The sequence below is a fragment of the Phascolarctos cinereus genome, unplaced genomic scaffold (genome assembly GCF_003287225.1).
Source record: "Phascolarctos cinereus isolate Bilbo 61053 unplaced genomic scaffold, phaCin_HiC Scaffold_5;HRSCAF=322, whole genome shotgun sequence".
NCBI lineage: Eukaryota > Metazoa > Chordata > Mammalia > Diprotodontia > Phascolarctidae > Phascolarctos > Phascolarctos cinereus.
Genome location: NW_027555958.1, coordinates 309,114,292 through 309,186,380, shown reverse-complemented (window position 1 = coordinate 309,186,380; position 72,089 = coordinate 309,114,292).

Here is a 72,089-nt window from a genome sequence, read left to right as displayed (position 1 = left end):
AGGACTGGAGCTCAGGAGAGAGACCACCTTGATATGTACATCTGAGAGGTACATGCATTAATAGGATAGCTAAATTCATAGGAGTTGAAGAGGTCAACAAAAGAAAGAGGATAGAACAGAAGAGGTCTCGATATACACCACCAAAGGATACCCCAAATTAGAAGGCAGGTCCTGAATGATGACCCAGTAAAGAAAACTGAGGGGTGGTTAGATAGAGAGGAGGACTAAGAGAGAGGTGCCACAAAATCCCAGGAACGAGAGAGGGTCCAGGAGGAAATGTGATAGTAACTTCAGAGAGAGCAGTTTCTGTTAAATGACAATGTTGGAAGTCAGATTACAAGGGCTTGAGGGATGAGTGAATGGAGAGGAAGTGGAGACTATATGTATAGAAAGGTTTTGTTCTAGAAGTTTGGGTGTGAAACAAGGGAAAGATATTGGAATTTTGATTAACGAATGGGTGTTCTGGGGCTGGCTGCCTTTTGGTTTCTGAAGCATTATTTTCTTTCTATTAATAATACTGAAAATGTATTTACATCATGCAAAGTTTTTTTTTTTTTTAAATGGCTTAATGTACATTACAGCCTCATACAGTGGAAAGGAAACCACTCTGGGAGTCAGGAGACTATGGTTTGTATCTCATACCAGCCTTGACATCTGTCACTTGTTTGACTTAGTGCAAATCATTTACTTTCTCTTGCTCTCAGTTTCTTCACATGTAAAATGATGAGATTGGACTATATGAATCCATCCAGCTTTAAATGTATTCTGCTAGGTTTGTTTAACCCTATAAAAATCTTATGTAGTATATCCCACAGGTCTTATCATTTATATTTTATAAATAAGGCAACTGAAGTTTAGAGAGAACAAGGGAGAAAACTGAGGACTAGAGATATTAAGTGATAGATTCATCACATATCATAGAAGTAATAAATGGCAGGGCCAATATTTGAACCAAGGTCCTCTGACACCACCTCCAATGATCTTTGTACCTGGCTGCCTCCCCTGTTGCGATTATCATGAAGCAGGGAAGAATAATTAACATCATCAGTGTTAGACTCAAGATTTTGAATTGTCTGGACAGTGTGGAATGACAGCCCTAAACTGAAAAGAAGATATTTAACAAGAATCATTTGGAAGTTCTTGTCCACCAAAATCCTGTTGGGAGTATGTGGAAGTAGTTCTGGAGGGTTTTTTTTGTTTGTTTTTAATGTTTACTATCCACCACAACATTATAGATTCAGATTAATGTGCAGTGTCTTATCTGCAAGGATTTCAAAAGACTCTATAATACACCATGAAGTGGGAGGCACTGGAATCATTAATGATATAGTATGCTTTTTTTGCAATTAGGGGGAAAAATAGAAGAAGAAAACTACTATATATGACTACTATATATGGCTTGCCCATATGATTTGTTCATCATTTGACTTCCTTCTAAAGAAAGGAAGTAATTAATTTGAAGAAAGTTAAACATTTACCTCAAGTGAAGTATAATCAGCTCTCATTATCTCTTAGCTTATCTGCAGCAAATCTTATTTTTAAATGTTGTGACAGCTTAATTGCCTGTTTTCTTGAGGGAGGGAGGAGGATATCTCCTTCTATTGACAGAACCTACTTTAATTACTTGCTCAGTTGCCGTCTTACACTCTTTATTTACTATTACCATTGCAATGCAAACTCAAAGCCTTCACCACATTCTGATTGCAGGGAGTGTCTGAGACATTTCTGCTTAAGCTCTTACTGAGAGGGGGCTGTTCCCTGTCCAGCAACAAGTAAATTAAAGAGGGAAACTTGAGGCAGAAGGGGGAAATTGCTAGTTTCTTTGCTCCTTTCGAGTCAGATATCCTTGACATTACTTTGTTATTTAGTTTAATTTGATTGTTACCCCCTCCCAAACATCAAATATTATATGCCATTGCTGAGTGCAAAAACAATTAGAGGTAATTTGGGTATTATTTGATTTTAGAAATTTGCTGTATACGTCATAATTGTGAATATATAATACTTACTTATTATAAATTTTCTCAATGAAGTTGATAGACATGGTTCTGGGACAAATTGCTACCCTGATAATATTTTTTTAATGTTCACTATACTATGGGCTATTATTAGATGGGCTAAGATGTAATCTTATCCTATGTAGGAGCAGAGAAAGCATCCTTGGTATAAGCCCAGTAGCAGACAGGGTATTATATTCATGGTATATAGATCATCACGTTCTTACATGACTGATTTTTTTTGATAAGTTCTCTATTTTAAGGATTCTTAACTTAGAGCTGATAAATATGTGTTTGAAAATATTTTGAAAGCTGCATTTCAATATAACTGGTTTCTTTTATATTCCTAAATACTATATTTTATGCATTCAAAAACTTTATTTTGAGAAGTGGTCCAGGGACTTCACCAGACTGCCAAAGGTGTCTATGACACACAAAAAAGGTTAAGAATTCCTGCTCTTTACCATCTTCTTTTCCTTGTTCTCCTCCTCCTTTTTCCTCTTTCCTTTCTTTCCTTCCTGCCTTCCTTCCTTCTTTCCTTCCTTCCTTCCTTCCTTCCTTCCTTCCTTCCTTCCTTCCTTCCTCCCTTCCTTCCTTCCTTCCTTCTCCTCCTCCTTTTCCTACTCTTTTCTTAGCATTTCCTCTTCTTTTTCCTGGAAGTTGGATTCCTGTCCCAACTTTTATCAGTTGAATTACCAAGGCTCCAAATCTTTAATCTGTCTTCTTCCACTTCTTCATTTTTCCTCATGTTGTTTTCTTTGTTTTTGCTGTTCTCCCTTCCCTTCCCCTATGCTACCACCTGATCTGTTCAAATTCACCCATCTTTTTGAGGCCCAACTAAAAATATAACCTTCTTCATAAAGCCATGTATAAGCCTTATATTAACCTTTTCTCTAAATCTTCACCTCTTTTGGTAACTCTTTTTTTTTAACTTTTTATTTTGCTTTCCCTCAGTTACATATAAAAACATTTTTTTCCTTGGTTTCTTTAGGTGAGGCAATTGGGGTTAAGTGACTTGCTCAGTCACACAGCTAGTGAGTGTTATGTGTCTGAGGCCAGATTTGAACTCAAGTACTTCTGACTTCAGGGCCAATGCTCTATCCATTGCACCACGTAGCGGCTCATATAAAAACAATTTTTAACATTTGTTTTTAAAACTTTAGGTTCTAAATTCTCTCTCTTCCTTCCTCCCTACCCCCTATTATTGAGAAGGCAAGCAGTTTGGTACAGTTTATACACATGTAGTCATGCAAAACATATCCATAATAGCCATGTTGTAAAGAAAACATAGACAAAAAAAAATGCAAGAAAAATAAAGAAAAAAAGATATGTTTCAATCTATATTAAGCCATCATCAGTTCTTTCTCTAGATATGGATAGCATTTTTCATTACAAGTCCTTCAGAGTTGTCTTGGATCATTATATTGCTGAGAATAGCTAAGTCATTCACAGTTCATCATTTTACAATATTGTTGTTACTTTGAACACAGTACATTTTTCTTTGCATCAGTCCATGGTGCTTCTGAGAGCATCCTGCTCATCATTTTTTATAGTACAATAGTATTCCATCATAATCATCTACCACATTTTATTCAGCCACTCCCTAGTTGGTGAGAGAATCACCTCAATTTCTAATTCTTTTCCCCCAGAAAACAGCTGCTATGAATATTTTTGTATAGAGTCCTTTTCCTTTTTGTTTTTGTGTCTTTTGAGATACAGACCTAGTAGTCATACTGCTAGGTCAAAGGGTATGCATAGTCTTATATCCCTTTGGGGATACTTCCAAATTGCTCTACAGAATGGTTGACTCAGGTTACAGCTCTACCAACTGTGCAATAATGTCTCAGTTTTTCCCACATCCCCTCCAGCATTTGTCATTTACCTTTTCTGTCCTGCCAATCTGTTTGCCAATATATTAGGTATGAGGTATTACATCAGAATTGTTTTAATTTTAATTTCTCCAATCAATAGTGAGTTAAAATATTTTTCATATGACTATAGATAGCTTTGATTATTTCCTCTGAAAATGGATCATATATTTTGATCATTTATCAATTGGAGAATGGCTTTTATTTTTATAAATTTGACTCAGTTCTCTATATGTTTGAGAAATGAGGCCCTTATCAGAGAAACTTGTATCAATTTTTTTTTCATGGTTACTATTGCTAACTATATTTCCCTTCATCCTATGCCCCCTTGTTTACTCTATTCTCTGTCTTCTTTCACTTTGTCCCTTCTGACTACTCCATGCCCCAATCTGCCCTCCCTTCTATGACCACCACCCTTCTCCTATTCCCTTCCCCTCCTACTTTCCTGTAGGGTAAGATAGATTTCTATATCCATTTGTATGTGTATGTTATTCCCTTTTTGAACCAATTCTGATGGGAATAAGGTTCATTCACTCCTCCTTACCTCCATTTCTTGCCTCTCTTATGTGAGATAATTTACCCCATTCTACCTCTCCCCTTTTTTTTCTTCCAGTACACTCTTCTCTCACTCTTTGATTTTATTTTTTAGATATTCTTTCATATTCAATTCATACTTGTGCCTTTTATCTATACATACTCCTTCTAACTATCCTAATAATGAGAAAGGTCTTATGAATTACAAATATCATCTTCTCATGTTGGAATGCAAACAGTTAAACCTTATTAAGCCCTTTATGATTTCTCTTGAATCTTCTATCTGAAAGTCAAAATTTCTATTCAGCTCTGGTCTTTTCATCAAGAATACTTGAAAGTCCTCTATCTTATGGAATGCCCATTTTCCCCCCTAAAAGATTATACTCAGTCTTGCTAGGTAGGTAATTCTTTGTTGTAATCCTAGCTCCTTTGCCCTTCAATTCTTCAATGTACAAGCCACTAAATCTTGTGTTATCCTGACTGTGGTTCCAAGATACTTGAATTGTTTCCTTCTGGCTGCTTGCAATATTTTCTCTTTGACATGAGAACTCTTGAACTCGGCTATAATATTCCTGACAGTTTTCATTTTGGGATCTCTTTCAGGAGGTGATTGGTGGATTGTTTAAATTTCTGTTTTACTTTCTGGTTCTAGAATATCAGGACAATTTTCTTTGATAATTTTTTTGAAAGAGGATGTCTAGACTCCTTTTTTTTTAATCATGGCTTTCAGGTAGTCCAATAATTTTTAAGTTATCTTTCTTGGATCTATTTTCCACATCAGTTGTTTTTCCAATGAGATATTTCACATTGGCTTCTATTTTTTCTTTCATTCTTTTGGTTTTGTTTTCTTGTTTCTTGATTTCTCATACAGTCATTAGCTTCCATTTGCTCCATTGTAATTTTTAAGTAATTATTTTCTTCAGTGAGCTTTGGCTTTTCAGACCTCTTTTTTTTCCATTTGGGTTAGTCTATTTTTTTTTTTTTTGCTATATAGATGTTAATTTATTTTTAATAGGATGGATACAAAGATTACTTTGAAAGTAGTGAGAAGTTTGAACAAATACTGTTGGATCTTACAAGTAGTCTATAGTCTAGACACACATCTTGACTAATACTTTCATTTGAACTAATGTGATCCAGGGTTATTTGCATTTTTAAAAATATATAAATTTATTTATTTTTAGTTTTCAACATTTATTTCCACAAGATTTTGAATTCCGTATTTTCACCCCATCTTGCCCCTTCTCCTGCCCCAAGATGGCATGCAGTCTGAATACCCCTTCCCCTAGTCTGCCCTCCCTTCTATCTCTCCCCCCCTTCTGTTATCCCCTTTCCCTTCTATTTTCTTGTAGGGCGGGATAGATTTCTGTACCTCATTTCCTGTATTTCTTATTTCCCAATTGCATGTGGAAACATTTTTCTTAAACATGTGTTTTTAAAACTTTGGGTTCCAAATTTTCTCCCTTCCTCCCACCCCACCCACCATCATTGAAAAGGCAAGCAAGTCAATATAGGCCATACCTGTGCAGTTATGCAAAACACTTCCGTAGTAGACATGTGGTGAAAAGCTAACTCTATTTCCCTTAATCCTATCATGCCCCCCCATTTATTCTATTCTTTCTTTTGACCCTGTCCTTCTTCAGAAGTACTTCCTTCTGATTACCCCTTTCCCAATCTGCCCTTTTCTCTATCATCCCCCTGCTCTCTTGTCCTCTTCCTCCCCTATTTTCCTGTAGGGTAAGACAGATTTCCATAATCAATTGAGTGTGTATGTTATTCCTTCCTTAAGCCAAATCCTATGAGAATAAGATTCCCTCATTTCCTCTCACCTTCCACTGCTTCCCCTCCACTGTAAGAACCTTTATTTGTCTGTTTTGTGCAAGATAATGTACCCCATTCTACCTCTCCCCTTCTCCTTCCCCTAGTATAATCCCCTCTTACCCCTTAATTTTATTCTCCAGATATCACCCCTTCATCTTCAACTCACCTGTGCCATCTATCCATCTATCTATCTATCTATCTATCTATCTATCTATCTATCTATCTATCTATCCATATAATTTTTTCCCCTCCCACTACCCTAATACTGACAAAGGTCTCATGAGTTATAAATATCATCTTTCCATGCAGGAATGTAAACAGTTCAGCCTTAATAAGTCTCTTATGATTTCTCTTTCCTGTTTACCTCTTCATGTTCCACTTGAGTCTTGTATTTGAAAGTCAAATTTTCTATTCAGCTCTGGTCTTTTCATCAAGAATGCTTGAAAGTCCTCTATTTCACTGAATGACCATTTTTTCCCCTGAAGGATTATATTCAGTTTTGCTGGGTAGGTGATTCTTGGTTGTAATCCTATCTCCTTTGCCCTCTGGAATATTATATTCCATGCCCTGGTCCTTAATGTAGAAGCTGCTAAATCTTGTGTTATCCTGATTGTGTTTCCACCTACTTGAATTGTTTCTTTCTGGCTGCTTGCAATATTTTCTCCTTGACCTGGGAACTCTGGAATTTGGCTACAATATTCCTAGGAGTTTTCCTTTGGGGATCTCTTTCAGGGGGATCGTGGATTCTTTCAATTTCTATTTTGCCCTCTGGTTCTAAAATACAGGGCAGTTTTCCTTGATAATTTCTTGAAAGATGATGTCTAGGCTCTTTTTTTATCATGGCTTTCAGATAGTCCAATAATTTTTAAATTCTCTCCTGGATCTATTTTCCAGGTCAGTTGTTTTTCCAATGAGATATTTCACATTGTTTTCTAATTTTTCATTCTTTTGGATTTGTTCTACTGTGTCTTGATTTCTCATAAAGTCACTATCTTCCAATTGCTCTATTCTAATTTTTAAGGAAGTATTTTCTTCAGTAAGCTTTTGGACTTCCTTTTCCATTTGGCCAATTTTGCTTTTTTAGGGCATTCTTCTCTTCATTCGCTTTTTGGACCTCTTTTGCCATTTGGGTTAGGTTATTTTTTAAGGTGTTATTTTCTTCAGTATTTTTTCGGGTCTCCTTTAGCAAGCTGTTGACTTGTTTTTCATGACTTTCTTGCATCACTCTCATTTCTCTTCCCAGTTTTTCATCTACTTCTCTTACTTGCTTCTCAAAATCTCAGTTGAGCTCTTCTAAGGCCTGGGACGGATTCGTATTTTTCTTGGAGGCTTTGGATGTGGGAGCTTTGACTTTGTTGTCTTCTTCTGGTTGTATGTTTTGATCTTCTTTGTCACCAAAGTAAGATAATATAGTCTGACTCTTTTTGTGAGGTTTGCTCATGATCCCAGCCAACTACTTGAGTTTTAAATTCTTTGTTAAGGTAAAAGTCTGCTTCCAATGTGGAGAATGTACTGTCCCAAGCTTTGGGGGTTTGTATAGCTGTTTTCATAGATACTTCTAAGGATCTGTAAATTTTCAGTTCTTCCAAGGTGGTATGATAAGGGTCGAGGTGTTTACTCTTTTCCTGTCCTGAGCTCTGGTCTTTGAGGGACCGGCCACCAGTAGTCTTTCTCTCTTGGAACTGTGAGGAAGGTTTTCTCTCCACCACCACTACAAGATCCACTGCTCCAGTGCCCTTCTTCACCCCAGGACCACCACCCAGAACTGTGACCCAGATCCAAGCACCAGCAAAGCAAGGGATTCTTGCCTCAGCACTGACTCACAGATCCCTGCAGTCCCTCTCTGATCAGGCACTTGATTCCCCCTCAGTCTGTAGGCCAGAAGCTCAGGACACAGCCACCACACCGGCACCCTCGCTATGCACTCTACACTCTGGAACTGGCTCTGACCTAGCTCTTCTCTCACCGCGAAAACAGACTTTTCCCACTGACCTTCTAAGTTGTCTTTGGCATTCGTGGATTGAGGAGTCTGGAAGCCACCACAGCTGCCTGAGATTCAGTCCTCTGAGGACTGCTCTAGGTTCGCTGCGGCCTGCGCACCCACTCCGAACTGCATTCCTGTTCCCACCTGTCGCAATATGCCTTTCCGATCAACCATCCAGGCTGTCTTGGGCTGGAAATTTGTTTTACTCTGTCTTTTTGTGGGTTCTGCTGCTTCAGAATTTGTTTAGAGACATTTTTTGTGGGTATTTGGAGGTGTTTGGGGGAGAGCTCAAGCAAGTCACTGCGCCATCTTGACTCTGCCCCTGGGTTAGTCTATTTTTTAATGTGTTATTTTCTTCAGTATTTTTTTTTGTCTTCTTTACCAAGCTGTTGACTTGTTTTTTGTGATTTTCTTTCATCACTCTCATATCTCTTCTCAATTTTTCCTCTACCTCTCTTACCAGATTTCCAAAATTTTTTTTCAGTTCTTTCATGGCCTGAGAACAATTCATATTTTTTCTTGGAGGCTTTGGATGTAAATCTTTGACTTTGTTGTCTTCTGAGGGTGAGTTTTAATCTTCCTTGTCATCATCACAACTTTAATCAGTCATAGGGGTTTTTTTAATTTTTTTTTTGTTTGTTTCCTGTTGTTTGCTCATTTTCCCAGCCTCTTAATTGACTTTTAACTCTTTGTTAAAGTAGGGCTCTACTTAGTGGATGGAGGGCACACTGTCCCAAGCTTCAGGGTTTTTTTGCAGTTGTTTTCAGAGATACTTCTAGGACCTGTTTTCAGTTTTTCCAAGATAGTATGATCTAAGGAGAGATGTTTACTACTCTCCTGGACTCTTGTGGTCTGTGAGTGACCACAAGCACTCTTTTCTGCCCTGGAACTGTGAGGAGGGTTCTTCCTCCACTGTGACCACAAGCTCTACTATGATAATACTCCTCCTCATCCTGGGACTGCCATCCAGGACTGCTACCCAGATCTGAGTATGGGCAAAGCAACAGAGTCCTGCCTCAGTGCTAGCTAATGTAATCTCCTTCTGGCCAGTTGTTTGACCTCATTACTGTCTGTGGGCTGAGAGCTCTGGATGTAGCCTGTGTTACTGCTGCTGCCACTGATGATTTAGTCACTTCCAAGGTCTGCTCCTCATTTGCTATAGCCAGGGCTCTGTTGGCGTGACCTACACTGGAGTGTAGTCTACTCTCACCCACATGTGACAAAACCTTTCCTGCTGACTTTCTAAATTGTCTTTGGCATCTGTTGGCCGAAAGGTTTCAAAACCATCATTGCTGCCAGTGATTCAGTGGCCCGAGGCTTGCTCTGGGTTTGCTGGGGGCCCCGTCTGAGTTGGCACAGCCTGTGCTGGACTGAGCTCCTTTGGTGCAACAGACCTATCCTACCAACCTTCCAAGTTGTCTTGAGCTGGAAATTTGTTTCACTCTATCTTTTTGTGGGTTCTGCTGCTATAGAATTTGTTTAGAGTAATGTTTAAAGGTATTTGGAAGAGATTGGAGGAGAACTCAGGCAAGTCCCTGCCTTTCCTTTGCCATCTTGGCTCTACCTCCTTGGTAATTCTTAAGATCATGATTTGCCTTTAATTATTTGTGTACTTGTCTTATCCTCTGAATTAGACTGTAAGGTCTTTGAGGATAGATATTGTCTCATTTCTTTGTCCGTGCCACAGCCTCCAACCACAGGTTTACAAACCACAGCACTTTCCCACTGGACATTCTCCTTATTCTCCTTCCACCAGGACTCGGACAGTGCTTCTGGGACCCTGGGCTCTGATAGGTGAGTTTTCATCATGTAGGTTATGGCAAAACCTCCTAATTGGTGACCTTGCCTAAAGTCTATCCCTACTATGATCCATATTACACTCAGCTGTCAAGATAATTTTCCTTAAATACAGTTCTGACTGTGTTACTTGTTTGCTAAATTAGCTCCACTTGTTCCCCATTGCCTCTAGGATCAAATATAAACTCACCTATAGACTGACCTTTAAAGTTTTTTACAAGCTTGTCTCAGCCAGTAATTGTAAGTCATTAGACATTACTCCATCCTTCATCTCTACAGTTTTGCAGTGACCATCCAACATTCCTTGGAATGCTCTCTCTTCACCTCTGCCTAATAGAATCCCTCTCTTCCCTCAAGGGGAGCTGAAGTACTATGTTCTGCATTAACCTTTCCCTCATCCTTCTAAATGTTAGTGCTTTCCCCTTAAACTTCTTTTCACTTCAGTAATACATACACACACACACACACGTAATATGTATATCCTGTAGGTTCTTACATAGATATTATCTTACATAGATATTGTCTCTCTTTTTAGAATGTAAGCTCATTAAGAGTAGGCACTGGTTCATTTTTTTTTACCTATGTATTCCTTGAACCTAGCGTTGGCCCTGGCACATAGTCTCTCTATATAGTTTCTATTAAAAACAAGTAGATTGGTTAACTGATTCCCTGTTGCACATAGTATTATACCCATCATACATTAAAAATGCTTGGTAATTATTTGTTAGATAGAATTGGAAACACTACCATCATCATGTTTTTCCTTACTTAGAGACATTTAAGAGCTCCCATTTTCTGTTCCTTATAGAGTTACATTCGGTGCCTTCTAGCATATGACTTCAGACTTTGCTGTACAACTGTGCTTTCACTATTTTAAAGTTGCTCCATTTAGGATTACCAGGTGCATTCCCACAGAAACTTTGCCCATGCTATTCCTATTGGGTAGACTAGTCTTCTTCCTCTTCTCTGGTCACCAGCATCATATCCATCCTTCAATGCCCACCTCAAGTTCCACATATTCCATGATACCATTTAGCCTTAACATATGCCTTCTTTCTGTCTTCTGAAGGCCTCCAACATGGTTCATTTGTCATTCATCATTTACTACCTTGTATTGTTAATATTACATATTCATGTATCATATCTGGAATAATGTCATCCCGTGGTGGAAAAAATACTGGATTTAGCCTGTCTACTTGGATTTGAACCTCTTAGTAGCCAGTGGCCTTCATAAAGTCATTTGATTTTTCATAGCCTCAGCTTTATCATCTGCAAAAATGAAGCGACAATTTTGCATTGCCTACAATATAGAGGTATTGTGAAGTTCAAATGAAACTATGCAGATAAATTGCTATATTCATACATGCTATTATCATTACTATTGTTTTTGATATTATACTCAACTAGATTTTAAATTCTGTGAGGTCACGAGCAAGGCTTAAAGCTTTGTATTTTTCATAGCACCTAGCATAATGCCTTGTAAACAAGAGGCTCCAAAAGTCTTAGTGCAGAGTTTAGCTATTAAAACCTAAAATTACACTAAAACTTTTGGGACATCCAGTATAGTGAGAGATAGAAATAGAGATTGATCTGTGTTTTCATTGATATAGTGAATTCCTATGTATGGAGACTCCCTCTGCCAATGCAGGACAGATCATTCTCTGCAATTTATATTCCTAGAGAGTTGCCTAGAATATTGGGAGGTTAAGAACTTTTCTAGGGTTACACAACTGACAGAGGCAGGATTAGAACTAAGTTTGTGTGTGTGTGTGTGTGTGTGTGTGTGTGTGTGTGTGTGTGTGTGTTTTGGGTTTTTCCCCCTGAGTTTCAAGGCCATATCTCTATTCATTATGACAGTAAAAATGAGGCAACTATTTTAATTTAATTTTTCTTGGTAAGAACTATGATAATCACATTTTTTCTTTCTAAAATTGAACTCTGCTACCACACACTTGAACTATTTTGTTTGCACAATCATTCAATAGAGATTTATTAAGCACCTACTCTGTGCTAGGCACTGGGCTAAGGACACAAATGAAGATAAAAGACACTAATTAGTGAACAGCAATGTAGCACAGACCAAAAAACCCTGTACTCAGAGGCATAAGACATCATGTCTTGTCTCCTCTGCATGACTTTGGATGTTACCTCTGAGCATTTGTTTCTTCATTTATAATATGTGGATGCCTTACCCACTTCACAGTGTGACTGGGGAGAAAGACCTTTGAAGTATTAATGTGAGCCATTATTTTTATTGTTAACTGAGACCATATTTGTAGAAATGATTTATAAACTGCAGAAAGATGTATAAATGTATTTCCTGACAAAAAGTAGCCTATGATACATTTCAAAACATTTAAAAGTCTTTCCCTTTTTCCTAAATCTAAAAGAAACTGAGATTTGGATTTTTTTAAGGAAGGGGTAGAGGGTCAGTGTGAGCTAAATAGGAAAAGCCTTGGTAATAGGAAGCTTTGGTAGTCATCCATAGAAGATAATGTCAGGCATTTATAAGTCCCCCTTCCTGCCCCAAAATCCCTCCCATAAATTCCTAAAATCCTAATCAGTGATTCATTGGTTTGCGTTGCACACTGTCCTCCTTAATCTTCCTCTTTTAAAATATAAAGGTTAACATCTCTCCTTCTCTGTCTCTCTTTCTCTGCTCTCTCTCTCTCTCTCTCTCTCTCTCTCTCTCTCTCTCTCTCTCTCTCTCTCTCTCTTATTTAAAGAAGGGAGTAACCCCAAAGATCATTTTGTGTTATCACTTAATTTTACAGTGGAAATATCATTAGAACATTGGATTATGAGACAAATGGGGTCACAATTTTTACTCTGCCTCTTACTGCCTATGGAATGTTGGAGAAGTTACTCCCTTTCCTGGGCCATAGTTTTGTTATTGGTGGGGAATAGATGATTTCTAAGATTCCTTGCAGACCTCTGGACATTGACACCATTCCTCAACTATCGTGTACCTCCATCCATGCAGCCCCCTGCTCCCATTGGCAAGTTCTTCCTAGAATCATCATTTTGAGAAAGGGCCTAGACCTTTCCTGCTTCACTCTCAAGACGTTTCCACCATGCCTGAACTGCCTTATCCTTCTATCCAATTGTCCCTCCACTTATTAACTGACTTATTAACTAATACTAACTCAGTGAACATTTAATAAATACTTGTTGACTGACTGAGACTTAAGCTATGATAATTTTTTCTCAAGCGCCAGGAAAGATGAGTTGTTGGGAACTGTTCATGTTTCAGGGGCAAAAGTGTTAGTGGGAGGAATTAAGGAGAACACACTTAAAGATAAATTTTTTTTAAGGTTTTAAATTTATCTTAATCCTTCATTGCTCAGGTTGAAATGTGATGAATCAATAGTTATTTTGGTATGGGAATTTTTATACTATATGGGCTTTCTACATATATGATTTTCTCTCAAATTTTGCTTTATTTTTAAGGCCTCATTTCTAAAATACATACAGAACTGAGTCTAATTTATAAGAGTACAAGTTATTCCCCAATGGATAAATAGTCAAAGGATATGACAGGTGGTTTTCAGATGAAGAAATTAAAGCTATCTATAGTGTAATGAAAAAATGCTCTAAATCACTATTGATTAGAGAAATCCAAATCAAAAGAACTCTGAGGTACCACATCACACCTATCAGATTGGCTAACATGACAAAACAGGAAAGTTATAAATGCTGGAGAGGATGTGGGAAAATTGGAACAAAATGCATTGTTAGTGGAGTTGTGAACTGACCCAACCATTCTGGAAAGCAATTTAGAACTATGCCTAAGGGGCTATGAAAGTGTGCACACACTTTGATCCAGCAATAGCACTTCTAGGCATGTGTCCCAAAGAGATCATAAAAATGGGAAAAGGATCCACGTGTACAAAAATATTTATAGCAGAATTGGAAATTGAGGGAATGTCCATCAATTGGGGAATGGCTGAACAGGATGTGGTATATGAATGTAATGGAATACTATTGTGGTATAAGAAATGATGAGCAGGTGGACTTCAGAAAAACCTAGAATGACTTATACGAACTGATGCTGAGTGAAATGAGCAGAACCAAGAGAGCATTGTGTATAGTAACAGCCACATTGTGTGATGACTGACTTTGACAGACTTAGCTCTTCTCACCAATGCAAGGATCTCACTTAATTCACAAAATTCTAAAAGACTCAAGATGGAAAATGCTATTCACATCCAGAGAAAGAATTATGGAGTCTGAATGCAGATCAACACATACTATTTGCTCTTCTTTTGTTCTTTTGTTTAATTTCTTCTTTCTCATGGCTCTTCCCATTAGTTTTAATTCTTCTATACATAATTATTAATGTGAAAATATGAGTAATATGAATGTATAAGTAGAACCTATATCAGATTGCATGGTGTCTTGAGGAGGGGGGAGGAGAAGGAGCGGGAGAGAATTTAAAACTCAAAATCTTACAGAAATTAATGTTGAAAAGAAAAAATAAATATTTTTTAAAATTGCTTTATTTTTAACATAGGGAAGAATAAAGTAAGTTACATATACAAATATGTACCACAGATTCTACTTAGTCAAATCCCTCATATTCCTTTTAATCTCTAGCCTGTTCTCCCCACAAAAAAAATATAGGAATGAAACACAGCTGTAATGCTTTGATGGCTGATGCCCTATAAAGCCAAGTGTTTTCTACTTCAAGTCAGTGATTGTTCACTATGGCTCAGTAATATACAAAGTCCCTGGTCCAGTATCACAAAATGAGACTGGTAATCACCATACTAGGGAGAAAGAATGCTTCAGGTATAACGGGATCAGAAAGCTCAGGTCATACAGATATGAATTCTGTCTCCTTTCCATACAGTGATGAGTACTGGAATTGTCTAGCTCTCTATGCAAAATGAGCTGCTAATGCGATGGGAGATTCCTTTGTGGTAGAGTGCTGAGGCACCTGGTGGTTTTCTGAGCTGTTTTCCACCAGTTCCCCCTGTTCTCACGGAGGCACTGGGAGGTCCAGGTGTTGATGTTTGCCTGTTCTACCACTTGGGCTTCAGGATTTCTTCACAATTGGAGGCTGCAGGGCTCCGACAGCTCACCTCATGTTGAACTGGAACCAGGAAGGCAGGTGCTTTAGGAAGCCTTTAGGTTGTTTTCTTCAACTCCTTTCAGAGGAATGCTGCAGGGTACTTATCCGCCTGGGGCCTCTTGTAGTTCTGCCTCCCTTATTTTTGCTGAGGCACTGGGAGACCTATTTGCTGGGCAGCTGCACTGCTGTTCCCTGTCTTTCTTCTAGTTCAACTCTTCCAGGGTTTTTTTTTTTCCCTGGGGTAATATTTTCTGGGTTTTCAAAGGTTGATAGGGGAGAGTGAGAGTGACTACCTTTTCACTCCGCCGTCTTGGGTCCTGGAAGCAGAAGACCTCCTCAGCTCACTTCTTAAAGAGCCTCCCTCATTTAAATCCAATTCATTTGCAAGTCATGGCATCATCTCCCTGATATCATGATCCTCTTTGAGAACAAAGAACAAACCACAACCACAACAGCTACAACTATGGATGGTAATTTTTCTTAAAGGTATTCAGCCATTTCCTACACTCTCAAATAGAGCAAACTCAACATAACATGGTCTTTCTTTGATGATACACGTTCACCGTAATGAGTATCAATGAATCGAATGTCAGTGATTGCATCAGTCTACGGTACAGTGATTACATCATGCTCTTTGCCCTTCCTATTTTTAATGCTGTGGCCAACCAGCCTGCAGGATCACCTGATCCCACTTCCATCTGTTCATTCATAATCTGCCTTTGGTTGGAAATCAAATAAATTAGATTGTCATAATTGTGAGTTAAAAGGGAAGAAAACAGTATCTATGTGAAGATAAAAGAAGCTCTCATAAGTAAAATGAATGAATTTTTGTGAATGGATTGTATGGCAAATATGGTAAACACAGGATTGTTTATTTATCTATGTATTCATCTATCAAATATGTATTGTATTATCAAATATATATTGTATATCAAAGCTAGCTCTTTGTGTTCTACCTGGTTCTCAGCTATATTCCAGAGAGTTGATTTGGTTTAGTGACCAAACTCCAGCTAAACAAGGTCTTATTCACAACCGCTTTTGCACAGTGTAACTTACACAGGGCAAATACACTATAAGTATTCAGTTGATTATTTATAAAGACAAAGCAGATGGAAGTATTTAATAGAATTAAGTGTATAGTCTATTAGCCTGGAATCAGTAAAATGTTCAGTAGCTGACTTCTTTATTCTATAAGAGACAAATGAAGTTTCACAGTAAGGTCAGACTGTCAATGGGAATAGGCATTTTCACTGCATTCCTTGTTAGCAATTTGACTTCTAAGAACATGTCTAAACCTACTTGGATCAGTTCATTTTCCCATCATGATTCTTGGTAGAGATAGTCTTGTTCTGAGAACTGAGCATCCTGAATTCCTTATTCTTCCTTGTAAACTGATCTAACCTCCCCTATTATCTATTAAGTTCCATAATGGTAGACTTTTTTTAAATTCATTCTCATGTCCAACTATTCTCAGTTAACTACCACAGTGCCTTCAAAAAGGTTTAATAAATGCTTGCATAAAGTTAAGTGAATCATTGGTTAAATAAATGTACACTTTTTTTTCCATCTATGTTTCTGAAAAAGACAGAGGAAATTCCATTATTTAAAAATCTACATCAATTCAAAGGAATGGACAGCTCTATCTCTATCTTGCCACCCTATTCTCCTTGTGCCATAGTGCTTCTAAAGCATACCAGAGAGTTAGAAAGCCAGGCAAGAAGGTATTTAGAGGCTTGATAAATTACTTTGATTATTCAGGACCATTCTAGAAAACAGCCTGATTCTCCTCAAATCTCATTTTTTACATGTGAAAAACTCTAGATTATCAGAGCAATTAGTACTTTCCTTCTTGTTTCATGAATATTCTTAACATATTAATTTTCAGGCTCACATTTGCATAATGCTCACCGAGTATGCCTGTAATATATGAGCCATAAAGCCAAACCATCCGAATCAATATCCAGAAAGTATCCCATCTTTAAAATAAATTAACTTATGTAGGAGCAGTTAATCCTCAGTGTCAAGCCATGCTGCTTTTTTTCCTTAAGTAAGTTAAAATATAATTTCCCCCTGGATTTAAAAGCCCTGAGATAGGCTGTATGGAATAGCATCAGCTCTCCTTGGGAAGAGGAATGACACACTTCATATACCTCTAGAATAAATTGGCACAGAATGGAATGCAGCCCCATTGGAATCCATCACATTACAACTTATTTATTATCGGGGAAAAAAATCCTAATTCAGAAGTTAATTCAGAAGGCACAATCTGCTCAACTGAAAACCATTACAGTGATATTTATAAAGTACTAAAACCTCCCTAGTAGGAAAATGTGTTTTGAAAAACCCAAGAAGGATGATTATTAGATTTCCTTCCCCAAATACATCATTTATATACTACATATGTATATAAAGCTAATATTGGAAGCCATTGGTATACCCTCTGAAAAAGTATTATTCATTACTACATTAGTGTATGTCTCACAAATATATGGTGGGTCTGTATGTGTGTGTGCATGTGTGTATGTGTGGAAAGAGAGAGAGAGAGAGGAAGAGGGAGAGGAAGAGAGAGACAGAGAGAGAGAATGTGTGTATCTAATATTTTGTTGCTATACAGAGTTCCTAAGAAAAAAATTCTCTCTACTAGCACAGGTCAGGAACTGTTCTACAATTTATTGTCTTGAAAAGTCATCTGGGTTACTGAGAAGTTAAGTAACTTGCTCAAGGCCAAGTAATAACATTGTCAGATACATGGCTTGAACTTCTTGACTCTGAGGTTGGTTCTCTATCCATTGGGCTTCATGATTTCTATTAACACATCAGGAAACAATTTTGACAGTTAACAACTTATACCTGTATAGACATTTGCAATTTTCAAAACACTTTTATAATTCTTAAGTCATTTTGTCCTTTTGATATCTTTGTGAGATACAATACAACCTCCTGTCACCTCACCAATACCACCACCAACTTTACAAATGAGGATCTAGAGAGTAGTGACACATTAAAGGTCTCCTACTAAGTTAGTGACAGACCCATAGATTCAATCTGGAAGGGATCTTAGGGAAAATTAAGTTAACTTCATTCATTTTGCACATAGAGAAACCATCACTAAGAGGGGCTTCATAAAGTTCACACAATAAATCTCTGGTATAGATAGAACTGGAGATTATATTAGCCCAAGTTCCTAGACATATATCACTCTGGTTCATGCTCTCTATATTGCAACCAACTTGGCCTACTTTCTGCCTCTTATAGATGACATTTTACCTCCCATCTTCATGCTTTTGCATAGGCAACAGTTCCCCATGTTTCAAATACACTCACTCCTTTCCTTTGGACTAACAGAATCCTTCACTGAGTTTAAAGTTTATCTCAAAGAGCACCTCTTACATGAGGCCTTTCCTGAATGCCCTATTTCTTAAAGGGCCCAACTCCCAAATTACCTTGCATGTATTTTGTTTTGGATGTATGTTTGCCTGTTGATTTCCTCCATAGAGTGCAAGTTTCTTGAAGACAAGGATTACTTCATTTTTGTCTTTGAGTACTCAGAGGCTGACAAAATGATCATCACACAGTAAATACTAAATAAATGACTATTGAATTATTTTTTGATAAACTGACTTCCAGTTTAGTGTTTTCCACTATACTACCGAGATGAACAGAACAGTGAAGTACAAACAAGAGTAATTCAACATGCTTTTTGGGAATAGATAGATAAAGATAAATATGCTTATGTCTGTCACTCTACACTTATAATTATCCCTGTATACATGTAAAACTCGCTATATAATCCTGGATTACTGCCTTGTTGTGGCAGAGGGGCTTGCATAGCTCAATGAAACTATGGGCTATGCTGTGCAAGGTTACCCAAGACAGACAAGGCATAGTAGAGAGTTCTGATATAGATATAGTATATTTAAATACATACAAGATAATTATGTTGCTATAGTTATCTATAAAGAAATACACAAAGACAAACACAGATAATGAACTTATAGAAAATATATACATATAGAAAACAGGATAGAGAAGCCTGCCTACATAAAAGAATTTAGGGGAAAGAATAAACAAGTCCTCCATTATTCCAAGGAAAGACTTACTGAGTAATTCCTGACCAGATATAGATGTTAATAAATCTATCCCTGACTTAAGTGCATGACTTAATAGTCCAAAACTCAAGATATGCTATATGGGCCACCACAGAAGAGAAGTAACAGGAAGCCGTGACACCAGTTAAAAGTTTAACGCAATGGTCTATGTGAGAAGTGATAAAGGTCTAAGCTAGGGTGTTGCAGTGTGAGCAGAAAAGACAGAATAAATATAAGAAATATTATGGAAAGAGAAATAAATGCTTCTCTTTCATTTTATTTCCTCTGCTGCATAGCCAGTTTCTACGCTCTTACATAGTTAGGATGTCTTTGAGAAACTTAATGTATAATGAAGTCAGAGCAGTAGTGTGGAATTGTGGGAAATTTTAAAATACTCTTTATTATTTTCAAAATCACTGTCATTTGGACTAACAGAGCATAAAAAGGTTTTGAGAGGGTTTGAGTCAGGCAGTCCTGGGTTCTGCTCCTAACTAAGCCCCTTAAACACTATCCAATATTGGGTAGCTCACTTGACCTATGGCACTCTTCTCCTCTGTAAGATTAAGGAATTGGATTTGAGGATCTCTAAGGTCTGTCTAACTCTAACATATTATATATCTCCAATTAAAATAGCATGGTACAAAAATTCAGGGTACAAACTGTGTATATTCATGTATATTCGAAGGAAACCTAACATATAAAAACAGTTTCAGTGGGGAATGATTATGCATAAAACAAAGGAATAATTGAATTGACAAAAGAATGAGAGAATATCTGAATCCTAAGAGGCTTCAGAATGAATCCTGTTCAACCTGTACCTGAACAAAAATCCCGTGCCCTACATCCCTTTCCACCTTTCCTTGAAGACCTGAAGTAGGTAATAAGTTCCTATTACCTACCATTGCACTCTAGAATAGTTTTGATTTTTAGGTACTTTTTCTCATTAGGCTTGCCTCTATTCTAATAGTTAACAGTATGAAAAGTAGCCAAGATACTCCAGAGCCAAATTATCAGCTTTGTTTGTTGTTGATGTTTAATTTTTAGTTGTGTCCAACTCTTTGTGACCCCATTTGGGGTTTCCTTAGCAAAGATACCAGACTGGTTTTCCATTTCTTCTCCAACTCATATTACACATGAGGAAACTGAGGCAAACATGGTTAAGTGATTTGCCTGTGGTCACACAGCTAGTGTCTGAGGCCAGGTTTAAACTTAGGTAGATGACCCTTCCTGACTCGAGGCATGTCACTCTATCTGCTGTGCCACTTTGCCAATTCTAGATTAATTAGAATTGAAGTTCTTAAAAGCAGTCTCAAAATTATAATGGAGTAAATTAATGGGAAAATAGTGTTTTTTAAATTAATTTACCCATATCCTTTGAGAATTCCTGAATTCTCAATGTTTGTAATGAAATATCTTCCAGAAATTATATTGGAAGTACTATATGACATGTCAAACTCATGGCTCACAGGTTTGCAGTGGCAAAATTCCCAAGTCCAGCACATCCAGATTAAAATGTAATTGGGAAATGTTTAACAATTTAAATACAAATACAATAAAACATGAATAATATTAACTCTTCACTTCCAATATATCTATCACCATTTCAGTTCAAGTTTGATACCTATGAATAGTAGATAGAATAGCACTTAAGAGTAAAGAGTAGAACTGGCTTGAATCCTGACCCTGACATTTATTAGCTGCATGTGCTTGGGTAAGTAATTTAATCACTCTCAGCCAAAATTTTGTCATCTGTAAAAGAGAGATAATAATATTTGTGACAGCTAATTCACAGGCTGATTATGAAGAAAGTGTTTCACAGACTTCTGCTAAGGACACATTCATGCAGATGTAGATATGAAATAAAATGACTTAATGGACAGAAAACTGACCTTGAAGGCATAAAGAATTATTTTTAGATTCTTTCTCTGACACTTATTGACTAGGCAAATCATGTAAATTTTGGTAATCTAATTTTTTTTAAGACTCTAAATTGTAGGGAAGATAATAACCTACATTGGTAGAACATTCCTCACCTTGGAATTCCTCTTATCAATGATGAAATAAATCAACAGAAAAGTTTCAGTAACTTGCCAAGAGTCATATAGGTAGGAAGTGTGAAAGGAAACCTTTTGAACCCAGATTTTTCTCAGTTTGAAGGTCCTTAATGCTCCAATTATTACCTTATTCTTCTGTACATAATTGTATTTCCAAACAAAGTGTTGTCCTGGCTGTTTGCTGTACATGACATTCTATTGTATACCACTACAGAAATTATCTCCCCCACTCCATTTCTGCAATGTACCCTTTTCCACTCCCTCATAGAATCTCTTGCTTCACTCAGAATACAACTCAATTGCCAATTTCTATGTGGAGGCCATTCCTGATTCCGTTCTCTCTCTTGAAATTACTTTGCATGTTGACTATATATAGAACTCATGAACTTATATTCCTACTGTACCATGTAATTTCCTTGGTGGCAAAGATGATTTTGTTTTTGCATTTCCCCATTTCTCGTGCAGAGCAGGCTGTTGTGGGCCAGGAATTAGGAACTTGTGAGTTAATCTAATACATTCCCATAATACAATCACTTAATAAATATTTCTTGACTTGACACATACAGAATCATAGTTGGGTCATGATTTATATTGAAGGACAGAGTACCCACACTAGGAAAAAAAATAGATCCTTATGATATTAGCATAATAAATGATTAACTGGAATTAGATAACATCTTTCACAACACCTACCCCACTGACTTCAGTGTTAGATTAATTACCACACTCCAAGGGCAACCTTTGGATTAGAAATATGTCCATACTATTCTGTGGGATGCACAAACATTTTCTTGACACACACTTTCATGTATTGAAATTCAATTGCTAGCAGACAGGGCTGTCTTCATTGGAGATAGAGGTGAAATATGGTGAGGTGATTGCTAAATGGATGGCGGATGAGAAAATGAAAGGTGTTATGATGTTTCTGCAGTACATGAGCACTGGACTGAGATAGATTTGTTCCCACATGAGTAAATGGAACACTGTTCTGCTCTGAAATGTCAGTATAAGTACTGAAAAGACTGTCTCATACTGAGATCAATTTCAAAACCAAGCAAAAACAATTGTTTATTTAGATCAAATATAGATTCTTCAACTTCCGACTAGTACAATAACGAAAGAATTGTCCAAGAAAAAGGATAAAACGAGATGTATTTCAGAAAAAAAATAAATCTTCTCTGTCATGCATCTTTACAGTAGTGACTACTCATTGGTTGTCATTTAAGGCTTGTGCAATGAGTAATTCATAGAAGTAGTCATCCTCTTTTCTTTTTTTTTTTAATGTACATGTTTATTTGATCATATTTCCTGCCCATACTGACACTCCTTATCTGCAAAACACACACATGCAACATTCATAACCACCAAGATCAGACCACTTTGGAAGGTAAAGGGATGTGTACACAGGGTGTTAAGCAACCCATTCTTTATTTTTTTTTCTGCTTGGGGATGGGAGAAAGAAGATGAGAGACAGTGAATAAATGTGTGTTGATCATCCTAAAAATACCATACAATGCTTCTAGTATCATGGGCTTGGAACTTTGTCTCTATAATGTTATAAACTCTTGTAAACCTTCAGCAATCTGAAGTCCAACCTCCTCACTCAGCTGAAACTGCTATTTCCAAGATTTCTATTCTTTTTCTTGAAGGGGGAAGGAAGGGAAGGTTGAATTTCCCTATCTTACCCTGCCTGGAAGTACAGCAGCCACTCAGAATTTCAGCCCTGCTGCTGATCAGCACAGAAGCTTTAATCTGCTTCATTTTTTTAAAATTTTCAAACCTGAACCATTTTGTCCCTCTTAGGACATTTGGGTAACCTTCCACTCCCAGAGGTTAATATATATTTTGCTATATTTAGTGCATAAACTCCATCTACTTTACACCTTTGCTGCTTAGAACTCCAGGTCTCTATCGTTTTATCCACTAGTCTTCATCCTTTTAATAATGATCTTAACAGCTAAGCCTAATGGACTTACAATTCACATCCTTCTTGACCTCTCTGTAGTCTTTGACACTTCTTGGAAACTCTCTCCTCTCTGCCTTTTTGCTTGTCATTGTCACCTTTATTTCTTATTTTTTTTTTTGGGGGGGAAAGGAGATTGTCTTTTTTTGGGGGGGGAGGGGTACTAGTCTCTTTTGTTTTGTCTCCTACCTATATGATCATTATTTCTCAGTTTCTGTTGGACTTAATACATCTCATGCCTGTTATCTGTGGGTATCCCTCAAGGCTCTGTCTTAGACCTTCTTATCTTTTATCACTCTCTTTTCTTACTTGCTTATCTCATCAGTTCCCTAGGTCCAATCATCATATCTATGCTAATGATTCTCAGGCATTTGTATTCAACTCTATACTGTCTCCTGCATCCCAGACTTACATCAGCAACTGAGTACTGAACATATTCAACCAGATGCTCCCGAGGCATCTGAAACTCAAAAAGTCCAAAAAGAATTTAGTTTTTCCCCTCAATGTACATATGTCTTCCTAATTTCCTTATTAATATGAAGGGGACCCCTAGCTTTCCAGTCACCCAGGTTCAGCATCACAGTGTCATTCTTGAATCCTCATTCTCATTTCTCCTGTGAATCAAACTAGTCACTCAATTATGTGATGTCTTTCTTTATACCATCACTTGGATATATTCTCTTCTCTCTATTCACTTAGCTATCACCCAAGGTCAGACCCTCATCAGATCTTACCTGAAGAATTTCAATAGCCTTCTACCTTCTTTACATCTTTCCCACTCTAGTTCATTCTTCACGTAGCTGCCACAGTATTTTTCCTATAAGCACCTATAAACACCCCCTACCCTTCACCCGACTCAATAAATTACAGTGGTTCACTATAACCTCTAGGGTGAAACATAAATTACTCTGTCATTTAAAACTCTTAACAAACAGGTTCTTTCCTATCTTTCCTGTCTTCTTCTTCCATAATTTCCTTCATTGTACAGTCTGGCTACATAGATCTGTTTACTGGGATTCACAAATGATACATCACGTACCTTTGCACTCTGTTTCTTATACCCAGAATGCTCTCTCTTCTCACCTCCACCTCTAAAATCTCAGACTCCCTTCAAGACTCATCTTAAATTTTACATTCAAAAAAAGCCTTTTTCCACCATGCCTAACCACCAGAGCCATCCTTTCTAAGGCTATTTTCCTTTTAATCTCTTTCTGTCTTCTATATACCTCTGTGAGAGTAAGGTGTAATTGATTATCCCATCATAATTAAAAGTAATTACTTTTAGTTTATCTAAATACTTTTTGAATGAGTCAGTCTCAACAGGGTATATTCACCTTCTTGAATCAATCAGTGACATTGAATGAGAGATTTGGTCATGCCCTACAGATTTTTGTAAAAGGTAAAAGGTGTCTAAGAATCTGATAGAAATCTTGAAGGTCTAGAAGAGTAGAGGAAGTAATAAAGTCATATAAAGCTAACAAATATAAGTTATAAGTTAAATATAGATAAGTTAAATATAAAGATAAATATGTTATATAAGTTATAAATATAAGTTAATGTAGAAAGCCCAACCTATGACAAATGTAACAAATTCCTAATGAGAAGCTTAGAGAAAATATGATTAATATTATAATTTTTCATCTAAAATATGTACAAATATAAAATATAGGGTGTTCAAAGAGGACTAGCATCTCTGGTGTGAGGGCTCTCCAAGCCCTTTTCAGGGCTGCTCATACATTTTTGGTGTCTACCTTTCACCTAACTCTCATTTCTGGCTCCAAGAAGCTGTAGCATGCCGCACCGTGGTAAAACCATCTCAGAAGACAGGCTAAACCTTGCTGAAAGTAACCAACAGGTCTCAAATTTATAGGTGAGTTCCGTGATGTCTAACTGAAGCACATGAAGACATCCACTGTCAGAATGGGCAAATGAGAACAATATGTTCCAATGGTCATGAAGGCGACTGAAGTGAAGCTGCTGCGAAGCTAAGGTCATCTACTGCATCCTGGGCCATCTCCAGTTGTCTTCACTTTTGTTCTGCCACTGGATTTCCATGTCTTTGGAAGAAAGAGTGAAGCTGATGACTTTGTTCAACTCTGCCTCATTTAAATACCATTCAAGCACTAGACACACCCCTGCCATGTCATTGTCTTTGAAAACTGAGAACAAACAACAAGAACACCTCTAAACCCAAAAGGAGATCACCAGGTCTAGCTTAGGAGACATTATAGTGCCACTAGTCTTAAAATAAACTAATTATTACAAGCAGGTGTTGCATCTTTCTATTTTCACAATGCTTCCTTCAACTGAATGTGACTTTTTTGAGGGCACCAAGTATTTTTGATTTTTGTTTTGTTTTGCTTTGTTTTTTGTATCCTCAGATCATATTACACTGCCCAGAAAAAAAGGAAGCCCTTCATAAATACCTACTGATTGATTGGCATTGATGTGTGAGATTTTTAATTTATCTGGCCCAATTAAATCAAGAACTTCTATATTAAATGTTTGTTTTCCTCTTCATATCTTTTCATGAAGAATTTTATCATTTACATGTGCTGAAGGTTACATTTCATATTGAGTGCTATTTGTCTTAGTTGCCTATAAGAAATTGTAGGAGATCATAAGACAACCCTGTTAAGTGCAGAATTGGAAAGTAAATCAAGTCCCAAAAATAGTCACAGTCAATGGAAGAAGGAAAGTCACCCATTTCCAGAAAAATACATATAAAATAAATATCTTTTGTAAGGGAATAAATTTTTGGGGTGAAATCAATGAAAAGGAAGCTCTTAATATGGCTTTTAATGGCACAGATGCAAAGAAACATTTTTGGCTATATACTATTTGAAGAAACTAGATATATTTTATTTCCCATCACTTAATAATGGTAGACAATTGGTTCATTTGGGTTCTTTGAAGTTTTAAAGTTGACTTTGGTGGGGGGCACCAGGCCGTCTCCAGTTAAACCTCACCCCCCAAAAAAAATCGTTGAACTTCCATTGAAATAAACAAAACTGGTTTAGGAAAACCATCTCACAGAACAATTAATATCATATTACTTATTCTATGTTCATTTATTTCATTTTGAACTTGATAAATACAACAAGCATTTCCATAACATAGTAGATTAGGGGAAAAAAAGATGATTGTACATGAAACTGCAAATCCATTATGTACAACTTGGTATTCCTTTGAAATATATAATAAAGTTATCATGTAACTTTCTTTTTTCCCTGGTTTTTCTTCCCTCCAATTCTAATTTTTAAGGAATTATTTCTTTCATTGCCTTTATTTTACCTTTGGCCAATTCTACTTCTTTTTTAAAAAATTTTAATTTTTTAAATTCCTTTTTTCAAAATATTTTAATTTATTTATTTTTAGTTTTCAACATTCATTTCCATAAGATTTCTAGTTCCAAATTTTCTCCCCATCTCATCCCTTCTCACCTTAAGATGGTATGCTTTCTGAATACCCATTCCCTTAATCTTTCCTCCCTTCTATCTCTTCCCCCACTTCTCTTTTCCACTGCCCCTTGTATTTTCCTATAAGGCAGCATAGATTTCTATACCCATTTCTTATATTTCTTATTTCCCAGTTGCATGTAAATACAATTTTTTTAACATGTGCTTTTTAAAACTTTGGGTTCCATTCTCCCTTCCTCTCTTCCCAACCATCCTCACTGAAAAGGCAAGTAACTCGATGCAGGTTATCCATGTGCAGCCATGCAAAACATTTCCGTAGTAGTTACGTTGTAAAAAACTAAGTGTATTTCCCTTCAACCTATCCCGACCCCATTTATTCTATTCTCTTTTTGGACCCTGTCCCTCCTCAGAAGTGTTTGCTTCTGATTATCCCCTCCCCCAATATGCCCTCCTCTCTATCATCTCCCTGCTCTCTTGTCCCCTTTCCCCCTTATTTTCCTATAGGGTAAGATTGATTTCCATACCCAACTAAGTGTGTATGTTATTCCGTCCTTAAGCCAATTCACTCATTCCTTCTCACTTTCGCCTTTTTCTTGTTGGTTTCACGTAAGATAATTTACCCCATTCTATCTCTCCCTTTTTCCTTCTCCCAGTATAATCCTTTCTCACTCCTTAATTTTATTCTCCAGATATCACTTCTTCATCTTCAACTCATCCTGTGCCATCTATCTATCTATTATCTATCTATCTATCTATCTATACATACATACATACATACGTACATATAATTTTTTCCCCTCCCACTACCCTAATATGGACAAAGGTCTCATGAGTTACAAATATCATCTTTCCATGCAGGAATGCAAACAATTCAACCTTAATAAAACACTTTGATTTCTCTTTCCTGTTTACCACTTCATGTTTCACTTGAGTCTTGTATTTGAAAGTTAAATTTTCTATTCAGCCCTGGTCTTTCATCAAGAATACTTGAAATTCCTCTATTCATTCCTCTATTTCACTGAATATCCAATTTTTCACTTGAAGGATTATACTCAGTTTTTATGGGCAGGTGATTCTTCTTGTATCTTTTGCCCTCTGGGATATTATATTCCAACCCTCTGGTCCTTTAATGTAGAAGCTGCTAAATCTTGTGTATCCTGATTGTGTTTCCACAATACTTGAATTGTTTCTCTCTGGCTGCTTGCAATATTTTCTCCTTGACCTGGGAACTCTGGAATTTGGCTACAATATTCCTAGGAGTTTTCCTTTGGGGATCGCTTTCAGGAGGCAATCGGTGGATTCTTTCCATTTCTAGTTTGCCTTCTGGTTCTAGAATATCAGGGCAGTTTTCCTTAACAATTTCTTGAAAGATGATGTCTAGGATCTTTTTTTGACCATGGCTTTCAGATAGTCCAATAATTTTTAAGTTCTCTCTCCTGGATCTATTTTCCAGGTCAGTTGCTTTTCCAATGAGATATTTCACATTGTATTCTTTTTATTTCATTCTTCTGATTTTGTTTTATAATGTCTTGATTTCTCATAAAGTCACTAGCTGCCATTTGCTCCATTCTAATTTTTAAGGAATCATTATCCTTAGTGAGCTTTTGGACTTCCTTTTCCATATGGTCAATTGTGCTTTTTAAGGCATTCTTCTCCTCATTGGCTTTTTGGACCTTTTTTGCCATTTGGGTTAGGCTATTTTTTAAGGTGTTATTTTCTTCAGTACTATTTTGGGTCTCCTTTAGCAAACTGTTGACTTGTTTTTCATGATTTTCTTTCATCACTCTCATTTCTCTTCCCAGTTTTTCCTCTGCTTCTCTTATTTACTTCTCAAAATCCTCTTTGAGCTCTTCCATGGCCTGGAACTGATTCATATTTTTCTTGGAGGCTTTTGGATGTAGGAGTTTTGATTTTGTTGTCTTCTTCTGGTTCTATGTTTTGATCTTCTTTGTTCCCAGAGAAAGATTCTATGGTCTGACTTTTTTCCCCAAGGTTTTGTCATGATCCCAGCCAGCTATTTGAGTTATAAACTCTTTGTTAAGGTAGTGGTGTGCTTCCAGTGTGGAGAACGTACTGTCCCAAGCTTTGGGTTTTTTTTGGAGTAGTTTTCAGAGATACTTGTAGGGACCTGTAAATTTTCAGTTCCGCCAAGGCGGTATGATAAGGGGCAAGGTGTTTACTACTTTCCTCTCCTATGTTCTGGTCTATGAGTGACCACAAGCACCCCTTTTTCTGCCTTGGAACTGTGAGGATTTTCTCTCTACTGCCATTACAAGCTCCAACATGCCAGCGCTCTTCCTCACCCCAGGACCGCCACCCAAAGCTGTGACCCAGATCCAAGCAAAAGCAAAGCAAGAGAATCCTGCCTCAGCACTGGCAAAGAGACCCCTGCAATCCCCCTCTCATCAGCTACTTGATTCCCACTCAGTCTGTGGGCCAAAAGCTCTGGAGGCAGCCACTGCCCCGGGCTGCACTCGGGGACTGGAATTGGGACTGAGCTTCTCTCTCTCATAGCAGTCACAGACTTTTACCACTGACCTTCTAAGTAGTCTTTGGCATTTGTGGGTTGAGAAGTCTGGAAACCATCACAGCTCTTCTTCATTCAGTTCTCTGAGGGCTGTTCCACATTCACTGAGGCCTGTTTTGCCTGTGCACCCATGCCAAACTGCTCTCTTCACCTTGACCAGCACAGAATACCTTTTTGATCAACCATCCAGTCTGTCTTGGCCTATAAGTTTGTTTCACTCTTTTTTGTGTGTGTGGTTTCTACTGCTTTAGAATTTGTTTAGAGCCATTTTTACAGGTATTTGGAGGGGTTTGGGGGAAAGCTCAAGCAAGTCACTGCTTTTATTCTGCCATCTTCTCTCCACCCCCACCAATTCTACTTCTTAAGGAGTTCTTTTCTTTGGTAAATTTTTGTAATACCTTTTTAATTTGATCTATTACAATTTTTAAGGAGTTCTTTTCTTCAGTTAATTTTTGTGTCTCTTTTACCATTAGGCCAATTTTTTTTTAAGGTATTATTTTCTTCAGTATTTTTTATGGTTCTTCTACCGAACTGTTAATTTTCTTTTCAGAATTTGCTGGTATCACTTGTTTCTTTTCCCATTTTTTCCCCTCTATCATTTTTATCTTTTTCTATAACTCTCTCAGCAAGTTTTGTTTGGCTTGTGTCTAATTAGTATTTTTTGAGGCTTTGTAGCTATTTTCATATTGTAGTCTTTGTCTGAATTTGTGTCTTGGTCTTCCCTGACACTTGTAATCTTTTATGGTTATTTGTTTTCGTTGCTGTTGTTGGCTCATTTTTCTATCCTCTTTTTTTTTTAACTTTAAATTTTATTTTAAAGTTGGCCTCTGCTCACTTGAGAGTGGGGAAACACTGTCTCAACTTCAGGCTTTTTCACACTGTTATTTTTAGAGCTAGTACTGTGCACATGCCAATTTTCAATGCTTCCAAGGTGGTGTGATCTTGGAAGACGTGGTCACTATTCTTCTGGTCTGTGCTCTGGTTTTTACCCAGGAAGGTCTCCCACTCCCCAATAGCCACAAATTTTAGTACTCATCTTGGCCATGGAACTTACCATGTTCCCGGTTCCCTGAAACTATAAAAGCTAACAATCCTCTCTGGTTTGGAACTGTGACCAGGGCTTTTGCTGCCTTGTGGCTGACTGCAAGAACTCCTCTCCACCTTGGAACTGTGATGCAGAGATGCATTATGCAATAGAGTTGCAAATGAGCAACACTTACATCCTGTGCCAGTAAAGCATACCTTGTTCTCTTTTCTTCTCCAAGCTGTGAGCTCTGGAAATTGCTGCTGCTGTTGTTGCTGTTGCTGTCCACCACTGCTGCTGTCTCCATGTGCACTCCAGGCTGGCCCCCACATTAGTGGCATAGACCTCTCCTGCTGACCTCCTAAGTTGTCTTAGGCTGGAAAAATGTCTCACCCTGACCTTTTGTTAGCTCTGGTGCTTCAAAATTTGATATGAACTGTTGTTTTAAAGATGTTTGGAGGGAAATGATGCAATAATTTAGCTGAGTTGCTGCCTCTACTCTACTGTTTTGGTTCTACTCTTTCTGTCTCATGTAAGCTCTGTAAGTCTTAATGTTAGAGTAATTCAGTTTGTGGTCAGCTCCCACTCCCTCAAGAGCTCAGCATCTCTTATCTTTCAGCAGTAACTATAATTCATGTTTCTATCAACTTTGCTTCAAAGTTCTTTCTTCTCTTCTATCAAGGCCAGTCTGCCTGAATCATATATCTGGCAATCAATCTCTTTATAATTGCCACATTTCCAATCAAATAATTTTTTAATGGGGGAAAAAAAACTGAAAGTAATAAAAGAAACATGAAAAAATGGAGAAAAATAAAGATTAATATAAGAATCTCTTTTCTCCATCAAATGATCAGAAGCCATAACATTTGGAATCTGACATCACAGCCACAGATACATTGCATGAGGAAGTGGTAATTGAACTGAAGAAAATAAAGGTAAGAAAAGCAGTTAGTTGATTCCAAGTAGACAAAGAAAAGTATTGTTCTCTGAGGCAAAATAATGTTGCATGTTTTGAAAAACCAAAGTATTATGGAGCATCTTGAACCTTACTATTACATGAAAAGCAATTATATCAATAATTCCCAATCTCTATGCTTCTTTTCCAACTACAGGATTTTTAAAAGATTAAGAATATTGCACACATACAAATGCTTATGACATATACACAAAATATGTCATTGGGATACTTAATAAAAGTATAAGAAAGGCTTTGTCAAATTATATTCAACAGTAGAACACATCTGTACAGTAATTTAATTTTCCAAAATATGTAAGGAATAAACATCCAGCTGTTTATCGTTTGCTGAGTTTTTTAAAGCTGTGATTTAATATGATAAAACAAAATGTCATCATAAAGTTTCTTCTTTAACATGTTCTCTTTCATGCATATGTCAAAATCATGTAAGATTCTTTGAAATGTGTAACATATCAATAATTTGATTTGGTAGATTTTTAATATCAAGCAAAGCATAAAATAGAGACACACACTCACCATATCACACACAAAAAAAGATGTCAATTGAAAAGTTCAGACAGGATGAAAATTACATGTGAGAATTTAGTAGTAGTAGTAGTTCTCTTTTTGGATGACATTTAACACTGCAGCGTTGCCTAGACAAAATACATAATCACTCAAAAATGATCCAGGAATGTGCTGGAGGGCAATTCAAACTGGCCCTGCCAGTTGATAGATTTTCAGTCTGAACATTTACACCTTGCAGAGTGGCAAATGCTTCAAGAGGGGCTTGATTTATTATTTTGTTGATTATCTAAACTTAAGAAAGTGGAGGAAATATTAATAATACAGATTAACCTAAAAGTGTGTCATACATGTACACAAACATTTATGTATATATGTGTATGTGTATATTTTTTTTTCCAGAGAACTAGTCCTTAAACATTTATCAACACACCAACAGTTTGACCTAACTATCCACTCAGGAAAAGTAAATGACAACAAAAAGTGCATTAAGAATGCCTACTGCCCAGACTGTGATACCCAGTTGGGTAGATAACTCATCAAGCTAGACATCAGTTCTCATATCTTGGCATCTTGGTATAGTGGGTAGGGTATTGAACTTTGAAATAGGAAGACCTGAGTTTAAATACCACTGCAAACACTCTGGACATGTCACTTAAGCTTTCCTGCGCTCTATTTCCTTATCTGTAAAATGATGAAGTTGGTCCTTAAGTTCCCTTCCAGCTCTAAATCTATGATTCTATGACCCCACATAGATGAATAATGAACTGGTGCCCAGAAGTGAACAAGAGGGGGAAATAGGATGAACTTACTCTGGAAAATTGTGCAGTGTTTTGAATTATTTCAATATCTCCCTGAAACAAAGGCACTTCTATTCTTTAATAACATTTTCCCAATGTTTTCTTTTTTTGTTTGTTTTGTTTTATTTTTTACTGAAAACCAGGAAAGATCATAGTCTCTGATTAATTCAAATTGAAGGTCACAAAAAAGATAATTGAGAGGTACCTTGATAACTCAAGTAGTTGGTAACACCTTTCTAATGAAGATTTATGGAAAAAAATAGAGTGTAAGATATGTTTACATTTGTATAACTGGGGTTGGGGTAGGTTGGTCAAAGAGCAAAAGTGAGAGATGATCAGTGAAGAGCCTGTGTGCTCCACTGGCATCTATGAAATTTTAAGGGATCTGTACAAAGGTCCCCATTACGTGGGGTAGCGTAAGGGAGCTTCTATGAGAAGACATTGACATCAATACAAAAAATACAATGAGATTGTATAGATGACCTTTAACTCACCTCTTTGGAGGGAGTGCCTACATTAGTGAAATGGTAGATCCAAGTATAGACAGATTGATGATAAATAGATAGATAAACAGACAGACAAGATATTTATTAAGTGTTTATCTAAGAAACTGTGATAAGTGCCAAGATACAATAAACAAACAAAACAGTCCTAGCCTCAAAAAGTGTGTGTGTCGGGGGGTAGAAAACACATAAAGGGATCTGGAAAGTAGAATCAGGGATAAGGATAAGGATAAGGTTGGGGTTGGGGGTGGGAAGGGTACTTACATGGGACTAGAATGCCAGAAAGAGGTGTAAGAGTCCAAAAACAACAAATGAAACTGAAAATGAAATATGAGATACCCATGGATTGGGCAACTCATAAAATGGTGGTATGTGCTGCAGATTCACCAATCAAAAGAGAAGGCTGTAAGATACAAACATATCCAAGGTGAAAAGATATGACTCATTCAGAGTGAGGATATGAAAAATTTGTGAGAGTCAGGAGTGGAGCCCGGTAGAAGAGAGACAAAGGTTAGGAGTAAATGAGAAAATTGGTTTTGTAGTTTACATTTGTTAATAAACTTTAAATTATTGGACAGCATTCGGTTCTTGCCCAGATGTTTCCTGCTTATCTTAAGTATCCAGAAAAATTAACTATTTGCCCATTATAATACCACCATGCCTAGAGCAGCACTCTAAAGAAAGATGTTTTTACATCTTTTATAAATTCGTGCTTGCATTTAAAACAGCAAATGACTGTAGTAAGCTTGTGCTTGACAACTGTAAAGACAAGTTTTGGGGATAAGAATTCATTACTTGTTAAAAATTGTTGGGAAAATTGGAAAGCAGTCTAACAGAAGTTGGGCATAAACCAATATCTTGCAACATTTATCAAGATGAGGTCAAAATGGATACATAATCTAGATAAAAAGAGATATTTCAAGAAAACTTGAAGGACATGGAAATATCACCTATCAGACTTACAGATAGGAGAGTAATTCATGAATAGAGAAGAAAATGAAAGCAGTGTGAGGTATTAAATGGAAAATTTCAATTACATCAAATTGAAAAGGTTTTGTACAGATAAAACAAATGAAGCCAAGATCAAAGGGACGGGAAAAAAATTTTTTTTGGGGGAAGTTATATACAGTTTCTTAGATAAAGGTTGTATACCTCAAATATATAAAGAGCTGTGTCAAATCTGTAAGAATATGAGTCATTCCCCAATTGTTAAATGATTAAAGCATATGAACAGGCAATTTTCTGGTGAAGAAATCAAAACAATTTATAGTCATATGAATAAATGCTCTAAATCATGAATGATTGGAAAAATGCAAATTAAAACTACCCTGAGATACCATTTCACACCTATCAAATTGGCTAAAATGATTGAAAGGGAAAGCAACAAATGCTGGAGAGGATGTAGAAAATTTGGAGCACTAATTCACTGTTGGTGGAACTGTGAACTGATCCAACTGTTTTTAACAGCAATCTGGAAATATGCCCAGAGGGTTATTAAACCACCTATAACCTATGACCCAGCAATGCCATTACTAGGCCTGTTTCCCAAGATGATTAGGAAAAATGAAAATAACCTATATGTTCTATAATATTTATAACAGCTCTCTTTGTGGTGGCAAAGAACTGGAAAATGTGGTGATATCTGTCAATTGAGGGATGGCTAAACAAGTTGTGGTATATGATTGTGATGAAATACTACTGTGCTATAAGAAATGATGAGCCCAATGATCTTAGAAAAACATGGATAGACTTGCATAACATAATGAATGGCAAAATTAACAGAACCAAAAGATTAGATGCAGTAACGGTAATATTCTTTCAAGAACAACTTTGAGTGACAAAGTAATTTTGACTATTGTAAATACCCAAATTAACTACAAAGGACCTGTGAATGAAGATGTTATCTGCATCCAAAGAAAGAACTGATAAATAGAAGCATATTTGAATAGTTTTAGTGTATACACACACACATACTATCTATTGGTAGCCATATCTAAGGTGAGAGGGGTGGGAAAAGAAAAAAAAAGAAAGTTAAATGATAACTTTATTATATATTTAAGAGAAATAGCAAATTTGACACAATAGATTTGTAGTTTCATATGTAATCATCTTTCCCCCCCTTAAAATGTTATGGAAATCTTAAAATGTTATGGAAATGCTTGTTTCACTTCTTAAGTTCAGAATAAAATAAATTTCATTTTATATTTTTGAGAGTATAAATATTTTATTCTATTTTACAGATGAAGGAATTGAGGCCCCAAATGTCCAGAAATATAGTTCACTGGGTACATGAAATGAAGAGCATAGTGGGGTACTGAAAAGAAACTTTACTTGGGCCTTAGATTACTAACTGTGTATTTCCCTCCATCCTATTTATCCTCCTGTTTATCTTCTCTCCCCCAATCTGTCCTCTCTTCTGTTAGTTCCCCCTCCCCAACCCTTTTACTTAATCTTCTCCACTCCTACTTTCCTATTGGGTTAGATAGATGTCTATACTCAGCTGATTGTGTATATTATTCCTTCTTTGAGCCAACATTGATGAGAATAAGGCCCTTCACCCACCTTCCCGTTTTCCCCTCCACTCTAATAAGTGTTTTCATGTCTCTTCATGTGAAATAATTTATACATTACACCAGCCCCTTTCTTCTGCACCTAGTATTCTTCTCTTTCTCATCCCTTATTCTTTTATGCAATTCCCTCAAATTCATCTGATGCCCATACCCTCTGTCTATGACAATTCCTTCTAGCTGTACTATTAGTGGTGGCCACTGGACCCAGTTGGCTCCAGACTGGAAAGCAAGGCTGGCTACTTTGCACAACTCTCCTTCACTTAAATCCAATTCATTCACAAGATAGCATCACCTTCCTGATGTCATGGTCCTCTTTGAGAAAGAATGACAAACAATAACCCATGAGTAGTCTGAGCTGCCCCATTGAGGATCCACCTTGACATTTTGAGTTGCTTCCTTCCTTTCTATGGGCTAGATTTCCTTCTTAAAGATCATGCCTTAAACCCAATACACTCTGACTCTCATTGACTGGCCAGCAATAGGTCCAAACCTAAGTCCCATTTACTGATCATTGTTTGGGCCTTGCTGACTCAGAGTGAATGTAAATAATAAACATTTCTGTTTAGGCCAGAAATCCAGGGTCTTCCCCTCTCCAATTGATTTTCTTTTTAATTAGGTAAAAGAGGCTATTTTCCCACTCATTTCTTACCAAGCTTTATTCACTGAATGGGCATTGCCTTAGTCAAAGAGAGAATCTGGAAAGACCTTGGCTTAAAAAGTCCAATATTCCCCACTGCATCAGGGACCATGTCCAGTCTTCCTGATCTGTATCTTGCCACTGGACCTTCATGGTTCTGGAGGAAAAAGTAAGGTTGGTGACTTTGCACAGCCCTCCCTCATTTAAAACCAATTCATTTGCAAGTCATGACATCAGCTTCCTGATGTCATAGTCATCTTCGGGAATGGAGGACAAACAAACAACAAAAACAAAAACTATTAGTAGTTCAATTTCAAAGAATTAGAAGTATCATCTTTCCATGTAGAAATGTAAATAGTTCAGTTCCATTGAATCCTTCATGTTTTCTTTTCCCTTTTTAGGCTTCTCTTGGAGATCAAATTTTTCTGTTCAGTTCTGATCTTCACTTTATGAAAGCTTGAAATCCTACTATTTCTTTGAATGATTACCTTTGCCTTGAACTATTATGCTTAATTTTGCCTTGTAGGTGATTCTTGGTTGTAGTCTTAGCTCCTTTGCCTTCCAGAATATCATGTTCCATGACCTTCAATTCTTTAACATTGCAGCTGCTAATTCCTATGTAATCCTGATCATGGCTTCCCAATATTTAAATTGTTTCTGGTAACTTGTAGCATTTTTTCCTTAATCTGATAGTTCTATGATTTAGCTATAATGTTTCTTGGCATTTTTATTTGGGGATCTCTTTCCTCAGGTGATTGATTGATTTTTTTTTAATGTCTATTTTGCCCTATGCTTTCAGGACATCAGGGCAGTTTTTCTGGACAATTTCTTGAAAAATACTGTCCAGAGGGGCAGCTGGGTGGCTCAGGGGATACAGTACCAGCCCTGAATTCAGGAGGGCCTGAGTTCAAATCTGGCCTCAGACCAAACACTTGACACTTACTAGCTGTGTGACCCTGGGCAAATCACTTAACCCCAATTGCCTAACCAAAAAAAAAAAAGGAAAGAAAAAAAAGAAAAATACTGTCCAGATCCTCCTTTTGATCATAACTTTCAGGTACTCCAATGATTCTGACATTGTGTCTCCTAGATCTATTTTCCCGGTCAGTTGTTTTTCCAATGAGATATTTCACGTTTTCTTCTATTTTTTTTCATTCTTTTGAATTTGTTTGATTGATTCTTGATGTCTCATAGAGTCATTAGCTTCCACTTGTGCAATTCTAACTTTTAAAGAGTTGTTTTCCTCAGTTAGCTTTTGTACTTCCTTTTCCATTTGGCCAGTTGTACTTTTTGAGGAATTGTTTTCTTCAGTGGATTTTTGTATCTCCTTTTCCATTTGGCCAATTCTACTTTTTAAACAGTTGTTTTCCAATCTATTGACTCTTTCTGCATAATTCTTTTACATTACTCATTTCTTTTCCCAATTTTTATTCTACCTCTCTCATAGGGTTTTTAAGTTCTTTTTGAGCTTTTCTATGAGTTATTTCAGGGCTTGAGACCACTTCCCAGTTTTCTTTTGAGTTTTGCCTATAGGTGCTTTTACACTATTATTCTTTCTGGAGTTTGTATCTTGATCTTGCCTATTACCATAATAACTTTCTATGGCCTGTTGTTGTTGTTGTTGTTGTTGTTGTTTTGTTATTGGCTTTTGCTCATCTTTTTGGCCTTTTAACTTTCTTTTGAATTTGAGCTTTGCTCCCAGAGTGTAAGTGACTCTGTCTCAGATTTCTTGTGCAGGCCCTGGTTGTTTACTTGGTGCTGTACTTTTGTTGCCCTGAGGCCCACAGAGGAGCCTCATATTTATTGCTTCACTAAGTGGGTATTGTGGGGGTGGCTGGTGTTGCTGGAGGCTGTAGGGGTCTGGCAGCTTACCTGCTGCTGAACCAGGATCCTATTGCTAATGTGTGATGAGCTGGGGTGTTTCTGCATTTTTCTATGCTGGAGCACAAAGTGATCTGGCTACTGGTGGCTGCCTATTTGCCCAGGGCTATGCTGAAGCGTGTGGTCTTTCTGTGAGCTGGAGTCTGCCTGGCTATACCAAGGCACACGGTAGAGTCCTAGTGTTCGGCTTTGCCTGATCTACTGTACTGGCATTTAGGATCCCCCTCTGGTTTGCTGAGGTGGAGCTTACTGATGGTTTGCTGAGCTGCTTCCTGTTCTGGACTACATTCCTCTTTTATCCATGTGAGACAAACCTTTTTTTTGCCAATCCTCCAAATTTCTTAGGCTAAATGATTGTTTCAACTTGTCTTTTTGTTGGTTCTGTTGTTCCAGGACCTATTTTATGATAGTTTGGAGAAGAATATGGGAAGGTTATGGTGATTGACGGCTTACTCCACAATCTTGACTCCTGGAAGTCTTAAAGTAAATTTTTAAAAAATGAATGAATTTGTATTTGAATAGGGAGTAGTCAAATCTCTCTATCAAACATTTAAAGAACAATTAATTCCAATACTATATAGACTATTTGGAAAAATAAGTGAAGAAGGGGTCTTACCAAATTCTTTTTGTGACACGAATATAGTGTTGATACTTAAAGCAGGAAGAGTCAAAATAGAGAAAGAAAAGTATAGACCAATCTCTCTAATGAATATAGATGCAAAAATTTTAAGTAAAATACTAGCAAATACATTGCAGCAACTTATCACAAGAATAATACACTACGACCAGGTAGGATTTATACCAGGAATTCAGGGTTGGTTCAATATTAGGAAAACCATCAGCAGAATTGAGCATATCAACAACAAAACCAACAGAAACCACATGATCATCTCAATAGATGCAGAAAAAGCTTTTGATAAAATATGACACCCATTTATATTAAAAACAATAGAAAGCATTGGTATAAATGGAGTCTTCCTTAAAATAATAAATAGCATATATCTAAAACCTTCAGCAAGCATTATACATAATGGAGACAGGCTGGAAGCATTTTCAATAAAGTCAGGGGTGAAACAAAGATGTCCATTATCACTACTGTTATTCAATATTGTGCTGGAAACGGTAGCTTCAGCAATAAGAGAAGAAAAAGAAGTTGAAGGCATTAGAATAGGCAAAGAAGAATCAAAGCTATCACTCTTTGAAGATGACATGATGATACACTTAGAGAATCCTAGAGAATCAAGTAAAAAACTACTTGAAATAATAAAAAACTTTAGCAAAGATGCAGGCTGTAAAATAAACCCACATAAATCATCAGCATTTCTATATGTTACCAACAAAGCCCAACAGTGAGAGATAGAAAGAGAAATCCCATTTAAACTTACTGTAGATATTATAAAATATTTAGGAGTCTACCTCCTGAAACAAACCCAGGAACTCTATGAACACAATTACAAAATACTTTTCACACAAATAAAATCTGATCTAAATAATTGGAAAAACATCAGTTGCTCATGGATAGGCCGAGCTAATATAATAAAAATGACAATCCCACCTAAGCTAATTTACGTATTCAGTGCCATACCAATCAAACTACCAAAAAATTATTTTATAGAGTTAGAAAAAATAATAACAAGATTCATTTGGAAAAACAAAAGGTCCAGAATATCAAAGGAACTAATGAAAAGAAATGCAGGGGAAGGTGGCCTAGCAATTCCAGATCTTAAATTGTATTATAAAGCAGCAATCATCAAAACTGCTTGGTACTGGCTAAGAAATAGGGAGGTGGATCAGTGGAATAGGTTAAATATGCAAGACACAGTAGTCAATGACTATAGTAATCTATTATTTGATAAACCCAAAGACCCAGCTTCTGGGATAAGAAACTCTTTGAAAAAAACTGCTGGGAAAACTGGAAAAGAGTATGGCAGAAACTAGGCATAGACCCAAATCTCACACCATATACCAAAATAAAGTCAAAATGGGTTCATGACTTAGATATAAAGGCTGATACCATAAGTAAACTGGGAGAACAAGGAATAGTTTACCTATCAGATCTATGGAGAACAGAAGAATTCATGACCAAACAGGAGATAGAGAACATTATGAAAAGCAAAATGGATAATTTTGATTACATTAAATTGAAAAGTTTTTGCACAAACAAAGCCAATGCAACTAAGATTAGAAGGAAGGTAGAAAATTGGGAAAGAATTTTTACAACCAGTCTCTCTGATAAAGGCCTCATTTCTAAAATATATAGAGAATTAAGACAAATTTATAAGAATACAAGCCATTCCCCAATTGATAAATGGTCAAAGGATATGAACAGACAGTTCTCAGATGAAGAAATTAAAGCCATCTATAGTCATATGAAAAAATGCTCTAAATGGTTATTGATTAGAGAAATGCAAATCAAAACAACTCTGAGGTACCACATCACTATCAGATTGGCCAACATGACAAAACAGGAAAATGATAAATGTTGGGGAAGATGTGGAAAAATTGGAACACTAATACATTGTTGGTGGAGTTATGAAATGATCCAACCATTTTGGAGAGCAATTTGGAACTATACCCAAATGGTTACAAAAATGTGCATACCTTTGATCTAGCAATAGCACTTCTAGGCTGTATCCCAAAGAGATCAAACAAATGGGAAAAGCACCCACATAGCAGCTCTTTGTGGTTGCAAAGAATTGGAAATTCAGAGGATGCCCATCAATTGGGGAGTGGCTGAGCAAGTTGTGGTATATGAATGTAATGGAATACTATTGTGCTGTAAGAAATGATAAACAGGCTGACTTCAGAAAAACCTGGAAAGACTTATATGGTCCGAGTGAAGTGAGCAGAACCAAGAGGACTTTGTACACAATAGCACCCACATTGTGCGATGACTAATATTGTTAAACTGAACCCTTCTCAGCATTAAGGATCTGGGATATCTTGGGATGGAAAATGCTGTCCACATCCAAAGAAAGAACTATGGAAGTGGAATCACTATCGCTTATTTTTGCCGTCTGTTGAGTTTTGTATCATCTTTCTGATGGTTCCTCCTATTGGTTTTAATTTTTACTTACAACTTCACTAATGTGAAAATATGTTTAATAGGAATGTAAATGTAAAGCCTATATCAGATTGTGCACCATCTCGGGGAAGGTGAGGAGGAGAAGTAAGGGGGAGAAAAATTTTCAACTCAAAAGCATATGGAAGTGATTGTTGATAAATCAAAATAAATGAATAAAATTCAAAAAAAGTGAGTGAATCTTATTCTCATAGGATCTGGCTTAAGGAGGGAATAATGCACACGTTCAATTGGGTGTGGAAATCTGTCTTACCCTACAGGAAAATAAGGGGAGGAAGGGGACAAGAGAGCAGGGGGATGATAGAGAGAAGGGCAGATTAGGAAAGGGGGTAATCAGAAGGAAATACTTCTGAGGAGGGACAGGGTCAAAAGAAAGAATAGAATAAATGGGGGGGCAGAATAGGATAAAGGGAAATAGAGTTAGTTTTACACAACATGTCTCCTATGGAAGTGTTTTGCATAACTGCACATGTATAACTTATATTGAGTTGATTGCCTTTTCAATGAGGGTGAGTGGGGAGGGAGGAAGGAAGAAAATTTGGAACCCAAAGTTTTAAAAACACACATTTAAAAAAAATGTTGTCACATGCAACTGAGAAATAAGAAATACAGGAAATGTGGTACAGAAGTCTACCCTGCCCTACAGGAAAAGAGAAGGGGAAGGGGATAAGAGAAGGGGGGGAGAGATAGAAGAGAGGGCAGACTAGGGGAAGGGGTATTCAGAATGCATGACATCTTGGGGTGGGGAGAGGGGCGAGATGGGGTGAAAATTTGGAACTCAAAATCTTGTGGAAGTAAATGTTGAAAACTAAAAATAAATAAATTTATATAAAAACAAGACTATATAAGTTCATACAGAATTTATGTAGTCTGGACTCTAACTTTTGTGACAATATCAAGCTCTTATGAAATATGGTGTATTAAATAAGGACTAGCACAATGGAGAGCTGCTTATTCACCTCTGGTGTCCACCTTTCACCTAACTCTCACTTATGGTTCCAAGAAGCTCTAGCCTGCCCAGAAGCCACACCCTGGTAAAACTTTCTAGGCAAAAGGGCTAAACCAGGTTGAGGGTAAATAGCAGGCCTCAAACCCATCAGTGAATTAGGGGGATGTTTATCATAAGCACACGAAGATTTCCCCAGTGGAATGCGCAGATTAAAACAATTTATGCCAATGGCCATGAAGGGGGATGAAATAAGTGCTGCAGAGTGCTTAGAGTTTGATCAAACTTCAGACACCAAGGTCATCCAATGCATCCTGGGCCAGTAGTCCTAAATTTTATCTTGCCACTGGAGGACTCTGGAAGAGTGAAGCTAATGACTTTGTGCAGCTGTGCCTCACTTAAATACAATTCACATGCAAGTGAATACATTGCCCCATAATATCATTGGTCCTTTTCTGAAATGAAGGACAAATAACATGGCAAGACACTGTGCTAGATGCTGGGGGAGATATAATTACAGAAGGAAAAAAAAACAGTCTTTGTCTTTAAGTAGATTATCTGCCTTTGGGGAGATATACCTCTTATATAGGCAACATAGTTTGAGGGAGGAGAGAACACTAATAAGAAAGGGACTCTTCCAGAAAGATTTCCAAAAGGAATACTGAAAAGAGGGAGAGAGAAATAGGGTCTGGCACAGTCAGGGATGCCTTTGAGAGGGGAGAGAATATAATAAAAGATTTAGAAAATAAGCAGAATTTTATTAAGAAAAGGAGAATAAAGAAGACATTCTACTTGAGGAGAATATCCCAATAGAATATTAGTCAAGTCAGTTTTATATATTGCAATTGTTTAGAAGGGAATGGATTTTGCCCTCTTTGGGGTTGTCGAGCAACAATTGCAGGAGGATGGTTGCTGGAAAGGGATAAGTTGGACCAGATAACCTCTCACCTCAAGTTGAAGTTCCTCTTAACTCTGAGACTCAGTGATTTTGTGAATTCAGAATACTTATGAGGCCAATGCATTTGTTTCATTAGCACAAAGTACCTGCTAAGGAATAATGAGGAAGTTGAAAAGATGATGGAGGAGATGAGGTGGAGTGGTAGGGTTGGAACTGAGATAGATGATTGAAGAAGTTGTCTGCTTTGACAGTGAAGAAAAATAGTTGACTGATGTAGGGGGAAACAGAACTATTTAAAGTTGCTGGACAGAGATTTGACATTATCAAAGTAGTCTTTTAGGTTTAATTAGTTTGGCAGCAGCATTTAGGACAGATTGGTGAAAGGAGAGCATGGAGTCAGGCCAGCTAGGAGACTTTTCCAGTAATCCAGGCTTGAAATGACAAGGTTTATTATTAGGGTCAATAGAAGAGTTTGCTTGCATCTAAATTGGAATTTGACAGGCTGGCTGCTGTAACACTCTTGATTTCAATTTGAGTGAATAAATGAAGCTTAAGTTTTGTCCTTAAATAAGTAATATGTTCACATTATTTCTAGGAACATTTTGTAAAGGTATGAACATGCTAAAAGAAAATTTTGTATTGGCTGAATATTTAATCAACTCTTTTGGCTTCATATAGACACAATTCAATGCTTTTGTCCTCAATGACTTGTGCTTAATAGGTTCCCATCTAGAGGGAGTAAAAGAATACTGAGTTTAGAATCTGGAAGCCCGGGTTTATATCCTGTTTCCATCACTTAATAGCTATGAGACATTGGAAAACTCATTGAGCCTCTCTAGTCCTCAATGTATTCTATAGAATTAAGGGAGTAGAACTAGATATCTACTCACTCCACTCCATTCTCCGGGAAACACACATGCCAATGTGATATTCTTGAAGTGTAAGTCAGACCAAATCACCTTGCTTCTCAATAACTCCAGTGACTCTTTCCTATATGATCAAATATAGACTCCTTTGTTTGGCAATTAAAATTAACAAACTGGCTTCTTCCTGAACTTCCAGTCTTCTTTTAAAAAATATATATATTTACAAGCATTTATTACATTTCCTTCCCACTGCTGTCCCCAACAATTGAACAATTAAAGCGTATGCCCCCCCAACTACATGCCCCCTTCCATGCAAATACCTCAAAAACATGCATAATCCAGGAAAATAAATTCTTCCATTGGCTATGCAAATATTCATTTCTCATTGTGAATTTTAAGTCCTTCATTGGCTCCTCCAGGAGGTAGGTGTTATGATTCATCTTTAGTCCTCTGGACTCAAGGTTTATTATGGAATTAATCAGAGTTTCTGAAGTCTTTCAAGGTTGTTCTTTTTTTTTTCTACAATTTCATTGTCATTGTAGAAATTGTTTTCTAGTTCTTCTCAATCCATTCTGAATAAATTCATCAAGGTCTTTCCATTTCCTTTGAAACTACACTTTTTTTTTATCATTTCTTATAACATAATAATATTCTATTTTACTCATATATGACAAGTTGTTTAGGCATTTGCCAAAAGATGAGAACCTCTACTTTCCAGTTTTGAGTCATGATGAAAAAAGAGTTGCTATGGATATTTGGGTCTTTTTCTTCTTTCTTTAATGAAGAGGGCTAATACTGATATATTTGGGGTCAAGGGTTACACACAGTTATATAACTTTGGGGGCATAGTTCAAAAGTACTTTCCAGAATGATGCATTAAAGTGTTTTCCCAAAGTCCCTTCAATATTTGTCATTTTCCTCTTTGCCAATCTGAAGAGTAAAATGAGAGTTTAAAGTTAATTTAGTTTATATTTCTCTAATTATTAATAATTTAGCCCCCTTTTTCAATCTTGTTGATCATTTGAATTTTTTCTTTGAAAACTTCCAGTTCATGTAAATTGTAGTATTTACCTATTAGGTGGTACAGTGGATAGAGTGCCAGGCTTGGAGTCAGAAAGACCTGAGTTCATACATGGCCTCAGATGCTTACTTGCTGTGTGACTTTGACATGTTTCTTCATCTGTAAAATGAGCTGGAGAAGAAATGGCAAACCACTCCAGCATCTTTGCCAAGAAAACTCCAAATGGCGCCACAAAGAGTCCTAGAGGACTGAAACAACTAAGCAACAAACAACAATGGTTCTTAGTTTTATAAATTTGTATCAATTCTTTATATGGCTTATCTATCTTAGATACAAGGTATTTAACAGATAAATTATTGAAAAGATTTTTCCTCAATTGCTTGTTTCCATTCTATTTTAGGTATATTATATACGTGCAAATTATTACATTTTTATATTTAAAATTGTTTATCCTATGTCACCTGCTTTATTGCTTGTTTAGTCATGAACTTTTCCTCTATCCGTACATATGAAAAAGAATTTCTTCCTCACTCTTCTAATTTGTTTATTATGTCACTTTTATGTCTAAGACGTGTATGTATTTCCTGTCCAGTCTTCTCATACATTACCCCTCTCCACATAATCTGTAGTGTATTCCTGCTGGTCTTCTCTTTGTTCCTCACATACATTGCTTCATCTTTTATATTTATGTATTTTCCCTTTAGTTCTCTTCCTTCTGACCTCTACCTCTTACAATCCTGATTTCCTTAAGTGCAAAATTCAAAGGCCACCTTCAGCAAGAGGCCTTTCCTGGTCCCTCATACTTGCTAGTACCTTCCCCTCTAAAGTCAACTTTTATCTACTCTATATTTTTCTGGTATGCATACATGTTTGTCTTCATGTTGACTCATACATTAAAACACAAGCTCCTTGAGGGCAGATATTGCTTTATTTATTTATTTATTCATTTAGCTATTTTTTTTAACTATTTCTTTGTTTGTTTGTTTATTTATTTCTTTATTTTTAGTAGTTATAGTGCCTAGCTGAATTCTGGGATTTAGTAAGTACTTAATAAATTTGCATTGTTTGAACAATTGAACCTTAAGATCCCTTCCAGTTATAAATTATAAGAACAATGATCTAGGACAACAAAAGATGTATGGAAAAATAAGATGAATGATTGATAATTAATTGGATAATGTCATAGATATAGATATGGAGAGACTCATCTCACAATATTATCAACAGTAATTTCTATTAACAATAGCTATCAGACTATTGACAATAGCTTCTCAATAACATCAACTCCTCACTAGAGAGTTACATACCAACATGTTAACATCTTAGATCTCACCATTTCCAAAACAACAACAATAACTCCATGTTGGGAGAAAATAGGAATACAATAGGAATACAAATTGAGGATTTCATTTGTTTGATAAGTTCCTGCTATGAAAATTCCCTTTTAAATTCAGACTCACTGTGCACTTCTAGGAAGCATTGCCTGAGATAATGAGCAATTAATCAATTTTCCTATAATTAGGAATGTGTCCCAAAAGCAAGATTTGAATCTAGGTTTCACTGACTCCAGGACTATCCCACTATGCTCTGTATCATATTTCCTTTTACCTCTAAAATTATTAGCTCTCAATTTCTACTCTATGTTCACAATTTACTCACTTTTAACCTATTTTATGATAAATCTGCTTTGTTCTCATGGTGACTTCCTGTACCAACGACATTGATAAGCTAGAGAGTATCCATGGGAGGGCAACAGGATACATAAGTACCTTGAGTCCATAAATACATGAGGATTAATTAGAAAGAATGCATCATGTACAGCTTAGAAAAGTAAAGACTTGGGGAAGGTGACTTGATGAATGTCTTCAAGTGTAAAGTTAGTGTATTGCTCACATTAAGTATGTTTTTCCAGTTGAGTTTGTGTAAATATGGTTCACAATGAGGCTGAAGAGATATCTCTAAAGTCTTCTCCATCCACCCTTCTCCAAGGGAAACTGATATTTTTCTGGAAGAAAGCAGGAGATTGGAGTCATGAGGCTTACCATTCTTCTTTCCATACAGAATTATATTTATCTGCTAATGGGCTAGAATGTTATCTATCTGCTGCCTGAAATATTGCTAGCCTAAGGGAATACATTCTAGATTCAATCGACTTTACTGATCGCTGTCCCCTACCGAGGAAGTCTTGATTCCTCTCCCAAATGCCAGTTACCCAAATAATATCCCATATAGTGAATAACAAATAAACTCATCATTTGTCTGAGATAATAGCAAACAGAAATCAGAAAAGGAGCATGCATTAGATTATACTAGACAACACACCAAGTGAATGGCTCTCCAGTTATACCTAATGTTCCTCCTTACATCACCTTCTCCATGGAGTCTTTCTCTCCTTCCAAGGAACTTTCCCAGAAGAGATCCTAGAACAATCTTTCAAAGCCAGAATCCCAGAATCTGTTCTCTTGAAAACTCTCAGCAACCCCACCTTTCATCCAATCACGGAACATCTTTTCACTAATGAGGAGAGTTTTATGGATATGTCAGGCTTGAACCATTGGATGACTCTTATGTGGAAGAGGGATTATACTTATCCACTTTTAAAACTAGAGTGCTAAGTCAAGAAGAAAATTGATGGAAGGTACAAAGAGACAAATTTAGGCTTAATGTCAGGGGAGAAAACAAACAAACAAACAAAAACAACTTCTAACTATTTGAGCTACCCAAAGGTGGAATGGGTTGCCCCACAAGTAATGGGTCTCCCCCAAGCCCACCACCTTCTAGGTCTACAGATTCTTGCTGACTACTTGTCACTTATTTTAGAATAGAGATTCCTTTCATGTGTGGATTTCACTACATATCTTTTGAGTTCCTTTCCATCTCTTAGATTCTGTGATTTTTGATCCATTCATATTTTTATAGCTTCTTTCCTGCTCAGACTTCACTTTCCTTCTGCTCTAATGCATTCACATTTTAAGCACATCTGTCCTGTATGTGCCCTGTACTTATGCTTTCAAGCTTGAAATTATTCAGCTCCATCATTGAAAAGAATATGCTCCAGAAATTAAGATGTTCTGAAAAGAAGATTTTTCAAGAACTGTTAGGATAATTGCTGTAAGTAACCTCAAGTTGAGTATTGCAAATGAAACTCTAAGATATTCCATGAAGATCTCAATTTGGGAGTTAAAATTTCACTAGTCATAATTATAGCTGAAGAAAAAATAATTTTCCACTTGTAATAATGATCTTTCCTACTGTGATTACAGTATGCCTAAAGTCAAGGGTATTGGTCAATTTATTTTTTTTTTAAAGAAATTAAGTGAAAATGTTAATCTAACTTGTTAAATTAACTGACCAGTGCAACTTACTGGTTTATATATTCAACTTCCATCCAATTTAGTTAAAAGACTCAGTTTGGTGGTGACACATAGACCTGAGCTAAACCAAATTCCAATAGTTGAGCATTCATCAATATCAGGAGAAAAAGTGAAATTGTTACCTTGACTACTTATTAATCTAATTGCCCTAATGAAATATGATAGAAAGCAAAGAACTGTTAAATAATTTGCTTCTTCAAACCTATCACCTAAGGGAGTTAATTCATCTGTGTCTGTGCCAGAAAGAATAGTGTATTGAATTAACTTCTTTGCAAATGTGAATATGTCCATACGGTGCATATCAAATGCATGTTAAATTACAAAAATACATATGCCACTATCACTTCCATTTAGAAGATGGCTTAACATCATTAGTTCAATTTTATGAGTAATTTTTTTCTTTAAAAGTCCACACATTAATGACAGGCCATTTCATCATTTCCAATTATCTTTTCCTATCATATCCTTTATCCAGCATTTTCGTAATTTTGAAGGTTTCATGCAGTATAATATTGTCCCTACTATGTAGCATCTTGCAACTCTTCTTGTCAAATGGTTCTTTTTTTGATTAATGTCTCTGTTTGCATGCTTCATGCCACTGTACTTTCTGTTCATTTTCTGGCTGTTCTAGTTTTTCTACCTAATCTAACATTAAACTTGTTTTTACTTTTTGATCAATTTGAGTGGAGTTGATAAGGGAAGACATTGCTTAGAATTACACCAATTTTCTGTTGTAGTAGCCAGGCTTGAAGCATTTGGGGCTCATTAAAGAATCTTTTTTCTATTTATTTACCTTAACATTACTTCATTTTTAAAGTCTCTCAAACTGTTCATTTTCTTGTATTCGCCTTCTGAACATCAGCGCAATATTCCTAACATATATCTCACTATAACACTTTCTTTATGCAGAACCTTTAGAAATTACCTATTGCACCTAAGATAAAATATATGTTCCTTGCTGGGGCATTTAAGGCCCTTCATGGTCTACCCCTGACTTACCTTTCCATGTTTATATTCCATTCCTCTTCATTATTCATGCTATTCCAACCAAACTGACCTATTTCCTGTTTCCCAAATTTGGCATTCCATACCTGCACTAGTCTATACCTTTGCCTTGAATGTACTCTCCTCATCTGTAGCCCCAGAAATTTTTAGCTTCCTTCAATACTCAATTCAAGAACTATGACTTGCAGGAAGTCTTTCCTGATCTCCTCAGTTATTAATTCTCCACTCCCCCTTTCAATATATTTGTGTTTGTCCTCATCACCTCTGTTTTCTTCAGAACTCAGCTCAAATCTCAATTTCTGCAGGGGGTCTTTCCTAGAAGTTGTTCTGAATCCTTCCTGTAATAAGCATGCTACCAGAACCTCTCTCATTCTTTTCCCAGAATGCTCTCACCACTGCTGCCCTTACTAATACCACATTCTTATACTTTTCTAGTTTCCCTTCCTATTTTGGACCTTCACCTATGCTTCCTCTTTTTTTTTTCTTGGTTAGGCAATGGAGTTAAGTGACTTGCCCAGGGTTACACAGCTAGTGTCAAGTGTCTGAGGCCACATTTGAACTCAGGTCCTCCTGAAGCCAGGGCTGGTGCTATAGCCACTCTACCGCCTAGTTGCCCCCTTATACTTCCTTCCATTATTTGTAACCTATAACTACTTTTCAAAACTTCATCTCCTCAGATCTACAGAATCTGTACCACTAGAACTGCTGCAAGTTAATCCACTCATCTCTGGAGTTCCCACCCCAGAACTGAGGCCTGATGATAGGGACTGCACGAATATGAACTAGCTCACTTAATGTCTTCTGTAGTCTGTTCATCATCATCATTTTCACCCCCAAAATTTCCTGAACTTAATATTGGTTCTGAGGAAAATAATTTATTTTTTTTCCATTTGAAATGGAACATTAGCAGCCTTTCATGAATATAGTGAACTGCTTTTCCATTGCATATGCTAAGGCCAGCTACCTAGTCTTTTCTTCTGACTTGTAGATATCCTCAGCCCTTTAAACTTTACTAACATGCCAAGTACCCACTCTGGCTCTTGACCATCATCCACTTTATTTCTTCCTGCTTTCAGATGGAAAAGCACTCTAAGAGGAAGATTTACAATTGTGCAGACTTTGTGCATTAGAAATTAATGTTTATAACCTTCAGCTTGTCTGTTACTACTTCCTTTTTTCCTTCCCTTAAGTATTCTCTGGCATAATCTTCCAGACAGCTAGCTATTCCAGATCTGCTTTGTCCTCATCAAATTCCAGGCCCTTCCCTCTACCCTTTATCTCTGTAGATGATCTCCACATCTGTTTATTTATTTATATTTTGTCAATCAATCAATGAGCAAGAAGTTGTTAAACATATAGTATGTCCCCAGAACTGAGGTAACTATTGTAAAGGATAGAAAAGAAGGCTCATTTTGCATCTTAAGCTAATGCACAGGGTTGCCTATTGCTTATAAGATAAGCTATAAATTGTTTATCCTAGCATTTAAAGTTTTTCTCAATCTAGTTCTAACTTAGTTCTCTTTTTTCTTAAGTTTTAATTTTTATTTACAGTTCCAAATTATCTGCCTCCCTGTGCCCTATCCTATCCACTGAAAAGGTAAGCAATAAAATACCTGTTAAACATATGAAGTCATGCAAAGCATGTTTATACATTGGATAGGTTGTGAAAAAAAGAAGCAAGAAAAATTAAGAAACCAAACCAAATACATGCATACGTTTGTGTGTGTGTCTGTAGTGCTTAAAATATGTTAAGCACTAATAACACAGGACAACAATGAAATAGTCCCTACTTGCAAAGAGCTTACATTTGAATGGGGCAAAGGCAATGGATACAATTAGTTCATAAGTTAACATCCAATCCCTCAAAGCACTGACATGTGAAATTGTACAATAGAAAGCATAGAGCTCATAGTGAAAATGGGGTGAGGGTTACCACACTCAAAAATGTCATCAGTGCCATATTTAACAACAATGGTAATACAATTTCACACACATAAAGGGTTTGAGATATAGACAAAAAACTACCAAAAATAATGACTACCTATGAGGTTTTAGGCTGCTTTTAGACTCAGGCTACTCAAGTAAGTTGGAGAGGTTGAAATTCTTAGAAAGAGTTGAGGAAGGGGTACAGGTAGGGGTGGATACTCAGACCAAACCCACTCATAGCTCCTTATTGCTCCAGAAGATACACAATAAATATGGCACTTTACCTTGACAAAGACTTGATGGTCAACCATGGAAATAGGCATCAGAAGGGTAGAAGATCAAAGTTATTGTGAATTGGTGCAGTTTTCTGTGTTCTCTCAGCTTATCAAGGAAGAAAACATGCAAAAGCAAACTTGAAATTCTTGTTATGCTCAAAATATTCCCTAATATATCAATTGAGTTGGAGAAAATCCACATTTTTGAAATATGTCATAGAAAAATTTATTCTCTTTCTGTTTACTAAGACTTCTCAGAATGAATGGTCTAGACATGCTATTCACATTTCTTCACCTCATTTTCCACATTCTTTCCTCTAACTGATTGTTGCCCTTTCCTTGTTGTTTTTGTTGGTGGTGGTGGTCAGTTGTTCAGTCGTGTAGGACTCTTCATGACCCCATGGACCATAGCATGCCAATACTGTCCATGCGATCCATGTGATTTACTTGGCAAAGGTATTGGAGTGGCTTGTTTCCCTCTGCACTGGATTAAGGCAAACAGAGGTCAAGTGACTTGCCCAGGATCACACAAACAGAAAATTCTAAGACCAGATTTGAACTAAGGTCTTCCTGACTCCAGACTTAGTATTCTATCCACTGAGACACCTAGGGCCCTCTTTCCTTATCTCTTATAAACCTTATCTCTACGAGATCTCCAATGACTTCTTTCTAACAATATCTCAGGATCTTTCCCCAGACTTCAATTTATTTCATTTTTTTCAAAAGTATTTGATATCTTTGATTATGACATTCACAACTGACTTCCATGAAAATAAATTTTCCTTTGACCAGTTGCCTGAAGTCTTGTAACTTTCCACATTCTCTTTTGGGAAGATTGTCCCTAACTGGTCAGTCTCTATCTGGTTTGCCTGAGGAGAACATTCTAAGTCAGACCCAAGGTTAGAAATAGGAAGAAAGTTCCTTGCTGTCTTTTTCTCTCTTCTGTAAACTATGTTCCTTGCTATGCCTGCTCCTAAATCTAGCTCTGAGATCTGCTCACAATGACTTCTTAAAAGGCATATAGTACAATTCTTGGCTGATGGAATTCTGCTGCATTTCAGTAATGGATCTGGTTGACTCTCTATAGAATGAAATACTAGTTTATAAAGCACTTTGGAATGAAAGCCTTGCTGTAATATGAGATTGCTATCAACTCCATCCTTCTCTGGGCACCATGGTATACTACAAATAGTTGGTTGACCCTGGTAATAAATGACAAGTTTTTAAGGCAATACACCATTTAAAATCCCTGACTACAGAAATATGTTTCCTTCCTGACATTTAAACAGCAAACTAATAAAATTATTTGTGCTCTCTTGAGAGGATTTTTTTGCCTTGAATAATTTATTTATATGTTTTCTTTATTATGCATTGAGAATAGAGTTAGACGCAATATGAATTATGATGATTGGCGAACACATTTCAGTAACAGCCTCTTTCTCACAGACCCAGGAACTTCAAGTGCACACATTAAGTTGTGTTTGCATTATGGTTAATATGAATCTTTTTTTTTTTACCTTGCACATAATTTGGATGCCTACAACTTGTAGGCCCATGACCTCAATAAATTACAATTTTTAAAATGAATTTCCCAGTTTTCAAAGACAAATTAATATATCAATAAATGCTTTGACTCATGCAAAAGCAACAACAATGATGGGAGGATATTTCATCAAAGAATTATATGAAATGAAGATGGATTAGCACATGGTCAGAATGAGGGTGAAAGATGAATGGCCAGAGTATTCCACTGGGAGTGAAGGAAAGAAGTCCTTCAGCATGTTGAGTAAGTTTTCTCTAGTAAACTTGTGCAGACATGGACAAAAGGAAGGGCAAGCATGGATGGATAATGGTCTTTATCATTACAGAGAATTCCCTAATTCATAACATCATAGATGTTTTTGTTTATGTTATGCAAGTGATAACTAAATAACTACTTATTATTTATGAATATATCAAGATAATGTTATTATAAGATTTTAGTTGTGGCATTGTGACTCATTTTCTCTGTATTTTCCTCAATAGCACATCAACAAATATTTGACAACTATTCATTAGCTGAGCACAAAGTGGTAGTGGTGTTAAAAATGAAATAGAAGGAGTAAACAAAATTGTCTTTAAAGTTGGACAATCTGTTGCACCAAAAAAAAATTGGATGCTAGTTGGTGAAGGGACAAAATTTTTTTTAGAAATTTAGAAATAATAGCAAATAGTAGTACAAGCTATTTACATTATGGGTTCAATCTTTTGTGTGAAATGTATACAAAGAACAAAAATGCTTCCGTGGGGAGGAAGAGAGAAAATAAATATTTGAATGTAGTATCTCAATTAAAATAGACATTCATTATTATTTCCCTTTTATAACTATAGAAGTATCATTCACTCTGGTCCAACTTCACTGTCCAATCTTAATATGGAAGCGACCTAGGCTTTTCAAGTACTAGCCCAGTTTTTCTAGGTAATACAGTTGCTGGTAACTGTAACCTTACCAATCTTAAAAAAAAATCACATGTAGCCCTGATGATAAAGTATATGTTTATTGACTAGGGACAAGTCTAGCTAAATTTGGAGGCAGCCATTACTACAGTAGGCATAAAGTGATGATTTTGTCAGCCACAAAAACAGTTGCAGACCCTCTACCAATCTATAGAAGGATGAAAATTTGCATCTATAGAGAGAATCCCTCCCCCCTCTGATAAAATTATATATCCTTGGAGTAATCATGAATATAGTAATATAGGGACACTGACTATATCATGGATATGGTTAAGGACCTTGCTGATTTATAAGGTAATATAATTCACAGAATTGTCTTTAAGTAGGAACAGGAAACAGGGCTAGAGCTTGAGACAATTTTTAAGTAGGTGGGAAGTGTATCAGGCAAGCTATCACCTACTAAGCCTATACCTATTCCATGGATCTATATCATTCAGCAGCCACTTATTGAATTGCCCCTACACTAGACAATACTAGATTTCAGAGGAGATTGAGATGAATACATGAATCTAGAAGTTATGAACCTTGTAATTCAGACTGCTGGGACATACTACACACATGAATATGTATCACAAATATTTATCAACTATAAAAATAGTGTGTATCTGTATATATTACACATATACTATATATGCCATATTATACACACACAAGCATATACACACAAACTTTATTTTTAGTATCTATAGGAAGAGACAGAAATAGAAAGTATAAGGAGAAGGTAAGGGAAAAAAATAGAGAGGAAAACAAAGTTGAGAAGAATGGAGAAGAGGAAGGGAGAGGAAGGAAAAGGAGGTAGCTGTTGCATTGTATAGAGAGATTTCCTCAGAGTCTGGAAGGCCTAGGTTAAATTCTTAACCTCTGACTCATATTAGCTTTGCTACTCTGGGAAAGTCACTTAACTTTTCAGTATCCAAAGTAGCTCCCAGGGTATAAATTTCAGAAAAGTGTATAGTGGATAAAAGGTTCAAGTCCTGCTACTGAAATGTACTGTCAACATATGTGCCTTTATTTCATCATGATAAAGAAAACTATCTAAGCCTTTAAATTACAAATTAGTTGCAAATCTTCATTGGTGGAAGGATTTTCCATTCTAGAAACTCTCTACAGCTATGAACTCCCAAACCATGTTCTATCTCTGCATTCAATGAAAACATTTGCAATTAGAACAGGATAAGAGTTAGAGAAAGTATAGGTCATTGATGTCTGGAGGTATTAATTAAGACTTCATGAAGAAAAGTGGAATTTCAGCTAAAGGATTTCCAAAATGCTGTAGATGTGCAACTGCCCCAAAAAGTTTTTGTTTGTTTGTGATTTTGTGTATCAGTTTTGCAGGCATATATTTTAACAAGTAGGGAGCATCTGGGGTTTGGAGGGCCTTGAATTCCAGGAGAAGAAAGCTGAACAGATTTCCTTTTATAGGGGGTAGGAACCATTAGAGAGTTTTGATCAAAGGAGAAGTGTGATCAATTTTGAATAGGGAAAATGAATTTTGCATCCTTATAAAGGAAAACAGTTTGGGAAAAGTGGAGGTGGTGAAACAAGATAGCAAGGTGTTACAATAGTCCAGTTGAATGGACTCATTGTCTCCCTCTCCATCCCAACACCTCCCTTATACTAGGATATATGTGTTTATGTCCCTTTAAAAGTCTTAACTTCTTAATTCTTTAATCTATTTAATTCCTAAGATTTATTACTCCATTCCACCAATGTCCCACATGGGTATGGTCATGCCCTTAATCTTGTCATCACCCACAAATATTCTACTTCAATGATTAAAAGCTTTGAAATCCCTTTATTTGATCACAATTTCTTGTTTTTCCATTAATTCTTATAGAGTAATATGAAAAAAATGATCTAAATCACTATAAATTAGAGAAATGCAAATTAAAACTACTCTGAGGTACCACCTCACACCTATAAGATTGGCTAGTATGATAGAAAAGGAAAATTATAAAAATTGGAGAAGATATGGGAAAATTGGACCACCAATATATTGTTGGTGGAGTTGTGAACTCTGTTTCAATGTAGCTGATTTCCTTTGCAATTCTATGCATTTTCTTTTATGCATTTAAAAAATTATTCTGAGAAGGGGCCCATAGATTTTGCAGATTGTTAAAGGGGTCCTTAAGATGCATGCAAAAAATTAAGTGCCCTCAGCATAGTTAGAGACCTATTTCTACTAAGACAGTAGACAAGAAGTGAATGGAAATGTTAAGATGTTTCATTATATTGAGGCAGGTATTTAATGGAGGACAGGACCACTGATTTTATTTTTCTAAGAAAATGAGGAGACTAGGCTTTGATCATGGAAGGATGTAGAATTGGGAAGTTGAAAAGAAATCAAATTTAGGACAATAGTTGCCAGAGTCTGTGTCAGTACCAGTACCCGAAAAGGTGTTTTGCAACAGAAATAAATGATATCAGCTTGATTTTTTAGATTTTTTTTTCCCCAGAAATGCTCATTGGCCTGCAGACAGGTTCCAAGAAAAAGGATAAGGAGGGTTAACCAGGTCTGATACTTAATAAGTTGGAAATGATGGAAAGTCAAGAGGTCCACGGATTATAGCCTAGTATCTTTGAAATCATTGAAGTAGATAATCATGAGGTCAAGATAGGGTCAAGACATCCTTTGGGGCAAGGAAAAGTGATTATCCAATGATGAGATTAGACTTCCAGGTAACAAACTCCAATCTGAGTGCAGCATTCTACTGTCTCACAAAAAGTTAACCCTCTCTGATAAGGTGAGTGGTTCAATTTTGGAGCACCTGGAAGAATGCCTATTTTACTAGAAGTACAAGAAAGATAAGACCTTACCTAGTAGTTCATTGGTCCATGAATACATTGTTATAATGAATTTCCATTGTAATTTTATGTAGTGTAAATCAAGCTGTACATTTCAGTATATATACACATATGCATACATATATGTATACACATATACATGTTTGTGTGTATATAAACTTGTTTATTCATATATGACATATTTACAACACTGACATTTCACTTACATACATATCTTTTATACGTATGAAATAATTGTTTGAATATTACAGTTTATTAGAAATTACTGTTTCCTAAATATGGCAGTTTGTTAGAAATGGCTTTGTAGACATCAATGTCTAATTTATTAAATGCCATTCATTTGGAATGTTCTTAATCACTGTCTATCTCTATTTTTGGTAAATTAGTAGATAGATAGATAGATATGTGCATGTGTGTGTGTGTGTGTGTGTGTATGTATATATATATATGTCTAATTATACAAGTGATTTCAAATAAATTGTAGAAATTTTGGTGCTCTTTAATTATGTAATTTTGATCAATTTTGGATGTTTTTTCTGCAATATTAGGAAACTAGCTTTAGTATCCAAGAATAGAAAAGACTTGACTTCCTCCCTTCCCAGGATCCAAATATTCACTAATTCAGCCTAGATAAGACTTTACAATTTTGAAGTATTGTGGAAATATAAGGATGATTTAATTGTGCACCACAACTTTATTTCATCCTCAATTTTGGTGACACATTACAATAAGACAAATATGGAAGGCAAAGAGGTGATTCCCTAGGCTATTTTCTTCACAAAGTTATTTTGTTTATGTTGCAAAGACATGTGTTATCGTATGAAAAATGATGTCTGAGACCTATGGAATTTAACTAAAAGAAATTACTTTTCAATAGTTAATGCTATGGTGTTCATTATAAGAAGGCATTAAAAATCAGAAATCAATTTAGTATAAGACAAGCATATTTTTTTTTCAAGTATGCTTAAAGTAAAAATTATTTCTGCCATCACTAGGCCACTTGATATATTTTTAAATTACCTTCTAGGGAAAGCTTAAAAAAGATAACAGTTTATGACTATTATCAAAGTGGGGTTTACAAACAACAATAACAAATTTCCTCTTTCTTCTGTTCTAGCTAATGTCTTATCACATATTTTCAAGAAAAGAAATGCTATACAAATATTAGACCTACCTGAGATGCAATATTTATAAAGGATGGCTTAGTAGTTATTCTTGGCATAATTCCCACTTTCTCCTTCCTGGAAATGACAATAAATGTGTCAGATATAAATAACATTTCAACAACAACAACAAAAAAAACTAGGATGAGAAATGCATATACCAAATGTAAAAACAAAGATAGAAGTCACTGACAAGAATACTCTATCCCTAATCCATTCCAGTTGAGCCCACACCATTAATGAAACTACCCTCTGGCCATGTTGATATCTAGTCCTTATTTCAGAGCCCTGAATCCAGTATCTCTCCCTACCACTACCCCTGAAAGGGGTAGAGGATTGAACTTCTCCAGTCCTAAATTGAAAAGGTAGCCAGGGTGAAGTCATAAGTGTAGAACCAACTCTAGACAAAGTATCTTTTAGTCAGAGAAAAGCGTATTATTAAACTGGGTTTATATCTTTGCCCTCTCCCCCTTCCTCTATAACATCATAGCACTTGCATGAAACAATCTCAACACTCTCACCTCAATTGAAGGAAAGAATTGAAGTTTTCCTGTTTGTGTGGCCTGGACAAGAGGACTCCTTATCAAAGACTGCAGGAAAAGTTGAAGTGCAGGGCACTCAAAATAATGATAACTTATCAGAAGCATTGAAATGGATGATAAGAAGGTCAAGAGAAATAGTTTAGGGAAAGCTTAACTACAAGGCAGATAAGCCAGCACTGAGATTGATAAGGAAAGAAAGAAAAATGGATGAGTTCCAAAAAACAAAAGGGCAAATAATGGCAAGAAAAAAAAAACAACTAGTCAATAAAATAAATTCACATCACGTTTTAGATTAAGACAAGATTATTATTATTTTTTGGCTTCTCATTCATCAATTAAGATTCAAGGAGGTTAAAAGAAGCAAAGAAAGAGAAAATTGAGTTACAATCCATTGTGCAAGAGCCAAAGTCTCCCAACAGTGATTTCCTTTAATTTTTTTTTTTTGAGAAGTAATGTTAAAATGGAGGAGAATTACACAATTTGAGAAAGGGAAAGGAAAGCAAAATTAAGGTCAGAGAATCTCCTGGTAAGAATAAGTTTGGGAAGTATTGAGATGATATATTTTTTTTCAATTTCTTGGCTTATCTGCAAGGCTGTGGAATTGCATATGTTTAAGAGCAATAAAGTTTTGGGGGAGAAGAAAAATGGTAGTTAGACCCCAAGTAAGGAGAGAAAACAATGAAGTAGAACTATTTTTTTTTATTGTTTGCTTGTTCTGTTTTTGTTTTTGTTTTTCTCCATAAAGAGGGAGATGCAGCAAGGACCTCGTAATAAATTTCGTCATGGCAGGTAGGGACCTCAGCAGACTCCCTTCCTCAAAGACAGAATAAATTTCAGAACATCATTTTTATGCCTACCCACTTCCTCAGTCCTCAGATGAAAGGATAAAGTTTTTCCAACAACTAATGTAGAAGAGAAAACATGAGTCTAGGGTGAGAAAACATACCTTTTTTAAAAAATTAATTTATTTTGATTTCTCAACAATCACTTCCATATGCTTTTGACTTCAAAATTTCTCTCTCTTTTCCTCCCTACTACCCTGCCCAAAATGGTGAACAATCTCATATAGGCTATACATATACATTCCTATTAAACATATTTTCATATTAGTGATGTTGTAAGTAAAAACTTAGAACCAATAGGAGGAACCACCAGAAAGAGGAAACAAAACTCAACAGAAGAGAAAAAAAAAGAAAATAGTATGCTTTGATCTGCACTCAAATTCTACAGTTCCTTCTTTGTGTATATATAGCATTTTCTACCATGAGGCCTTTGGAGATGTCTTAGATCCTTGTATTGCTGTGAAGGGTTAAGTTTATCAATATTAGTCATCACACAATGTGGCTGTTATTGTGTACAATATTCTCTTGATTCTGCTCACTCAGCATCAAACCATATAAGTCTTTCCAGGTTTTTCTGAAGTCAGCCTGTTCATCATTTCTTATAGCACAATAGTATTCTATTACATTCATATACCACAACTTGCTCAGACATTGCCCAATTGATGGGCATCCTCTCGATTTCCAATTCTTTGCCACCACAAAAAGATCTGCTATGAATATTTTTGTACTTGTGGGTCCTTTTCCCATTTATATGATCTCTTTGGAATATAAACCTAGAAGTGCTATTGCTGGGTCAAAGGGTATGCACATTTTTATAGCTCTTTAGGCATAGTTCCAAATTGCTTTCCAAAATGGTTGGACCATTTTACAACTCCACCAACAATGTATTAGTGTTCCAATTTTCCCACATCTTCTCCAACATTTATCATTTTCCTGTTTTGTCATGTTGGCCAATCTGATAGGTGTGATGTGGTACCCAGAGTTGTTTATTTGCATTTCTCTAATCAATAATGATTTAGAGCATTTTTTCATATGACTATAGATGGCTTTAATTTCTTCATCTGAGAACTGTCTCATATCCTTTGACCATTTATCAATTGGGAATGGCTTGTTTCTTATAAATTTGTCTTAATTCTCTATATATTTAGAAATGAGGCCTTATCAGAGAGACTGGTTGTAAAAATTCTTTCCCAATTTTCTACCTTCCTTCTAATCTTAGTTGCATTAGTTTTGTTTGTGAAAAGACTTTTCAATTTAATGTAATCAAACTTATCCATTTTGCTTTTCATAATGTTCTCTATCTCCTGTTTGGTCATGAATTCTTCTGTTCTCCATAGATCTGATAGGTAAACTATTCCTTGTTCTCCAGTTTACTTATGTATCAGCCTTTATATCTAAGTCATGAACCCATTTTGACTTTATTTTGGTATATGGTGAGATTTGGTCTATGCCTAGTTTCTGCCATACTCTTTTCCAGTTTTCCCAGCAGTTTTTTTCAAAGAGTGGGTTCTTATCCCAGAAGCTGGGGTCTTTGGGTTTATCAAATAATAGATTACTATAGTCATTGACTACTGTGTTTGCATATTTAACCTATTCCACTGATCCACCTCTATTTCTTAGCCAGTACCAAGCAGTTTTGATGATTGCTGCTTTATAATACAATTTAAGATCTGGAATTGCTAGGCCACCTTCCCCTGCATTTCTTTTCATTAGTTCCTTTGATATTCTGGACCTTTTGTTTTCCAAATGAATCTTGTTATTATTTTTTCTAACTCTATAAAATAATTTTTGGTAGTTTGATTGGTATGGCACTGAATAAGTAAATTAGCTTAGGTAGGATTGTCATTTTTATTATATTAGCTCGGCCTACCCATGAGCAACTGATGTTTTTCCAATTATTTAGATCTGATTTTATTTGTGTGAAAAGTGTTTTGTAATTGTGTTCATAGAGTTCCTGGGTTTGTTTCGGGAGGTAGACTCCTAAATATTTTATAATGTCTACAGTAAGTTTAAATGGGATTTCTCTTTCTATCTCTTGCTGTTGGGCTTTGTTGGTAATATATAGAAATGCTGATGATTTATGTGGGTTTATTTTATAGCCTGCAACTTTGCTAAAGTTTTTATTATTTCAAGTAGTTTTTTACTTGATTCTCTAGGATTCTCTAAGTATATCATCATGTCATCTGCAAAGAGTGATAGCTTTGTTTCTTCTTTGCCTATTCTAATGCCTTCAATTTCTTTTTCTTCTCTTATTGCTAAAGCTAAGTTTCCAGTACAATATTGAATAACAGTGGTGATAATGGACATCCTTGTTTCACCCCTGATCTTATTGGAAATGCTTCTAGCCTGTCCCCATTACATATAATGCTTGCTGAAGGTTTTAGATAGATGCTATTTATTATTTTAAGGAAGACTCCATTTATACCTATGCTTTCTAGTGTGTTTAATAGGAATGGGTGTTGTATTTTTCAAAAGCTTTTTCTGCATCTATTGAGATGATCATGTGGTTTCTGTTGGTTTTGTGTTGATATGTTCAATTATGCTGATAGTTTTCCTAATATTGAACCAGCCCTGCATTCCTGGTATAAATCCTACCTGGTCATAATGTATTATTCTTGTGATAAGTTACTTAATCTATTTGCTAATATTTTGTTTAAAATTTTTGTGTCTATATTCATTAGAGAAATTGGTCTATAATTTTCTTTCTCTATTTTGACTCTTCCTGGTTTAGGTATCAACACCATATTTGTATCATAAAAAGAATTTGGTAAGACTCCTTCTTCACCTATTTTCCCAAATAGTCTATATAGTATTGGAATTAATTGTTCTTTAAATGTTTGATAGAATTGCATGTAAATCCATCTGGCCCTGGAGATTTTTTCCTAGGGAGTTCATCAATGGCTTGTTCAATTTCTTTTTCTGAGATGGGGTTATTTAAGTATTTTACTTCCTCTTCTGTTAATCTGGGCAATTTATATTTTTGTAAATATGTATCCATTTCACTAAGATTGTCAAATTTGTTGGCATATAGTTGGGCAAAATAATTCCTAATTATTGTTTTAATTTCCTCTTCCTTGGTGGTAGCTTCACCCTTTTCATTCTTGATACTAGTAATTTGGTTTTCTTCTTTCTTTTTTTTTTAATTAAATTAACCAATTTTTTTTCATAAAACCAGCTCTTAGTTTTATTTATTAGTTCAATAGTTTTCTTAATTTCAATTTTATTAATTTTTCCTTTGGTTTTCAATATTTCTAATTTGGTGTTTAGTTGAGGATTTTTAATTTGTTCTTTTTCTAGTTTTTTTAGTTGTATGCCCAATTCATTAATCTCCTTTTTTCTATTTTATTTATGTAAGCATTTAGAGATATAAAACTTCCCCTAAGAACTGCTTTTGCTGCATCCCATAGTTTTGGTATGTTGTCTCATTATTGTCATTCTCTTGAATGAAATTATTGATTGTTTCTATGATTTGTTGTTTGACCCAATCATTTTTTAGGATTAGATTATTTAGTTTCCAATTATTTTTTAGTCTATCTTTCCATGGCCCTTTATTACATATAATTTTTATTGCATCATGATCTGAAAAGGATGCATTTAATATTTCTGCCTTTCTGCATTGGATTGTGAGGTTTTTATGCCCTAGTACATGGTCAATTTTTGTGTATGTGCCATGTATCTGCGTGAAAAAAATATATCCCTTTCTATCCCCATTCAGTTTTCTCCAGAGGTCTATCATACCTAACTTTTCTAATGTTCTATTCACCTTAACTTCTTTCTTGTTTATTTTGTGGCTAGATTTATCTAGTTCAAGAGGGGAGGTTGAGGTCCCCCTAGTATAGTTTTGCTGTCTATTTCTTCCTGTAACTCCATGAACTTCTCCTCTAAGAATTTGGATTCTATGTCATTGGTGCATATATGTTTAGTAATGATATTACTTCATTGTCAATGACATTACTTCATTTAATAATGTCATTACTTCATCCTGCTTTTAGCAGGATGTAGTTTCCTTCCTTATCTCTTGTGATAAGATCTGTTTTTGCTTTTGCTTTTTCTGAGGTGAGGATTGCTACCCCTGCTTTTTTTACTTCAGCTGAAGCATAATATATTCTGCTCCAGTCTTTTGCCTTTACCCTGTGTGTGTCACTCTTTTCCAAATGTGTTTACTGTAAACGATATATTGTAGGATTATGGTTTTTAATCCATTTCTGCTACCAGCTTCTGTTTTATGGGAGAGTTCATCACATTTACATTTATGATTACTATCTGTGTCTTTTTCTCCATTTCCCCCATTTATGCTTTTCTTTCTCCTTTTCCTTTCCCTCACTAGTGTTTTTCTTTTGACCACCACCTCTCTCAGTCCCTCCTCCCTTCTATTAGCCCTTTCCCTTTTCTTTCCCTTTTTCCTTACTGCTTCTTCCCTCCCTTCCGTCCCCCCTCCTTCTTCTTTCCCCTTTTCCCTCCTACTGCCTATAAGGGAAGTTAGATTTCTATACCTAACTGATAATGTTATTCCCTTCTTGAGCCAAATCTGATGGGAGTAAGGTTCAAACAATGCTAATTCCCCTCCCTTCTTTTCCTCTTCTGTAATAGGTTTTTGTGTCTTTTCCTGTAATGCAATTTATCTTTGTCTTCCTCCTTCTTTCTCAGTACATTTTCTTAGATCAGAGTAATCCACTTACTTGGATCCATTTAACCCACTTGATTAGATTTTTTGTTTTATCATTACATCAAAGTCAACTTATATCCATCCCCTTTATGTATACTCCTTTAACACGGTGCAATAATGATACAGTTCTCAAGAGTTGCAAGTGTCATCTTCCTTTGTAGGGATGTAAACAGTTAGCCTTTATTAACAACATATTGTATCTCTCTGCCCCATTTACCTTTTTATGTCTCTCTTGAGTCTTGTATTTGAAGATCAGATTTTCTGTCGATCTCTGGTCTTTTCATCAGGAAGGTTTAGATGTTCCCTATTTTTTGAATATCCATCTCCTCCCCTGAAAATCATTTTCATCTTCTCTGGGTAGTTGATCCTTGGTTGTAATACAAGCTCCTTTGCCTTACAGAATATCATGTCTCACATCCTAAGGTCTTTTAATGTAGAAGCTGCGAGGATGTTGAGGATGGTCTGTGGTGGAAAAAATATCCAATATTGAACCAGTATAAGAAAAACCATTTCACAGACCAAATTCTCCTTTAAAAGAAACAAAATCAGATTCTTACAAGAGAATTTAATGGAGAAAAACACAAATATAATCATTATAACCTTCAATTTGAATGCAGTAAACTCCCTAATAATAATGGAAGAGATCAGTAGAATACATAAGAAAATAAAACCCAACCTTTTCTGCATACAACACATTGTAAAAATAAAAACATATATGGAGTGAAAATGATAGTCGGAAAAAATGTGCAATGTGTCAAGATATTTCAACAACATGAGAGCTGTGATTATGATTTCAGATAATGCAGTATTAAAAAACTCCCAGTGTCAAAAGAGATAAACAAGTGAAATATGTTGTGTTTAAAGGAATCATAGACAACAAAACAAGGTCATTCATGTATTCATTCAAAATATTATAGTACCTAAATTGATAAAGGAAAAGTAAATTGAATTTTTAAATGGCACTGCTGGTAATACAAAAGTTGAAGGAAATTTTAATGCCTTTTCTTTCAGATCTCAGTAAATCTAACAGATAGAAAAAAGAAAATAAAGTTGTAAAGACCACTAGAAAACATAGATTTTAAATACTTATGGTATCTTCTTAATAGGAAAATTAAGGAATATGCAAAGTCATCGTATCACATAGTGTGCATATATCTTTACAAAAATAGATTAGTCATTAGAACCCAAGGGATTCATGAATAAATTTAAAAGAGTAGAAATATCAAATAACCCTTTACAGACTACATCAAAGTAAAAAGGGAATTACTACAAAGAACATAAACAAAACATATGGAGATTTAAAAAGAGACTAAATAATGGCATCTTTCCTAAGATGCAGATCAGAATACAAAATATAGAAATAATTACTAAAAGAATAATAATGACACAGTAGACTAGACTTTCTAGGACACTAATAAATCAGTTCTTGGAGGGGGTAAATAGGCCTCTGAAGATGTATTTTAAGAAAATGGGAAAAAATGAAAATTAATCAATTGAGTAAGCATTTTAAAAAGTAGAAAATAAACAAATCAGCAAATTATAACAAGCATGACATAAAACATCTTAAAACTGGAGGATGAATGATAAAATTTAAAGCCAATAGAATATGAAAATGTTAAATAAAGCTAACATAGATTTTTGGATATCAAAATTGAAAAAAAAGAAAAAAGAAAGTCCTAATTATTAAAGGAGAGAGATAAAGAGAGAGGGAAAAAGACAAAGAAAGGCAGAGAGACAAATGGAAGAGAAGAAAACCAAACTGACAAAATAATAACAATGAATTGGTTGAATTTAATACAAAGAAGAAATAATTATCAGCATTACTATCCACCATTATATATTGGGTAAGTAAAACTGAGAAGAGAAGAAATGAATGAAAATGTATAAAAATATGAAATATCCAGTTTATCAAAACAAGAAATAGAGACCTCCAAAAACCTAATCTCATAAAAATAAACTGAATAATTTAAATCTGCACTATTAAAGACACCTTGGAGCAAAAATTTAAAGAGAAATTAATAATCATGATACAAAAATTGTTTTCTTTTTTTTTCTTTTTTAGAATGAGGCAATTGGGTTTAAATGACTTTCCCAGGTTCACACAGGTAATAAGTGTCAAGTGTCTGAACTCCAAAAATTATTTTCAACCACTGAGAAAGAAGGCACTCTATCAAACTCTTTTTATGAAACAAATATTGTCTTGGCATTCAAACCAGAAAAGTCTTTCAAGAGGTCAAAGGATATTTAAATAGCACAACTGTAGGAAAGCAATACAATTATTCATAAAACCAACAACAACAACAAATAACCCACAGGATTACCTCAATAGAGATACATAATGCCTTTAACAAAATAAAAACACAAAAAAAGAGCATAAGAAAGTAGGGTATTTTATTGATTCAAATCATATTTTATTTTATTTTATATTAGTTTATATATATTTGTATCATTTTATTTTGCACTGGAAAACAACTAGCTGCTTTCCCAGCAAGCACACGGCTATAATTTGGATGCACCTTGTACTTACTATTATTTGACAAAATTCTAAGAATGCCACTTATACAAATAGGCTGAACAGAGAGAAATTAATGGTATAAACAACAACAAAGATAGGAAACAATTGCCACTATTTGTAAAAAGCATTATGGTTTGTTTTTGAAAACTCAGGGAATAATTTTTAAAACACATCTAGACAATAGCTTTAAGTAAAGCAGCAGGATTCAGAATGAAACCAGAAAAAAACATCAGTTTTTTTAAACAGTATTACCAAAAACCAGGATGTAATGATAGAAAGGAAAATTCCATTTAAAATCATGTCAAATGCATAAAAATATCTGAAACTCATGCTATCAAATTATACTAGAGATTTACAAAAATACAACTATCACAATTCTTTACTGAAGTATGCAAGCTGCTTTTGGACAAGGACTTTTAAAAAATACTTTATTTGTATCCTTAGTATCTTCCACAGTGCCTTTAAGTAACTATTTAATTATTGTATTGGACTGGAATTGGAGAGATAAGTATTGTTCATATTTGAGTTGCACTAACAAAATTAAACATCTTTATACTGGCTAAATTAAATTGCAGATTTAATGCTATGCTAAACAAAGTACCAAGGCATTATTTTATAGAACTGGATAAAAAAAATTAATCTTGAGACACAAAATACATAATACATAGATTATACTTGTTTTAGTATATAAAAAAAATGATGGGTCAAAAAAGCAGGAATGATTATGGTATAGCTGGCATTTCCAGATGTCAAATAATCTAATAAATAAATAATCATTAACATAATTTGATTCTGGTTTAGAAAGTAACAGCAGCAAGGAATATAGTGAATTGAAGATCAGTCTTGGAGTTACGATGACCTGGTTTTCAGTCCTGACTTTGACTCATACTAGCTACGTGAACCATGAGCAAGTCTCTCAAAGTTAAAGATGTAAGGAGGTGGGTTTGTATTATCTATATATGTTATATCTCACCTCATGCATCTATTTAGATGTAGCTTTCAGGATGATGTGAATCTCTCCTTACTCCTCTGGCCGCACTTCTCCAAATGAAAGAAGAGAATGAGACCAGAGGCTGACCACTCTGTCCTCCTCAGAGAAAGGGTACCAGGCTGGGATCTTATCTGTATACTCATTTACATCTTGTTATTCTAAAGGAAATATCTTTTAGGTTCAAAGGAGAATTCTTGATCACTTTTCCATAGTGGAAAAGGAGTCCTCTAAGTTACATCATCTATGCTTGATTCCTTTCCCGCTACATGGCTAGTTTTGCAATGTGCACCCATTGCAAATAACAAATAGTTAATAAGTCCATTTATCCAAGCCAATAGCAAACAGAAGGTAGAGCAGAATATTTACTAGATAATACATGGAATAAAAGAGCTCTTCCACTGGGATTAAGATATTTTAGATTAATGAAGAGATGGCATCCCAATTCTCACCCTTGGGGAAATTCCTCCAAATCTCTTATGTAGTAAACTAGGGTTAAGGACATATTTCAAGTGTTGCCTTCTCTATAGGTCAGCTTCTTATAGGAGCCTTTCTATCCTTTCAGAGAACTGAAGAAAGTCTGAAACAATATGATTTTTCTCTAAGCTAGAAACTAGAAGACCGGGATCATTCCTCAACTCTACTCCACATGGAAGCACAGATAATAACTAATCTCAAACCATGAGGTGAATCCCATGAAAATGAACTTTGAGGCTTTGATTATATAGACAAGTCCATGATCTCCATCAGTGGAAGTAGTTGCTACCCCAGAAGCTCCCTACAAAAAAATGAAATCACAGGTCTGTAGAAAAATATAAAATATGAGCTTCTAATATCAGTGTGAAGAAGAATCAAAAGATAAGGAACTTGATACCATACGCAAAATAATTAGAACCAGATCCTAAAGGTAAAAAAAAATAATAATAATGTAATCCTACATAAAGGCATGAATTTTAAAAATTAGTATGGGATAAACCCAAAGACCCCACATTCTGGGATAAGAACTCAGTATTTCACCAAAACTGCTGGGAAATCTGGAAAACAGCAAAACTAAGTGTAGACCAACATCTTACACTATATACCAAGATAATGTCAAAATGGGTACATGATTTAGACATAAAGGATGATACCAAGAGCAAATTGAGAGATGAAGGAACAATAACCAATACAACAAAGATTAGAAGGAAAACAGAAAGCTGGGAAACAATTTTTACAGCAAATGTCTCTGATAAAGTCTCATTTCCCAAATATATAGAGAACCGAGTCAAATTTATAAGAATATAAGTCATTCCCCAATTGATGAATGGTCAAAGGATGAAAAGGCAGTTTTCAGAAGAAGAACTATCTATAGAAGTATGAAAATTTCTCTAAATCATTAATGATTACAGAAATACAAATTAAAACAACTCTCACATATCACCTCACAACTATGAGATTGGCTAATGTGACAGAAAGGGAAATGATAAATGTTGGAGAGAATGTGGGAAAATTGGTATGCTAATGCATTTCTGGTGGAGTTATAAACTGATCCAACCATTATGGAGAGCAATTTGGAACTATGCCCAAAGGGCAACCAAACTGCATATCCTTTGATCCAACAATACATCTCTAGGTCTGTAATCCAAAGAGATCATAAAAAAAGGAGGAAAGGACCTCTGTGTACAAAAATATTTATACCAACTCTTTTTGTGGTGGCAAAGAATTGGAAATTGAGAGAATTCCCATTAACTGGGAAATGGTTGAACAAGTTGTGGTATATGTATGTAATGGAATACTATTGCATTATAAGAAATGAAAATCAGGCAGATTTCAAAAAAACCAGGAAAAACTTAGCTGAACTGATGCTGAGTGAAGTGAACAGAACCAGGAGAATATTGTGCCCACTAATAGCAACACGGGATATTAATCAACTAAAATTGACTTAGCTCTTCTCAGCAATACAATGATCTAAGACAATCCCAAAGGACTCATGATGAGCAATCCGTTCCACATCTAGGGAAAAAAAAAATAATGAAATCTGAATGAGACTGAAGCATACTATCACTTTTTTGTAGCTTTTTTTAACTTTTGTTCTCTTTCTTCTTTTACAACATGAATAATATTAAAATATGTTTTATATAATTGCACATATATAACCTATATCAAATTGCTTACCATTTTAGGGAAAAAAGGGGGAGAGAAGGAGAGATGGAGAAAATTTAGAACTCAAATTTTTGTCAAAAATGAGTGTTAAAATTGTCTTTACATATCATTAGAAAAAAAATTTAAAATAATTAACATGGGAGACTTAATTAAAGAACTCTTTGCCCCCCCAGTACTGCCTTCTGCCCTCAGCCTCTACAAGCCCAAAATTGAGTACAAAGTCATGAGGTAGCAGGCTTTGGGGAAGATGTAGGTCTATGGTTAGGATACTAACCCCTTGATGCAGTAACTGCCTTAATGTAACCATGGTCCCCCATCTGCCATAATGAATATGAAGTCACAAGGAGGTATGGAAAGTTTATAGGAATTGATACAAAGTGAAGCTAAGCAGAACCAGAAAAAAAATATGTGTTACTTATTGAAAACTGTAAATACATAGAACAATAAAGATCAAAACTGAAGAAAATGAAATTATGATGACACGTTTGATGCCAAAGTATAGATAGAAAAATGAACCTCCCACTAAACTTTGCAGAGGTGGGGTATTTTGAAAGTGGAATACAGTGTATTCTTTCAGACTTGTGTTGGATTGCTGAACTGCTTTATTTTTTAAATTCTTTTTGATAAAGAAGGTGTCTGTGTAGGTGAGAAAGGGAAGAATAAATTGTGAAAAGAGGATAAAGTAAAAACAAAATCTATCTAAATAACATAGAAAAATTAAAAAGACATAAAAAAATTTATCAATGGAAAAAACTAAACAAACAAGACACAGTTGCAATTCAACACAACAGTTCAGTTTTTTATAAATTCAGGGACATAAACTACTCCAGGAAGAACTGTCTATTTCTTAAAAGCTGCTGGAAAGTTTGGGAAGCAATTAGACAGAAATTTCATTTAACCAAACTCTTACAACATACATACACTAAGATAAATTTGAACATACGTTCTAAATATTGAAAGATATCATTTACAAAAAAAAAAGAATTAAGTAAAATATAAGGGAAAAAAGAGGTATTGCAAACATGACCGAGGGAGACATATTGAACTATGGGTATAAAGGTGATCTTAAAATAGAAAAACATAAAGTGCATAAAACTTTTTAATGGTTATACATAAAATTAATAATAAATAAATGTAGATTGAAAAAGAAAATAAACTCTTGGGTGGGAAAAGATTCACATAAAACATTATTGATGAAAAATGCAAAATAGTTAAATGACTGATCTTGGAGTCAGGGGAACTTGGAATCAAACCTGACTTCTGATCAGCTAGTTGGGCAACACTAACTTTTGAGTGATCCAAATAATTCCCTAAATCTGTAAGGTACAGGTTTCCATCTATTTAGTAGAAAATTTTCCACTCCAGGAGTTCCTTATATAAATGAAACACATTGATCCATGGAAGAGCCTTATGTCAATGGAAATATACCCCTTAACAAAGTGATGATACAGATCATATCTCACACACACACACACACACACGCACACACACACACACACACATATATCTGTGTGTATATATATATATATATATATATATATATATATATATATACACACACACACACACATATATACATGTATATGGAAGAACTGCAAACAACAAATAACAATACAATAAAAAATGTTCCATTACTCTGAGACCTACAAATTAAAATAATTCAGAGGGTTTACTCAACATTCAGAAAGATGTAAAAAAAAAAGATATAAAGAATTAAAGTCTGTGGGGCTCTGTGGAAATAGGCACACTAATTGTTTACTGATGAAGCTGTGAATTAGTCCAAAAGTTTTGAGAAACAATTTGGAATTTTGTGATAAAATTTCATACTTTTTTGGCCAACATCAACCTCCTGGGCATATACATGAAGAAAGTTAAAAAAATCGTACATATATGTATTTAGCATATGTATGTTTTCTGTATGATATATGTGTGTATGTGTATATAAATGATATTTTATATATATATATATATATATATATATATATATATATATATATACATATATAGAATCACTTTTTATGTTAAGATAAATATTTCCACTTATTGGAGAACCCAAAAAATTGTGACATATGGATTTAATGTAGCATTGTTGAGCTACCAAAATAATAATTATAACATAGCACTAATTCAGAAAACCATGGGATGGGCTGAATGAATGAATGTGGAATTCAGTAACAATACACACATGATTCAAATAATGTAAATGAAAAATAACACTCAAAGAGTTGAACTTTGATGAATTATAATTGCCCATTTCTCCCGAAGGACAGATGAGGAAAAGCTCCTCCTGTCTGATTAGAGGGTTTGGTACTACAAGTGAGGAATCTTATATATAATTGTCACAAAAGCTTGCTTTATCAATCATTTTTTTTCTTTGTTACAAAGGAAAGCTCAATGGGTTTTGGTATATCGTGAAATGAGTATAACATAAAATAAAGAGCGACAGTAAAACTTTTAAAATACGTATTTAAAAGAGCTCAAATATTACAATCCCTGATATTGAACAACAAGAAAAT